At 42.8% G+C, this 60,948-nt stretch overlaps 1 protein-coding gene across 1 annotated transcript; it reads left to right on the plus strand.

Annotated features, from left to right (window-relative positions):
* The first annotated feature begins 27,476 nt into the window (after nt 1-27,476).
* Nucleotides 27,477-59,763, plus strand: LOC120993645 (eosinophil peroxidase-like). The gene is made up of 12 exons (XM_040422124.1): nt 27,477-28,107; nt 39,714-39,810; nt 44,636-44,811; nt 47,177-47,297; nt 50,405-50,534; nt 54,384-54,590; nt 55,144-55,459; nt 57,697-57,857; nt 57,953-58,205; nt 58,369-58,539; nt 58,725-58,962; nt 59,565-59,763. Exons 1-12 carry the CDS (start codon nt 27,477-27,479, stop codon nt 59,761-59,763), a joined length of 2,700 nt encoding a protein of 899 aa, XP_040278058.1.
* The last annotated feature ends 1,185 nt before the right edge of the window (nt 59,764-60,948 follow it).

The raw sequence follows: 60,948 nt of genomic DNA on the forward strand, positions 1-60,948 counted from the left end.
CGCAAGCTCCTCTAAAAAATTTTTTTTCCGGGTAGTCTTTTGTATTGCCGCAGCGCGTATCTCGGCCATTAGTAAAGACCATTGCGCAGAAGGCTTTGCAAATCCCTGCCGTGAGCCAGGGTACGGCTCAGGCTGCAACTGAGATGGGAAGTAGGTTGGCCTCTCCGGTCCCGGAGTATAGGCAGGCGGCAGGGGCGTAACTAGAAGTGACTGGGCCCCACAGCAAATATTTGTAAGGGCCCCTCCAGAGGTATACTGTATATTGTGTGGCACAGTGTAGAGGTATACTGTATATTGTGTGGCACAGTGTAGGCTATATGTGTATAACAAACATATTTCATATGAAAACTTACAGTTACTTGACCCTTGGGGATCTCTGACGCCACTTCAACACTTGGCCGGGGGCTCGGCGGAGCTGATGTTGTGCTTTATCCTAATGAGAAAGATTTCATAATAAGGATTTGGAGAAGGGGCAGAGGGATAGCAGAGCAGGGTGAGGCTGGTGCTGCTACTAGGGGGTCATACCATGGGGGAGTAATAAAGCCCACTATAATGCCCCCCCCAGTAGTAATAATTCTCCTTATAATGTGACAGTGCAAAAATACCCCCTTGTAATGCCCCCAGTTGAGCTAATGTCGCCATAGTGCCCCCATAATGTCCCAGTATAAAATACCCCTATATAGTGCTCCCAGTAAATTCCCCCATAGTGCTCCTCTCCCCCCTTCCTGCTAGTGCCCACCATAATGTACCAATATAAAATGCCCCATATATAGTGCCCCAGTAGATGCCCCTCAGTGTCCGGCCTCTGATAGGCTGCCGGCCTAGTGTCCCCCATGATGCCCCCCCAATAATGTGCCAGTAAGTGTCCCCATAGATGCCCCCCCATCATGTGCCAGTATCAAGTGCCTCTCTCCTCCTCCCCACATGTCCCAGTAACATAGTGCCATCTCCCCCCCAATGTGCCAGTATCAAGTGCCTCTCTCCTTCCCACCCCCCATGTGCCAGTATCATAGTGCCAAACCCCCCATGTGCCAGTATCAAGTGCCTCTCTCTTCCCCCCCATGTCCCAGTATCATAGTGCCATCTCCCCCCCAAAAAAAGTGGCAGTATCAAGTGCCTCTCCCCCCCATGTGCCAGTATCATAGTGCCAACCCCCCCACATGCCAGTATCAAGTGCCTCTCTCCTCCTCCCATGTTTCAGTATCATAGTGCCATCTCCTCCCCCCATGTGCCAGTATCAGGTGCCAACCCCCTCCCCCCCAGGTGCCAGTATCAGGTGCCTCTCTCCCCCCCATGTGCCAGTATCAGGTGCCAACCCCCCCTCCCCCCAGGTGTCAGTATCAAGTGCCTCCCCCCCCCCATGTGCCAGTATCAGGTGCCAACCCCCCTCCCCCCCAGGTGCCAGTATCAGGTGCCTCTCCCCCCCATGTGCCAGTATCAGGTGCCAACCCCCCTCCCCCAGATGTAAGTATCAAGTGCCTCTCTCCTCCCCCCCCATGTCCCAGTATCATAGTGCCATCTCCCTCCCCCCCCACAAAAAAAGTGCCAGTATCAAGTGCCTCTCTCCCTCCCCCCATGTGCCAGTATTAGGTGCCTCTCTCCCCCCCCCCATGTGCCAGTATGAGGTGCCAACCCCCCCTCCCCCCCAGGTGCCAGTATCAGGTGCCAACCCCTCTCCCCCCCCAGGTGCCAGTATCAGGTGCCTCCCCCCCCCCCATATGCCAGTATCAGGTGCCAACCCCCCCTCCCCCCCAGGTGCCAGTATCAGGTGCCAGTATCAGGTGCCAACCCCTCTCCCCCCCAGGTGCCAGTATCAGGTGCCTCTCTCCCCCCTCATGTGCCAGTATCAGGTGCCAACTCCCCCTCCCCCCAGGTGCCAGTATCAGGTGCCAACCCCCCTCCCCCATGTGCCAGTATCAAGTGCCTCCCGCTCCCCCCATGGCAGTAACAGTTGGGTATTAAAAAAAAAATTAACAACTTCTACTTACCTCCATGTCAGCGATGCAATGCAGCCTCTTCCTGTGTCCCGCCCTGTTTGTCCATATATGGAGTCAGTGCTTGTATTTCAGAAAAGTTTCTGCTGGGATTCGAACCCACTACCTTCTGTATCAGAGGCAAAGCACCTAACCACAAGAGCTGCCTTGCTGCTGACTGAAAAAATATGAGACTTCTACTGTTATAGCTGGCTAAGTGTACATCTATACACATGACAACTGCTCATATATAGAGATATAGCAGAGCTGAGTGTGCTGGGACAGCTGTCATATAGAGATATAGCAGTGCTAGGTGTGTTGGGGCAGCTGTCATGTGTATAGATGTACACTTAGTCAGCTATAACAGTAGAAGTCTCATATTTTTTCAGTCAGTTTCAATGCAGCCTTTATGGCTGTGAGGGTAAATGCTTTGCCTCTGATACAAAGATACATTGGAGGTTGTGGGTTTGAATCCCAGACACATTAGGAGACAGTAAGATTAGATCACATTAGCGAGGGGGCCTGGTCAGCCGCCGCTGCTGCTGTGAAGGGACCCAGAACATTAAGACAAGAATCGATATTTAACTAACTTGAAAATAAACTGTCACATACGCTGCCGGGGCGCCAGGTCCCCTTGGCAGCCCGGGCCCCAAAGCAGCTGCTTCCCCTGCTTCCCCGGTAGTTACGCCACTGGCAGGTGGTGCTTCTCTCTCCTCCATCATGGCAGGCTCTGGGGTCTGGCTTGCAGGTAAGGCCATTCCGGCTGGAGACTCTCCTCTCTGCAACATGCTCGACTGGGCGGCACGCAGTACTTCACACAAGACCTCCCACTGCTGCGGGAGGCCGCCCCCTAGGTACTCCAACATGGGGGAGGCGGAGTCCATTTTGGAAGACATGCAAATTAGTTGATAAGGCGGTGGCGCTAACATACAGTCCTTCCGCTCTTCTAGCAGAAGGCACCAATTTTTTCCGCCAACAAAATACAGCGATGGCGCAGCAATAATTCAGTCAGCTTAGGCGGCCATCTTTAAACACAGGGCTGTCAATTCACTGACAGAAAGCGGTGACTTAGGAAGCGGCAAACAGTCCATAAAAATACAGTTTTCACACAGCAACTTTTCACAGTTCTTTGGCCCAACTTTTTCAAATAAACGGATAGGCAATAATGGCACACAGTTTAAATTCCACTATGGCATAGGAAAATTCCGTATCCTGTTCGTGACGCCAAAATATGCAGTACGCAGCGCTGCAGGGTGAGCGAATGTGAGGTCACGGTTAATAGGCAAAACGAGGGTTGCTCTTGGTACTCACAGTTTTTATATACCCTGGGCAGGCGTACAGAGGTGATGGAGAGGCTGGCACATGGATCCTCTGGGGCACTCTCTGTATATAGGGACCAGGCCAGGTGGTAGATGAGGTGCCCTGGGTGTTGTAGGTTTGGTGTGCCTGTGGCAAGATCCCTTAAAGTTCGTGACGCCAGTGCCAGTAACGGTGGCACACCGATTTGTTGAAGTAATAATTGAGGAACACACGTTGCATTGAACCAAAACTTCCTTTTACTGAACAATTTAACTATTTACAGTCTTTAGACAGTTGCTCATGTAAAAAGGTTGTGACAGGCAGGCTTTATATCAAATGGCAGACAATGGTCTTGCAAGATACTCAGAGGGTTAAACACTTACAGATCAGTCTGCACTTTTCCTCTGTCTTTCTCCAAGGCCCGTATATCCTTGGGTAGGGAAAACTTCCTCTAGTATATGTCCCCTTGCTGTGAATATATCTTTCTGCCCTTCAGCTCTCTGTTTGGCTGGAATAAACTTGGCTCTACACTGTACTTTTATAGGAACTGGGTTTCTCAGGAGGCAGGCTCTTCTCCTGGTGGCAAACTAGAAGCCTGGGCTATCTAGCTGCATGTCAGAAGCTGCTTCTCAGCTCCTCTCTGGCTAAGGTGCAAACTAGGCTTCTGAACACTCTCCCCTCTCTCTGGTCTGGACCTGGCTATTTATACTAGGGGGTTCCCTAGCTCTCTCTACTGTCTAGGAGGAGGAACTACACCCCTAACAGGCCTGGTACACAGGAGATAACATAAATAACATGACAATATACATTAAAATGCAATATAAAATACAATGACCATGTTCCACAGGAGGTGGAGAACAACGTGACCCAATTGACCCTTGAGTAGTGCCCACATTTACATAGTGGGACACTACACACCTATCAAAGCATTGACCGGTCGAGTGAGAAATTTGATGCCGTAGGTATTTTGCAGAAATGAATAAAGAATAAAGTGGACTGTGCAAAGTAAAAATTGTAAATTTTTCACAGATATAGCATTTGAGTGCCCAATTTGTTGTGCCCAGCGTGTGCCATCTGAGACACATAAAGCCCTTTAAAATTGTTAGGTGGGTTCTGCTGGCTACTGAAATGCCATAAATGTTGATGTAAACTGCTGTTTGGGTACACCCCAGGGTTCAGAAGGGAAAGACCGCCACTTGGTTTTTGCAGTGCAGATTTTGATGGATTGGATAACGGGCACCTTGCTGCTATTGAACAGCCTCTGGGGACCAGTACAGCTACTTTTATACAAACATACTTTTATTTTTCTCTCAATGGAGCTGTATGAAGGCTTTTTTTTTGCAGGAAAAAAGCCTACTATTTTGGGGTACGTACGACTTTTTGATAACTTTTTATTTTGCTTTTTTGGGAAACAGGATAAAGGAAAGGCGGTAACTCTGCAATTGCAGCATCCACTGTGTGGGAAAAATGACGCCTTATCTTTATTCTGCTGGTCAGCGCAATGACAGTGATACCAGTTATACACTCACCTAAAGAATTATTAGGAACACCATACTAATACGGTGTTGGACCCCCTTTTGCCTTCAGAACTGCCCTAATTCTACGTGGCATTGATTGGTGCTGATAGCATTCTTTAGAAATGTTGGCCCATATTGATAGGATAGCATCTTGTAGTTGATGGAGATTTGAGGGATGCACATCCAGGGCACGAAGCTCCCATTCCACCACATCCCAAAGATGCTCTATTGGGTTGAGATCTGGTGACTGTGGGGGCCATTTTAGTACAGTGAACTCATTGTCATGTTCAAGAAACCAATTTGAAATGATTCGAGCTTTGTGACATGGTGCATTATCCTGCTGGAAGTAGCCAGAGGATGGATACATGTTCTCATTCTGTTTACGCCAAATTCAGACTCTACCATTTGAATGTCTCAACAGAAATCGAGACTCATCAGACCAGGCAACATTTTTCCAGTCTTCAACAGTCCAATTTTGGTGAGCTCGTGCAAATTGTAGCCTCTTTTTCCTATTTGTAGTGGAGATGAGTGGTACCCGGTGGGGTCTTCTGCTGTTGTAGCCCAACCGCCTGTAGATGGAAAACAGGCCACATTTAGGTGCACCTGTGAGGCCTGGGCCATATCAGCCAGTCTTGAGTGGGACTCGCAGACTCCTCCCTCCTCCTATTGCAAGCATGGAAACATGCTGGAGGTAACTGGTGAGTTGTTTGTGAGTCGGCCTCATGCTCCTGTAATCTGCCCACTGGCTCCTGGTATTGCCCATACGGCCCAGTTAGGAGAGTGTTAGGTCCCGGGCTACTTGAGAAACCTTGGCGTGGTGCCCGGGCTTAGACATGTTCTACACCGTAGGACATGTTGACTAATCTCTCAATTTTAAAACCAGTTTGAGGGTTTAGTAAGACCGCAGCGTGCACCTGTCTTTGCTATTTTGTTATATTGTTATATTGATTATGACATCCACACAATTGCTACCTTGTGTGGGATGTCTATTGTGGTACTTGTGGTTCGCTGCGGGCATCCTCCACCGTATGCATTTTTGCTGGGGATCGCCACAAGTGCAGGATTTGCTCCCCTATATATATGCACGACTGCATGTGGGTTTGAGCACCTCCTGCTAATACCACGCTAGTCTTTTCAGTTTGTATACATATGAACATGGGACTAACACAGATGCCTTCAGATACCAAGTGCACATGCGAATGGTCAGCCAGTTTAAGGGCTCAGGTACACGACTGTTGGATGTTTTGCGGTCCGCAAAACACGGATACTAGCCGTGTGCATTACGTATTTTGCGGAATAGAACAGCTGGCCCCTAATAGAACAGTCCTATCCTTGTCCGGAATGTGGAAAATAATAGGACATGTTCTATTTTTTTTTTTGCAGAAGGGACATACGGAAACGGAAGTCACTTCCATTTTTTTTCGATGTTCGATTAAAGTGAATGGTTCTGCACACAGGCCTCAAAACGGATGTGGAAAGAAAATACGTTTTTGTGCTTGAGCCCTAATTGGTACAAATCTGCTGACAGATGCTCTTTAACCACTACAGGACTGTCGTACGCAGGATTGCGTCTTTGCGGCGGCCCTGTTATTCCGAGTGGACGCGCCGGCGCGTCATCTCGCGAGACGCGAGATTTCGGGCAAAGCCGGCCCGCGCATGCGCATCGCGGGCCGGCAAAAGTTAAAGGAGTATTTCGTCATCAGCCTGCCAGCCAATGATCGTCGCTGGCAGGCTGATGATTTTCAAAAAAACAAATTAGAAGCCAGTTAACACATTATATTTATAAATATAATGTGTTAAATGGCTTCTGTGCTCCTCTGCTGGTCCTTTTTGTCGGTTGGTCCCAGCAGAGGAACACACATCACAGTGAGTACACACAAACAGTACACTTAGCCCCAGATCACCCTCCATCACCCCAATTAACCCCTTGATTACCCCTTGATCGCCCCTGTCAATCACCTAGTGAAAGGGAAAAAAGTGATCAGTGATAGTTTAGGCCCCTTGGTTAGGTAGTTAGCGATCGTTTAGCACCGCACCGCATCACTGATTCGCTGATTAGCGTATCGCTAATCAGCATTTGTACTTTTATAGTATCTGTAAGTGATCAGAACTGATCACAGTCAGATCTATAATAGTATTAGTGTCACCTTGGTGAACTGGAATTAGTGATGTGTGAGGAGGACTATGACATAGTGGGAATAACTGAGACATGGCTGGATGATAGCTATGACTGGGCGGTTAATGTACAAGGTTACAGTCTGTTTAGAAAGGATCGTCAAAAACGGAGAGGGGGAGGGGTCTGCCTTTATGTAAAGTCCTGTCTAAAGTCCACACTCCGTGAAGATATAAGTGAGGGACATGAACATGTGGAGTCACTGTGGGTAGAGATACATGGAGCTAAAAAGAACAATAAATTACTAATAGGAGTTTACTATAAACCACCTAATATACCAGATTCCACAGAAAATCTACTACTAAAAGAGATAGACAAGGCGGCAAATCATAATGAGGTGGTTATTATGGGGGACTTCAACTACCCAGATATAGACTGGGAAACTGAAACTTGTATATCTCATAAAGGAAACAGGTTCTTGGCAATAACCAAAGACAATTACCTCTCACAACTGGTTCAGGACCCGACTAGAGGGACGGCCATACTGGACTTAGTATTAACCAATAGACCTGACAGAACAACAGACGTGCAGGTTGGGGGACACCTGGGAAATAGTGACCATAAAGTAATAACCTTCCAATCATCATTCAAAAGGGCGTTTCTACAGGGAGGAACAAAAATACCGAACTTCAAAAAAGCTAAATTTAGCCAACTAAGAGAGGCCTTAGGCATAACTAACTGGGACAAAGTCCTCAAAAATAAAAATACAGCCACAAAATGGGATACCTTTAAAAGCATCCTAAAAGCTCATTGTGAGAGGTACATACCGTATGGGAATAAAAGGTTAAGGAACAAAAAGAAACCAATGTGGATAAACAGAACTTTAAAGAAAGCAATAAATGACAAAAAGAAAGCATATAAAACACTAAAACAGGAGGGGAGCGAGGAAGCACTGAAAAACTATAAGGAAAAAAATAATGTAAAAAACAAATAAAAGCGGCCAAACTAGAGACCGAGAGATTAATTGCCAAAAAGAGTAAAACTAACCCTAAAATGTTCTTCAATTATATAAATGTTAAAAAGTATAAATCTGAAGGTGTCGGCCCTTTAAAGAGTAATGAGGGGGGAGTCGCAGAGAGCAACGAGGAGAAAGCAAAGCTGTTAAATATTTTTTTTCTCCAATGTATTCACTGAGGAAAATAAACTGTCAGATGAAATGCAGAATGTAAAAATAAATTCGCCATTAAAAGTGTCCTGTCTGACCCAGGAAGAAGTACATCAGTGACTTAAAAAGATTAAAATAGACAAATCGCCAGGACCGGATGGCATACACCCCCGTATCCTAAGGGAATTAAGTAATGTCATAGCCAGACCCTTATTTCTGATATTTGCGGACTCTATACTGACAGGGAATGTCCCACAGGATTGGCGCATGGCAAATGTGGTGCCAATATTCAAAAAGGGTCCAAAAACAGAGCCTGGAAACTATAGGCCGGTAAGTTTAACATCTGTTGTGGGTAAACTGTTTGAAGGTTTTCTGAGAGATGCTATGTTAGAGCATCTTAACGGAAATAAGCAAATAACGCCATATCAGCATGGCTTCGTGAGGGATCGGTCATGTCAAAATAATTTAATCAGTTTCTATGAGGAGGTAAGTTCTAGACTTGACAGCGGCGAATCAATGGATGTTGTGTATCTGGACTTCTCCAAAGCATTTGACACTGTACCACATAAAAGGTTAGTATATAAAAGGAGAATGCTCGGACTGGGAGAAAACGTCTGTAAGTGGGTAAGTAACTGGCTCAATGATAGAAAACAGAGGGTGGTTATTAACGGTACATACTCAGATTGGGTCACTGTCACTAGTGGAGTACCTCAGGGGTCAGTATTGGGCCCTATTCTCTTCAATATATTTATTAATGATCTTGTATAGTAAAATATCAATTTTGGCAGATGACACTAAACTGTGTAAAGTAATTAACACTGAAGAGGACAGTATACTACTACAGAGGATCTGGATAGATTGCAGGCTTGGGCAGATAAGTGGCAGATGAGGTTTAACACTGACAAATGTAAAGTTATGCACATGGGAAGGAATAATGCAAGTCACCCGTACATACTAAATGGTAAAACACTCGGTAACACTGACATGGAAAAGGATCTAGGAATTTTAATAAACAGCAAACTAAGCTGAAAAAAACTGTGTCAGGCAGCTGCTGCCAAGGCCAATAAGATAATGGGTTGCATCAAAAGGGGCATAGATGCCCGTGATGAGAACATATTCCTACTACTTTACAAATCATTAGTCAGACCACACATGGAGTACTGTGTACAGTTCTGGGCCCCAGTGAACAAGGCAGACATAGCAGAGCTGGAGAGGGTCCAGAGGAGGGCAACTAAAGTAATAACTGGAATGGGGCAACTACAGTACCCTGAAAGATTATCAAAATTAGGGTTATTCACGTTAGAAAGAAGACGACTGAGGGGAGATCTAATTACTATGTATAAATATATCAGGGGTCAGTACAGAGATCTATCCCATCATCTATTTATCCCCAGGACTGTGACTGTGACGAGAGGACATCCTCTGTGTTTGGAGGAAAGAAGGTTTTTACACAAACATAGAAAAGGATTCTTTACAGTAAGAGCAGTGAGACTATGGAACTCTCTGCCTGAGGAGGTGGTGATGGTGAGTACAATAAAGGAATTCAAGAGGGGCCTGGATGTATTTCTGGAGTATAATAATATTACAGGCTATAGCTACTAGAGAGGGGTCGTTGATGCAGGGAGATATTCTGATTGTCTGATTGGAGTCGGGAAGGAATTTTTTATTCCCCTAAAGTGAGGAAAATTGGCTTCTACCTCACAGTTTTTTTTTTGCCTTCCTCTGGATCAACTTGCAGGATGACAGGCCGAACTGGATGGACAAATGTCTTTTTTCGACCTTATGTACTATGTTACTATGTTACTTAGTTCGCCCTCCACCCAAAACGCAGTGCTTGCCAGATCAGGCCTAATCAATCGCCCATACGTGCGTTCACCCACCCCCGCCCCGCCGCAGTGACAAAAAAATATATATTTTTTGATCACTGCACAATCACTTTACAAGCGCTGCGGCGATAAAAAAAAAATCAGTTCTGATATTTTTTATCAATCGCAGCGGCCGCCGGTACTTTGCTAGCCTCCCATTTGTAAGACAGGCTTGCTTTTTTTCTTGGGTAGTCTCAGGGAATACCCCCTAAATTTAGTTGACCAAATGGCAAACAAGGGGTATTCTTCTAAAGAGGCCTACAGGCTTCTGACCCAGTCGGATGAGGAATGGGAACCCTCATCTGACGAATCCAGCGGGTCAGAATATGAACCTGTAGAAAGCAGTGGCAGTCTGACCCAAAGTTCGGACAAGGAGGTTGAGGTCCCTGATACCACCAGGCGTACCCGGCCCCGTGTTGCTACACCACAGGTTGCGCAGGATCCGCTTCAAGGGCAGCAGAGTGGGGCTGGCGCTGTCTGATTACGTGGTGAGGCATACACCAGCAGCGCAGCCCATCCTGGACCTAGTACCAGCACTGCCGTACTACATGGTGAAGTGGCGAGCACCAGAAGGGCAGTTGAAGCTGGTACGGTGACACGTGCATTAGTTCTCCCGTCGCAGCCACCACACAGACAGGCCCGTAGAGCCCCTAGAGTCCCTGATGTGCTGGCAAACCCTGATTGGCAGCCCCCAACTTCAGCCGCACCAGTAGTTCCCCCTTTCACCGCCCAGTCGGGAGTTCGGGTTGAGAAAGCTTAGATCGGTTCGGCACTGGGGTTTTTTGAGCTGTTCTTGACTGCGGAGCTCTTGGACTTAGTTGTGGCAGAAACAAACCGATATGCCACTCAATTTATAGCCGCCAACCTGGGAAGCTATTATGCCCAGTCTTTCCGGTGGAAACCCGTCCAAGTTTCAGAATTTAAAATTTTTCTGGGCCTTCTCCTCAACATGGGCTTAACCAAAAAGCATGAATTGCGGTCATATTGGTCCACGAACCCAATTCATCATATGCCCATGTTCTCTGCTGCCATGTCCAGGACACGATTGGAGACCATCCTGCGTTTCCTGCACTTTAGCGACAACAGAACCTCTCGTCCCAGAGGCCACCCAGCTTTTGACCGGCTCCACAAAATTCTGCCCCTCATAGACCACTTCAACACCAAATTTGCAGATTTGTATACCCCTGAGCAAAACATCTGCGTAGACGAGTTCCTTATACATTTTACCGGGCGCCTTGGTTTCAAACAATACATCCCAAGCAAGCGCGCCCGGTATGGGGTCAAATTGTATATGCTCTGTGAAAGGGCCACAAGCTATTCCCACAAATTTCGGATCTATGAGGGTAAAGATCAGACCCTGGAGCCGGTCGGTTGCCCTGACTACCTGGGGAGCAGTGGGAAGACAGTCTGGGACTTGGTGTCACCCTTATTTGGCAAGAGGTACCATCTTTATGTGGACAATTTCTACACAAGTGTGCACCTCTTCAGGCATTTGTTCCTAGAACAGATTGGCTGCTGTGGCACCGCGCGACCTAGTCGCCGGGGCTTCCCCCAATGACTCGTTACCACCCGTCTTGCAAGGGGGGAGGGGGGTGCCTTGTGTAACCAAGAACTGCTCGCGGTGAAATGGAGAGACAAGCGTGACGTTTACATGCTCTCCTCCATTCACGCAGACACGACAATCCAAATTGAACGAGCAACCAGTGTCATTGAAAAGCCCCTCTGTGTCCACGACTATAATTCGCTCATGGGAGGGGTGGACTTCAATGACCAGATGTTGGCTCCTTATCTACTTTCCCGCCGGACCAGACGCTGGTATAAGAAGGTGTCTGTATATTTAATTCAATTGGCTCTGTATAATAGTTTTGTTCTCTACAGTAAGGCTGGGAGAACACGATCCTTCCTCAAATTTCAGGAAGAGATCATCGAGAACCTCCTGTATCCAGGAGGTTCCGTGGCCCCATCCACCAGTGTAGTGAGCCGTCTACACGAGCGACATTTCCCCAGTGTCGTTGCTGGTACTTCAAACCGACCACCACCCCGAAAAAAATGTTGTGTCTGTAGCAGGAGTGGAATAAGGCGTGACACCCTCTATTTATGTTCTGACTGCCCTGACCACCCTGCCCTATGCTTAGGGGAGTGTTTCCGGAAGTACCACACACAGGTACACTTAGCATAGGGATTGCGTTTCACAGGACAGGCACACAGGGCTATTAGGGCCCTTTCACTCACAGCTGCTGCAAACCTCTCCTTTCACCTGGGACAAAGTGCATAATGTACTTCGCCACATCTTTGGGCGATTTGCGCTTTGCACATTGTCCCATGGGGAAGGAGAGGTTTGTCCTATAAAGGTAAAAAAAAAAAGAAAGAAAAATCACCGGTAAGCAAAAAAGTTATCGTTCTGTTCAAAAGGTTTTTTTACCTTCTAGGTGGACCAACCGATGAACCAGCTGCAGCACTGATGTGCATTCTGAGATTACACAAAAGTCGGTCTATGCTTCCCTGCAAGACGAGATTTCTCCTCTGCAGTAAACGATACGTTTGCCGAGGAATATGAGCTGAGGGGCGGTGTTCATATGCTTTGGCAAACACTTTGTATATAAAAAAATAATAATAATAAAATCCCGGCAATGATTTATTCATCCACATCGATTGATGTGAATGGAGAAATCGGGTTTGCCAGGGCATACGAGCTAAGTGGGTTTGGATGTTGGGCGGAGCTCCTATGTCCTGGCAGACGCCTTTCCCCTCCTTTTTTTTTTTGGGCAGAGATTTTTTCATCCACATTGATCGATGCGAATGAAGAAATCTGTGCCGTTCATTTTTTCTTTCAGCCCAGAGGCTGAACGGAAAAAAAAAATCTCATTACCCGTATGCTCAATATAAGGAGAATAGCAGAAACTCCTAATGCTGGCCATACATGTAATGATTGCGGAGACCCTCAAATGCCAGGGCAGTACAAACACCCCACAAATGACCCCATTTTGGAAAGAAGACACCCCAAGGTATTCGCTGAGGGGCATATTGAGTCCATGAAAGATTTAAATTTTTGTCCCAAGTTAGCGGAAAGGGAGACTTTGTGAGAAAAAAAATTAAATAAATCAATTTCCGCTAACTTGTGCAAAAAATAAAAAATCTTCTATGAACTCGCCATGCCCCTCATTGAATACCTTGGGGTGTCTTCTTTCCAAAATGGGGTTACATATGGGGTATTTATACTGCCCTGGCATTTTAGGGGCCCTAAAGCGTGAGAAGAAGTCTGGGATCCAAATGTCTAAAAATGCCCTCCTAAAAGGAATTTGGGACCCTTTGCCCACCTAGGCTGCAAAAAAGTGTCACACATGTGGTATCGCCGTACTCAGGAGAAATTGGGCAATGTGTTTTGGGGTGTCATTTTACATATACCCATGCTGGGTGAGATAAATATCTCGGTCAAATGCCAACTTTGTATAAAAAAATGGGAAAAGTTGTCTTTTGCCGAGATATTTCTTTCACCCAGCATGGGTATATGTAAAAAGACACCCCAAAACACATTGCCCAACTTCTCCTGAGTACGGCGATACCACATGTGTGACACTTTTTTGCAGCCTAGGTGGGCAAAGGGGCCCACATTCCAAAGAGCACCTTTAGGATTTCACAGGGCATTTTTTACACATTTTGATTTCAAACTACTTCTCACGCATTAGGGCCCCTAAAATGCCAGGGCAGTATAACTACCCCAAAAGTGACCCCATTTTGGAAAGAAGACACTCCAAGGTATTTTGTGATGGGCATAGTGAGTTCGTGGAAGTTTTTATTTTTTGGCACAAGTTAGTGGAATATGAGACTTTGTAATGGAAAAAAAAAAACATCATTTTCCGCTAGCTTGTTACAAAAAATAAAAAGTTCTATGAACTTACTATGCCCATCAGCGAATAACTTAGGGTGTCTACTTTCCGAAATGGGGTCATTTGTGGGGGTTTTTCTACTGTCTGGGCATTGTAGAAACTCAGGAAACATGACAGGTGCTCAGAAAGTCAGAGCTGCTTCAAAAAGCGGAAATTCACATTTTTGTACCATAGTTTGTAAACGCTATAACTTTTACCCAAACCATCTTTTTTTTTACCCAAACATTTTTTCTTTTAAAGACATGTAGAACAATAAATTTTGAGAAAAATTTAAATAGAAATGTAGTTTTATTTGAAAAATTTTACAACTGAAAGTTAAAAATGTCATTTTTTTGCAAAACAATCGTTAAATTTTGATTAATAACAAAAAAAGTAAAAATGTCAGCAGCAAGGAAATACCACAAAATGAAAGCTCTATTAGTGAGAAGAAAAGAAGGTAAAATTCATTTGGGTGGTAAGTTGCATGACCGAGCAATAAACCGTGAAAGTAGTGTAGTGCAGAATTGTAAAAAGTGGTCTGGTCATTAAGGGTGTTTAAGCTAGGGGAGCTGAGGTGGTTAAAAGGTGTCAGCTCTAAGGTCTTAAAATAAATATTGACATCATAAGGAAGTAGGAAGCAAAAACTTAAATAAAAGTTGGTCAAAAGTCAACCTTTGCAAAACAGGTTTTATTACTGCAATGCATCTAAAATTAAAGTGTCAAGAACTTCCATTCTATTTTTAGATATAATAAAAATATATATTTTTTCTGTTTTCTTCATCTAGTATGTGGACATGGCAACTTGGCATTTTTTATGTCAGGAATAGGAATTGTATTTACTATTGGGCTGGAGAACTGGGCCGACTTCCTGGAGAGTTGGGGCAACTTCTTTGTCAGCTACAGGCTCTATCATAGGGATGGGCTGTACCTCAATGGGGAAAGTGCGGCTGTTTTGTTGGAGAAGATGGCTAGAAGGTTGGAGGAGAGTTTAAACTAGGGACTGGGGGGAGGGTAAATACGTTATAAGAGGCGAACCTCTCAATACTAAAGCCAGAAGTCTGACTAATAAAACTGGGGAACTGGAATCATTGATGTATGAGGAGGACCATGACATACCGTGGGAATAACTGAGACTTGGCTGGATGATAGTTATGACTGGGCGGCTAATGTACAGGGTTAGGCCTTTTGCACACAACCGTATGCCCTCTGAGACATACGGTCCGTGAGCGGGCCATATGTCCTGGAGTGGCATTGATCGTGCGCACTGGAGTACACAGCATCATAGATTACAATGATACTGTGCACGTCAGGCCGCTTGCGGGGCTATTGTCCCGCACTCATATGATCTTATGAGTGCGGGCACAATAGCCCCGCGGGCGGCCCGACGTGCAGAGTATCATTTCAAATCTATGATGCTGTGTACTCCCATGCGCATGATCAATACCGCTCCGGGACATATGGCCCGCTCACGGACCATATGTCTCGGAGGGCGTACGGTCGTGTGCAAGAGGCCTTACAGTCTTTTTAGAAAGGATCATCAAAACCGGAGAGGGGGAGGGGATTGCCTTTATGGAAAGTCCTGTCTAAAGCCCACAGTCCGGGAAGATTTAAGTGAGGGGACATGAACATGTGGAGTCACTGTGGGTAGAAATACATGGAGCCCAAAAAATAATAAAATACTAATAGGAGTTTATTATAAGCCATCGAATATACCAGAGTCCACAAAAAATCTACTACTAAACTAGATAGATGAGGCGACAAATCATGAGGTCATTATTATGGGGGACTTCAACTACCCAGATATATACTAGGAAACTGAAACTGAAATCAACTTTCCCAACTGGTTCAGGACCCGACTAGAGGGACTGCCACATTGGACTTAGTATTAACCAATAGACCTGACAGAACAACAGATGTGCAGGTTGGGGGACACCTGGGAAATAGTGACCATAAAGTAATAACCTTCCAATTGTCATTCAAAAGAGTGTTTCTTCAGGTAGGAACAAAAATACCAAACTTTAAAAAAGCAAAGTTTAGCCAACTAAGAGAGGCCTAACTAACTGGGACAAAGTCCTCAAAAATAAAAATACCGCCACAAAATGCGATATTTTTAAAAGCATCCTAAAATCTAATTGTGAGAGGTACATACCTTATGGGAATATAAGGTTAAGGAACAAGAAAAAAACTATGTAGTAATAGGAAAATGAGCGAGCACTCATACACTTGGCAACCAAATTGACATGTGCAGAAAATATTTATTAATAAATATAAAATTTATAAGAACAATGTAGCAATAATATACAACATTACAGTCACATATATTGTGGTAGATATGATCGATACTATATTCAATAAAAATATATTCGATAGAAATATTCGATAAATTGAATGGTAGAAAATTCAATGTTGAAATATTCGATAGAATATTCGATACCACTCAATAGTGTCGATAAATTCAATAATATATATCACACCAAAAAACTTCAAGTATATGCTGTTATTTGGGAAAGAGGGGTTATTATCTTCTAGCGCTCTATCCCAATTTGGGAAACTGAATGTCACTGAAAATGTTGTAGGTGTATTCACTGGGAGCGCAATATGTTCATAAAGTGTCCACAGGAATCTTGATAATGTGAAAAGTCTCTTATAGCATATCCTTTTAAGGTCGATATGAGCTTTGAATCGAAGAAAACTTTAAATCGATATTTGGCTTACCGTCTAGCGTCTGCTGTCTCCCTATTGCTTCAATGGAGCTATAAATATTTGCCGGCTTATTCAGTCGCTCCATACAGCAAGCTGGTTTAAATTTCGCGGGAGTTCCAAAGATCGCGGGAGTTGCCACTCTGTTCCGCAATTTCCTTCGGTGCAGCTTTCGACGAAAAGAATAGTTAATCCTTTACTGTAGAAATTTTCTTCTATATGGCCATACAGTATTATCGGAGGCTTTTCAATGCAGGTACATCACTTGTTTCACCATACGCGTTACGGGTAGATTCACTCTCCCTTCCTCAGTGGTCAAGTGTCTGCCTGCTCTGCCTCCATTTTTATCCATTCCTTTAATTGCTTCCCAAATCTCGGACACCTGTTATTCATACTACTCCCAGTTGGCCAGGTAATCCTCCCACATAATCAGGGGATAATTCTATACAGCCTTAAATTTTTTATTTTCTTTTCTTCTTGCAGTTTCCATGCGTTTTTTTGGGGACACATGCGTTTTTTGGCCCAGATGTCCCAATTGGTGTGATATATCATTGTGTGAAATATAAACTTGATATCTGATTGCTAACACTTATAAAATGACTTTTTATAATAAAATATTATTAAACAAATTTTCAAGATTAAAATATCAATATAAGAATGTAAAACAATAAATAATAAATGTGAGGAATCTTGGAAGTTTCATAGGAGTCCTAGAGTTTGATACAATTATTCGGATTTGAATATGTGAAAAACAATGTGAATAAAAAAATAAATATAAATAAATGACAAAAAGAAAGCATTTAAATCAGTAAAACAGGAGGGTAGCGAGGAAGCATTGAAAAACTATAAGGAACAAAATAGAATATGTAAAAGACAACTAAAAGCAGCCAAACTAGAGACAGAGACATTCATTGCCAAAGAGTAAAACTAACCCTAAAATATTCTTCAACTATATAAATGGTAAAAAGTATAAATCTGAAGGTGTTGGCCCTTTACAGAGTGATGAGGGGGGAGTTGCTGACAGCAACGAGGCGATAGCAAAACTACTAAATATTTTTCTGTCCACTGTATTTACTGAGGAAAATAAACTGTCAGATGAAATGCCCCATTAACCGCCTCCGGACCGCAGGATCGCGTTCCAGAGGCGGCAGCTCAGCGCAGAGTCACGCATATATGCGTCATTTCGCGAGACGCGAGATTTCCTGTGAACGCGCGCACACAGGTGCGCGCGTTCACAGGATTGGAAGGTAAGCGAGTGGATCTCCAGCCTGCCAGTGGCGATCGTTCGCTGGGAGGCTGGAGATGCGATTTTTTTAACCCCTAACAGGTATATTAGACGCTGTTTTGATAACAGCGTCTAATATACCTGCTACCTGGTCCTCTGGTGGTCCCTTTTGTTTGGATCGACCACCAGAGGACACAGGCAGCTCAGTAATAAGTAGCACCAAACACCACTACACTACACCCCCCCGTCACTTATTAACCCCTTATTACCCCATATAGACTCCCTGATCACCCCCCTGTCATTGATCACCCCCCTGTCATTGATCACCCCCTTGTAAGGCTCCATTCAGACGTCTGTATGTTTTTTACGGATCCACGGATACATGGATCGGATCCGCAAAACACATACGGACGTCTGAATGGAGCCTTACAGGGGGTGATCAATGACAGGGGGGTGATCACCCCATATAGACTCCCTGATCACCCCCCTGTCATTGATCACGCCCCCTGTAAGGCTCCATTCAGACATCCGTATGTTTTTTACGGATCCACGGATACATGTATCGGATCCGCAAAACACATACGGACATCTGAATGGAGCCTTATAGGGGGTGATCAATGACAGGAGGGTGATCACCCCATATAGACTCCCTGATCACCCCCTGTCATTGATCACCCCCCTGTCATTGATCACCCCTCTGTAAGGCTCCATTCAGATGTCCGTATGTTTTTTACGGATCCACCGATACATGGATCAGATCCGCAATACACATACAGACGTCTGAATGGAGCCTTACAGGGGGGTGATCACCCCATATAGACTCCCTGATCACCCCCCTGTAAGGCTCCATTCAGACGTCCGTATGTTTTTTACGGATCCACGGATACATGGATCGGATCCGCAAAACACATACGGACATCTGAATGGTGCCTTATAGGGGGGTGATCAATGGCAGGGGGGTGATCACCCCATATAGACTCCCTGATCACCCCACTGTCATTGATCACCCCCCTGTCATTGATCACCCCCCTGTAAGGCTCCATTCAGACGTCCGTATGTGTTTTACGGATCCACGGATCCATGGATCGGATGCGCAAAACACGTACGGACGTCTGAATGGAGCCTTACAGGGGGGTGATCAATGACAGGGGGGTGATCACCCAATATAGACTCCCTGATCACCCCCCTGTCATTGATCACCCCCCTGTAAGGCTCCATTCAGACATTTTTTTGGCCCAAGTTAGCGGAATTTTTTTAAATTTTTTTTTCTTACAAAGTCTCATATTCCACTAACTTGTGTCAAAAATAAAATCTCACATGAACTCACCATACCCCTCACGGAATCCAAATGCGTAAAATTTTTTAGACATTTATATTCCAGACTTCTTCTCACGCTTTAGGGCCCCTAGAATGCCAGGGCAGTATAAATACCCCACATGTGACCCCATTTCGGAAAGAAGACACCTCAAGGTATTCCGTGAGGGGCATATTGAGTCCATGAAAGATTGAAATTTTTGTCCCAAGTTAGCGGAAAGGGAGACTTTGTGAGAAAAAAAAAAATTTAAAAAAAATTTCCGCTAACTTGTGCCAAAAAAAAAAAAAATTAGATGAACTCACCATGCCCCTCATTGAATACCTTGGGGTGTCTTTCCAAAATGGGGTCACATGTGGGGTATTTATACTGCCCTGGCATTTTAGGGGCCCTAAAGCGTGAGAAGAAGTCTGGGATCCAAATGTCTAAAAATGCCCTCATAAAAGGAATGTGGGCACCTTTGCGCATCTAGGCTGCAAAAAAGTGTCACACATCTGGTATCGCCGTACTCAGGAGAAGTTGGGCAATGTGTTTTGGGGTGTAATTTTACATATACCCATGCTGGGTGAGATAAATATCTTGGTCAAATGCCAACTTTGTATAAAAAATGGGAAAAGTTGTCTTTTGCCGAGATATTTCTCTCACCCAGCATGAGTATATGTAAAAAGACACGCCAAAATACATTGCCCAACTTCTCCTGAGTACGGCGATACCACATGTGTGACACTTTTTTGCAGCCTAGGTGGGCAAAGGGGCCCACATTCCAAAGAGCACCTTTAGGATTTCACAGGTCATTTTTTTATACATTTTGATTTCAAACTACTTACCACACATTAGGGCCCCTAAATTGCCAGGGCAGTATAACTACCCCACAAGTGACCCCATTTTGGAAAGAAGACACCCCAAGGTATTCCGTTAGGGGCATGGCGAGTTCCTAGAATTTTTTATTTTTTGTCACAAGTTAGTGGAAAATGATGATTTTTTATTTTATTTTTTTTCTTACAAAGTCTCATATTCCACTAACTTGTGACAAAAAATAAAAACTTCCATGAACTCACTATGCCCATCACGAAATACCTTGGGGTGTCTTATTTCCTAAACAGGGTCACTTGTGGGGTAGTTATACTGCCATGGCATTCTAGGGGCCCTAATGTGTGGTAAGTAGTTTGAAATCAAAATGTGTAAAAAATGACCTGTGAAATCCTAAAGGTGCTCTTTGGAATGTAGGCCCCTTTGCCCACCTAGGCTGCAAAAAAGTGTCACACATCTGGTATCGCCGTACTCAGGAGAAGTTGGGCAATGTGTTTTGGGGTGTCTTTTTACATATACCCATGCTGGGGGAGAGAAATATCTTGGCAAAAGACAACTTTTCCCATTTTTTTATACAAAGTTGGCATTTGACCGAGATATTTATCTCACCCAGCATGGTTATATGTAAAATGACACCCCAAAACACATTGCCCAACTTCTCCTGAGTACGGCAATGCCAGATGTGTGACACTTTTTTGCAGCCTAGGATTTCGCCGGCCATTTTTTACAGATTTTGATTTCAAACTACTTCTCACGCATTCGGGCCCCTTAAATGCCAGGGCAGTATAACTACCCCACAAGTGACCCCATTTTTAAAAGAAGACACCCCCAGGTATTTCGTGATGGGCATAGTGAGTTCATGGAACTTTTTATTTTTTGTCACAAGTTAGTGGAATATGAGACTTTGTAAGGAAAAAAAATAAAAATCATCATTTTCCGCTAACTTGTGACAAAAAATAAAAAGATCTATGAACTCACTATGCCCATCACCGAATACCTTAGGGTGTCTACTTTCCGAAATGGGGTCATTTGTGGGTTTTTTCTACTGTCTGGGAATTGTAGAACCTCAGGAAACATGACAGGTGCTCAGAAAGTCAGAGCTGCTTTAAAAAGCGGAAATTCACATTTTTGTACAATAGTTTGTAAATGCTATAACTTTTACCCAAACCATTTTTTTTTTACCCAAACTTTTTTTTTATCAAACACATGTAGAACAATAAATTTAGAGAAAAATTTATATATGGATGTCGTTTTTTAAAAAAAAATTTACAACTGAAAGTTAAAAATGTCAGTTTTTTGCAAAAAAATCGTTAAATTTCGATTAATAACCAAAAAAGTAAAAATGTCAGCAGCAATGAAATACCACCAAATTAAAGCTCTATTAGTGAGAAGAAAAGGAGGTAAAATTCATTTGGGTGGTAAGTTGCATGACCGAGCAATAAACTGTGAAAGTAGTGTAGTGCAGAAGTGTAAAAAGTGGCTTGGTCATTAAGGGTGTTTAAGCTATGGGGGCTGAGGTGGTTAAAAGTGCCCTGTCTCTTTAGGGCAAGCTTTATTTCCCTGGGCTCCAGACTGGGAAACTACTTTGCAAAAAGGCCACAGTCACTGCTCAGCTGAAAGATTTAGAATCTTGGCTAGAAACATGTCGATCATGCCATCTGCTACGCCGTACAGTACTTTTGCACGCTAGACTGCAGGAACTGGCCATTGCGAAAACAGAAAAGTTGCTACTGTATTCGAGGCAATGTATCTATGCATGGGGGAATAAGCCCCACACTATGTTAGCACGTCAATTGCCTGAATCCAATGTAACAGGAACCCCAACAGCACTACGATATAACCCTAATGCTATTTCCACCCTATTTCAAGAGTACTACACGTCTCTATACTCCCTCCCGCAACAACTCCCATCCAACCAGACAGACCGCCAAAACCTTTTCTCTGCTTTTCTGAATAAATGTAATCTGCCAAAGATGTCGAACACAGCATTAGCATCGCTTAATACCCAGATTATAGTGGAAGAGCTTGAGGGGGTAATCAAAAAGCTCCCTAACAGCAAATCCCCTGGATCCAATGGCCTACCCTACCTCTATTACAAATCCTTTTTTCCTCTCCTCCTGGTGCATATGTTAACCTTATTTAACTCCTTCTTACAGGGAGCCCCGCTACCGGAGTCGACTCTTCACTCTTATATAACCCTCATTCCAAAATCAGACAAGGACCCATTAGATTGTTCAAATTATCGACCCATAGCTCTCCTTTATTCTGACTTTAAAATATTTACTACAATCCTTGCTAATTGCTTCTCACATTGGCTCCCCCAATTGATACATAAGGACCAAGTAGGCTTTGTTCCCTGCCGGCAGGGTGGAGACAACATGTGGAGAACTATAAGCTTGATTGATGTTGTTAATAAATGTAATGCTCTATTATTAAGCTTGGATGCAGAAAAAGCATTAGACCATCTAAGTTGGCCTTTCATGTTCTCCACCCTGCAGACTTTTTGTATCACTGTTCCTTTTCTAACCACATTACACGCGCTTTACGCTCGACCCACAGCCACTATCAAAATAGTACATTCCCCATAAGTAATGGTACACGCCAGGGATGCCCGCTTTTCCCTCTCCTTTTTAGGCTCTGCATTGAGCCACTTGCAGCGGCTATTAGGTCCCAACCTGACATTCATGGAATTTTAGTCAACAATGTAGAATTTAAAGTCTCTTTATTTGCAGATAAAATTCTTTTCACCTTGTCTGACTTACATATCACTTTTCCATATCTTTTCCGTTTATTGGCAGACTATGGTAGAATATCAGGGTACAAAGTAAATAAAACTGAAACTGAAGCCCTCCCACTCAACCTCCCCCCTGATGGGTTAGCCTACTACAAACCAACTTTCATTTTAAGTGGAGTACCCGGTCCTTGCGCTACCTAGGGATACAATTAAGGCCTCATGCACACGACCGTTGTTGTGTTCCGTGTCCGTTGTTCCATTTTCCGTGATTTTCTGCGGACCCATTGACTTTCAATAGGTCCGTTGAAAACTCGGATAATGCACCGTTTGTCATCCGCGTTCGTGATCCGTGTTTTCAGTCCGTCAAAAAAATATGACCTGTCCTATTTTTTTCACGGACAACGGTTCGCGGACCCATTCAAGTCACGGAGGCACACAAGATTGTCATCCGCGTCTGTTTTTTTCTTATCATTTGCAAGGCAAACTTGATTTAGATTTTTTTTTCGCTTTTCATTTCAGGTGATCCTCCAAAAATCAAGGGAGACACACGGAAACAAAAACGGAAACGGATCACGGAACAACGGAACAGCTTTTTGCGGACCGCAAAAAAATACTGTCGTGTGCATGAGGCCTAACTCCCACATACTCCTCCCTGTATGCCCAGCATTTCCCAACTCTCCTCCATGATCTTAAAACCCTAATGGCTAATGGATGACCTTACCGATATCCTTCTTTGGCCATATAGCAATAGAGATGTCCCGAACTATTTGCCGGCGAACAGTTCCCGGCGAACATAGCTTGTTCGCGTTCGCCGCGGCGGGCGAACATATGCGATGTTCGGTCCGCCCCCTATACATCATCATTGAGAAAACTTTGACCCTGTACCTCACAGTCAGCAGACACATTCCAGCCAATCAGCAGCAGACCCTCCCTCCCAGACCCTCCCACCTCCTAGACAGCATCCATCTTAGATTCATTCTGAAGCTGCAGTGTCACAAATTTGACTAAGTTGTAATCGCAATGCGATTAATACAGGTTATATTAATCGCATTGCGAATTCAACTTAGAGCTGGGTTCCTAATGGTTGTATTGCTAGAATATAATGAAGATTGAGAGTATTACGTGAAGTGAACGCATTGCCACCACACTGAATCCGGACCCATTCATTTCTATGGGGCTGTGCACACGAGCGGTGATTTTCACGCATCACTCATGCGTTGTGTGAAAATCGCAGCATGCTCTATATTGTGCGTTTATCACGCAACGCAGGCCCCATAGATTTTCACGCACGGTTGCTAGATGACAGTCTATTCACTGTATTATTTTCCCTTATAACATGATTATAAGGGAAAATAATAGCATTCTTTAATACAGAATGCTTAGTAGGTGGTCAATTGAGGGTTAAAAAATTAAAAATAATTAACTCACCTTCTCCTCTTGATCGCGTAGCTGCCGGTCTCTTCTTATTTCTTTAGTAATGATAGATAAAGTCGGAGTGGAACTGCATGCGACAAAAAACAACCCCTATCCTTTGGTAGGAAGCGGACAACATGTATGAGTGCTCCAGCTGAATAGGCATGTCAGCACTAGTCACCTGGGAGCTTGGCGGTGTGCGCTGTAGGCGGTGCTCTGTCCCACGTGTAACCAGGCGGTTACAGCTACGAAAATTGTATACAAATGAGAGGTAAAAGGACGGCACTCACTGCGATGCGTAGTAAAACTTTCTTTATTCTTGGTAGGAAGCGGACAACATGTATGAGTGCTCCAGCTGAATAGGCGACGGCTGTTTCGCACCTCAGTGCTTCATCTGGCCCGTAATCAGATGAGGCACTTCACCTGCTCTTAAGAGATTTCAGACTGTGATGCAACTCACTCCGCGCCTCCATCAGGTCAAAGCACCATCTGGCGCTTGCCTGGGTGCGTCAGAGAGGATTGCGTCACCACGAAAAATACACATTAAAACAAAACATTTAAAATGGTACCATAACTGATCAGTCATCAGTGCAACATATCCATATGAGTGTTAGTATGCTTATAGGAAAATGCCCATATCAATCCTATCGTTTAGGCCTAGGGGTCCCATTGTATCTGAACATAGGATTCATTTACTTTCTCTCCTCAGGAGCTCTTTATGTCTGTCGCCCCCTTGTGGAAGGCTGTGTACCAGCTCTATGCCTGCAAAACTAAGGGAGAAATGGTTGCCTGCATGTTCCTCTCTCACGTGATCTATCAGCCGCCGCCGCGAACAGCCTTTCCCTGTGGTAAGTGAGTTTACATGTTCCCTAATCCTTTCATGGAGACTCCTGATCGTTTTACCTATATAAAACCTGCCGCAAATACATTTGATAAGGTAAACCACGTATTTACTTTTGCATGTAATGAGGGTGCTGACTTTATGTTGTATCCCTCCAAAAACTCAAGGTGTTCCACTGGGGATTCAACCTACAGCATGAACAATGCCCGCATCTACGGTTTCCTTTTGGTCCCCAATTCTCCAGCCAGGTCATAGGTTTTTTCTCTTGAAATCTGCTACGGACCAACTTATCCTTCAGAGTATGACATCTCCTGAAGGCTATGATGGGCGCCACATTTTTTATATCCTTTAGGGACTCGTCTCTTTCAAGGATGGACCAGTTATCCTTAATGACCTTCCTGATTTGGGAGGCCATGGGTCCATACTTGAAAGAGAAGACAAAGGGATGAGAGCCTTCAACAGCCACTCCCCCTTCTGTTTGGGCATTTTCACTATCAGTGGAAGAAATACGGGGTTTTGAATATGCAGCCTTTTTCATGGCCTGGTTTAATAGTTTCAGAGGGTTCCCCCTGGCCAGTAACCTGTTTTTTAATTCCAGGGCTTGTTGATTATAATCGACCTCGAGCCTATTAATCTGTTTAAGTAGGACAAACTGGCCATAGGGCACCACCTTCTTAATGCTAGGGGCGTGATAACTAGAATAGTGTAAAAGCAAGTTGGTGGCCGTTGGTTTGCGATAACCCTCCGTCACCAGCTCACCCTCCCTCACGGAAATCTCAACGTCCAGAAATTCCAGACGGTCACCGCCAAATTTGTGTGTGAACTGCATGTTCATATCATTGACCATATTGAGATACTGTACAAAATCAGTAAAGTCAGCTGAGGGTTAGAGAGTGCGTACACATACCTGTCCTCGAATCTTGCTAGATATAGATTCGCGAACGTACACGAGACTGGCGTCCCCATGGCGGTGCCGAACCACGCATCCCCGAACCTAAAAGGCATTGTGGCGAAGGATGAGCCCCAGCGCATCAAAGATGAAACTGGAGAATTTCTCACTCTTGCCAGTGCCGGACAAGATGTCCAGGACCACTTCAATGCCTTTATCTTGGGTGATGCGCGTGTACAGGCTTTCGACGTCTAAAGATACAAGCTGGAAACCTTCCTGCCACTGTATGGACCTGAGCACCTGAAGGAGGTTTGACGTATCCTTGATATAGGAGGGCACCTTGTTTACCATGGGTCTAAGTAGCCAGTCTATGTACTTAGACAGGGGTTCAGTCACTGACCCAACCCTGGACACAATGGGCAATCTGACCCAACCCTGGACACAATGCTTCCACCAGACTGTGAGCGGGTCCTCAATCGGGGGCTCAACTACAGCCTGGTGGAGCAGTTTGATCCGGTCGGATTTGAGATAGACCTGTACAAGGCAGTCAGAAAGCTAACATTGAATAAGCTGTTTAATAGGGTTCCATTCATAAAGAAAGAAGCAAGAGAGGGGCAGTTGCCAGCAGTCATAGGCCCTTTGGGGTTCAGTACCACGGCTAATTTTGACCCTACAGAAGTGGAGTGTTTAGAGTGGATGACTTGTGCGTCTTTTGACACCCCCACCCCTCAACAGGAGGGGGAGGTGGGTGATTTCCGGGGGGGCGTCAGGTCCACATTTAATCCCCCCTTGGCTGCTGGCAGTTCTATCGACGTGTTCTAACAAAAAGTCCTAGAAGGGGTGAAGGCTTTAGTTTACCCTAGGTCAGCCAAAAATGTGGGTGTTGGAGAGGAAAAGGCCCTCAAATGGCTCCAAGCACGTGACGATATTGTTATAAAACCAGCAGACAAGGGGGGTAATGTGGTCCTGATGACCAAAGATTACTATGTGACAGAGGCGCTTCGCCAGCTCCATAATAATGAAGTGTATGAAAAATTACAGGCAGACCCCACATATCGAGTGCAGGGACTGTTAAGGAGATTACTCCATAAACACTGTGAATGTAATACACTGTCACAAAAAACGTCAGAGAAGCTACTGCCAGCTTCCCCTCAAAACCATCATGGTATTTTGTACCCAAGATCCACAAATAACTGACCCACCCCCCAGGGAGACCCATTGTGTCCGGGGTTGGGTCAGTGACTGAACCCCTGTCTAAGTACATAGACTGGCTACTTTGACCCATGGTAAACAAGGTGCCCTCCTATATCAAGGATACGTCAGACCTCCTTCAGGTGCTCAGGTCCATACAGTGGCAGGAAGGTTTCCAGCTTGTATCTTTAGACGTCGAAAGCCTGTACACGCGCATCCCCCAAGATAAAGGTATTGAAGTGGTCCTGGACATCTTGTCCGGCACTGGCAAGAGTGAGAAATTCTCCAGTTTCATCTTTGATGCGCTGGGGCTCATCCTCCGCCACAATGCCTTTAGGTTCGGGGATGCGTGGTACAGGCAAAAGTTCGGCACCGCCATGGGGACGCCAGTCTCGTGTACGTTCGCGAATCTATATCTAGCAAGATTCAAGGACAGGTATGTGTACGCACTCTCTAACCCTTTCCTTTCCCGTATACATACATACTTAAGATACATCGATGATGTGATCATAGTATGGACAGGGACAGAAGCTGACTTTACTGATTTTGTACAGTATCTCAATATGGTCAATTATATGAACATGCAGTTCACACACAAATTTGGCGGTGACCGTCTGGAATTTCTGGACGTTGAGATTTCCGTGAGGGAGGGTGAGCTGGTGACGGAGGGTTATCGCAAACCAACGGCCACCAACTTGCTTTTACACTATTCTAGTTATCACGCCCCTAGCGTTAAGAAGGCGGTGCCCTATGGCCAGTTTGTCCGACTTAAACAGATTAATAGGCTCGAGGTCGATTATAATCAACAAGCCCTGGAATTAAAAAACAGGTTACTGGCCAGGGGGTACCCTCTGAAACTATTAAACCAGGCCATGAAAAAGGCTGCATATTCAAAACCCCGTATTTCTTCCACTGATAGTGAAAATGCCCAAACAGAAGGGGGAGTGGCTGTTGAAGGCTCTCATCCCTTTGTCTTCTCTTTCAAGTATGGACCCATGGCCTCCCAAATCAGGAAGGTCATTAAGGATAACTGGTCCATCCTTGAAAGAGACGAGTCCCTAAAGGATATAAAAAATGTGGCACCCATCATAGCCTTCAGGAGATGTCATACTCTGAAGGATAAGTTGGTCCGTAGCAGATTTCAAGAGAAAAAACCTATGACCTGGCTGGAGAATTGGGGACCAAAAGGAAACCGTAGATGCGGGCATTGTTCATGCTGTAGGTTGAATCCCCAGTGGAACACCTTGAGTTTTTGGAGGGATACAACATAAAGTCAGCACCCTCATTACATGCAAAAGTAAATACGTGGTTTACCTTATCAAATGTATTTGCGGCAGGTTTTATATAGGTAAAACGATCAGGAGTCTCCATGAAAGGATTAGGGAACATGTAAACTCACTTACCACAGGGAAAGGCTGTTCGCGGCGGCGGCTGATAGATCACGTGAGAGAGGAACATGCAGGCAACCATTTCTCCCTTAGTTTTGCAGGCATAGAGCTGGTACACAGCCTTCCACAAGGGGGCGACAGACATAAAGAGCTCCTGAGGAGAGAAAGTAAATGAATCCTATGTTCAGATACAATGGGACCCCTAGGCCTAAACGATAGGATTGATATGGGCATTTTCCTATAAGCATACTAACACTCATATGGATATGTTGCACTGATGACTGATCAGTTATGGTACCATTTTAAATGTTTTGTTTTAATGTGTATTTTTCGTGGTGACGCAATCCTCTCTGACGCACCCAGGCAAGCGCCAGATGGTGCCTTGACCTGATGGAGGCGCGGAGTGAGTTGCATCACAGTCTGAAATCTCTTAAGAGCAGGTGAAGTGCCTCATCTGATTACGGGCCAGATGAAGCACTGAGGTGCGAAACAGCCGTCGCCTATTCAGCTGGAGCACTCATACATGTTGTCCGCTTCCTACCAAGAATAAAGAAAGTTTTACTACGCATCGTGGTGAGTGCCGTCCTTTTACCTCTCATTTGTATGCAATCTTCTTATTTCTTTAATCATGAACTGCCGGCTAAAGGACCTGTGGTGACATCAGATCACATGGTCCAATCACATAGTCCATCACCACAGTAATGGACCATGTGATCTGACGTCACCACAGGTCCTTTAGCTGGCAGCTCATGATTAAAGTAGTAAGAAGAGACAGGAAGCTACGCGATCAAGAGGAGAAGGTGAGTTAATTTTTTTTTATTTTTTAACCCTCAATTGACCACCTACTAAGCATTCTGTATTAAAGAATGCTATTATTTTCCCTTATAACCATGTTATAAGGGAAAATAATAACATCTACACAACACCGAACCCAAACCTGAACTTCTGTGAAGAAGTTCGGGTCTGGGTACCACAGTCAGTTTTTTATCACGTGCGTGCAAAACGTATTGCTCCCGCGTGATAAAAACTGAACAACGGAACGCAATCGCAGTCAAAACTGACTGCAATTGGGTACCTACTCACGCGGGTTTGCCGCAACGCATCCGGACCTTATCCGGACACGCTCGTGTGAACTCAGCCTAATACAGGTTATATGAATTGCATTGCGAATTCAACTTAGAGCTGGGTTCCTAATGGTTGTATTGCTAGAATATAACGAAGATAGAGAATATAGTGCTATATTCGTTATATTCGTCAATTCTAGCAATACAACCATTAGGAACTTAGCTCTAAGTTGAATTCGCAATGTGATTAATGCAGGTTATATTAATCGCATTGCGAATTCAATTTATCACAGTCTGCGTCAACTACGTAATTTTCCATGGGAGTTTTGCCATGGATCCCCCTCCGGCATGCCACAGTCCAGGTGTTAGTCCCGTTGAAACAACTTCTCCATCACTATTGTGGCCAGAAAGAGTCCCTGTGGGTTTTAAAATTCACCTGCCTATTGAAGTCTATGGCGGTTCGCCCGGTTTGCGAACATTTACGGAAATTCGCGTTCGCCGTTCGCGAACGGAAAATTTTATGTTCGCGACATCTCTATATAGCAACAGTTATAATGTCCATTCTTCCCAAACTGCTATACTTGTTTGCAATTCTTCCTGTTCCTGTATGTGTTAACGAATTACGAGCTATCAAATCCGCTATCCTACGGTTCCTATGAAACGGAAAAAGACATAGAATAGCCTGCGGGGTCCTTACGGCTCTTAAAATGCAGGAAGGACTGTCAGTTCCAGATATTACTAGGTACTATTGAGCCACACATCTAAGACGACTCCCAACCTGGTCCTCCCTTTATGCCTACTCTAGATGGAAGGAAATAGAAAAACGATGGTTAGCACCCATACATCCGAATTCCCTTGTATGGTCACCCACACTGCCCGCAAAACAGTTCCATTTACTGGGCCCGATGTCCTTTACATATAACATCTGGTGGACATGCAGATAACGATTCGCTTTAGTCTCCAATAAGTCCCCTATGACTCCTTTTCTATTCAGTTCTATATTCCTGAGGGTAAAGCTCCCTTCCTTTTTAAGACCATGATTATCTAATAAGTTAGACTACAAAACCCTCTGGCTCTTTCCGCTTGATACTCTTAGATCTTCCTTCCAGCTCCCAGACTCCTCTAGATACCAGTATCTACAAATACAACACATCCTCAACAGTCTATTTAAATCACCATAGGTATCTATTCCAACCTCGTTCGAGAAATTATGCAAACTTTCGGATTCGACCAAGGGACTCATTTTCGAGATCTACGTTATTCTCTCCTCCTTCCTCCGCCCCTGTCCGACACTCGTATATGACTAAATGGGAAACAATCTTGGACAGTGCAATCTCCCCAAAGGAGATCTGCCTTGACTTCTACTTGTGTCTCCCACAGGGAGAACTCGTATAAGATTTTGATGTTTTGGTACCACACCCTACAACTGTTGAGGCAGCTCAACCCCAATGTCTCGAATAGGTGCTGGAGGTGCGGAACAAGAGTAGGATCCCTTATACATATTTTTGGGGAATGCCCATTGATATGTCCGTTTTGGAGAATGGTTCAGGGTATCCTCTTCCAACTCCTGGACACTAGGTTTCCTTTAGATCCTTTCGTTTACCTAGTGAACATGCCTCCCACACCTCATAGAAAACGCTCTTTGGCATTGATATTACATACTGTATTTTGACGGCCGCTAGATGTCTTATTGCCAGTTTTTGGAAGAGGACTAAAGCACCCACACAACTTGACCTTATCACTAAGGTTATGGACATTAGGAGACTTGAACATCTCATGGCCATTATGAATAATCAGGTTGACCGGTTTGATCGCGTTTGGCAATTATGGGATCATTATTATTGTACACACCTTTAGAGGTTATAGTACCCCCATCCCTGTTTGTCATCCCTCTCAGGTCATGTCCTGTTGTAGTCCACCTTCTTTTCATTTGCTTGCCTAATCTTCACTCTCTTTTCTTCTCACATGTCCTACAATGAATATTTATTAGCGTTCTATTTGCAGAATGGTGATTTCAAATGGTTTATCTACCTCTGTAAACTAGGAAAAACCTTCAAATAGGCTACTGATTTATTGTTCTTTTTGGTGAACAAACCTGATTCTCATTTCATTATATCTTTATCCTTTTATATGACTTTGCAGATCTCTGCATAACCTTGAATGCATGCTTTGTGGGCATTTTCATCTCTAATAGTATGTCCCATGTTTCTCATCTAACAATGTCATTGATTGCCTTGCTGTTTTTTTTTTACAAATCAGAATACACTTTTGTATTGTATTTGGCATCTTAAAAAGATTAAAATAGACAAAATCGCCAAAACCAGATGGCATACACACCAGTATCCTAAGATAATTAAGTAATACCATAGCCAGACCCTTATTTCTAATATTTAAGGACTCTATACTGACAGGGAGTGTTCCACAGGATTGGCGCATAGCAAATGTGGTGGCAATATTCAAAAAGGGTCCAAAAACAGAGCCCAGAAACTGGTAAGTTTAACATCTGTTGTGGGTAAACTGTTTGAAGGTTTTCTAAGAGATGAATGAAAATAAGCAAATAACGCCATATCAGCATGGCTTCATGAGGGATCGGTCATGTCAAACTAATTTAATCATTTCTATGAGGAAAGTTCTAGACTTGACAGCGGCGAATCAATGGATGTTGTATATATCTTGACTTCTCCAAACCATTTGATACTGTACCACATAAAAGGTTAGTATATAAAAGGAGAATGCATGGACTAGGGGAAAATGTCTCTATGTGGGTAAGTAACTGGCTCAGTGATAAAACAGAGGGTGGTTATTAATGGTACACACTCAGATTGGGTCACTGTCACTAGTGGGGTACCACAGGGATCAGTATTGGGCCATATTCTCTTCAATATATTTATTAATGATGTTGTAGAAGGCTTGAACAGTAAAATATCAATTTGGAGGCTTGGGCAGAGAAGTGGCAGATGAGGTTTAACACTGACAAATGTAAGGTTATGCACATGGGAAGGGAAAATACAAGTCACCAGTACATACTAAATGGTAAAACACTGACATGGAAAAGGACCAAGGAATTTTTGTGAACAGCAAACTAAGCTGTAGAAACTAGTGTCAGGCAGCTGCTGGCAAGGCCAATAAGATAATGGGTTGCATCAAAAGAGGCATAGATGCCCGTGATGAGAACATAGTCCTGCCACTTTACAAATCACTAGTCAGACCACACATGGAGTACTGTGTACAGTTCTGGGCTCCTGTGAACAAGGCAGACATAGCAGAGCTGGAGAGGGTTCAGCGAGGGGCAACTAAAGTAATAACTGGAATGGGTGGACTACAGTACCCAGAAAGATTATTCAAATTAGGGTTATTTCACTTTAGAAAAAAGATGACTAAGGGGAGATCTAATAACTATGTATAAATATATCAGGGGTCAGGCCAGGACTGTGACGAGGGGACATCCCCTGCGTCTGGAGGAAAGAAGGTTTTTTTACACAAACATAGGCCTCGAGCACACGGCCGTTGTTTTGGTCCGCATCCGAGCCGCAGTTTTGGCGACTCGGATGCGGACCCATTCATTTCAATGGGGCCGCAAAAGATGTGGACAGCACTCTGTGTGCTATCCGCATCCGTTGCTCCGTTCCGTGGTCCGCAAAAAAACTATAACATGTCCTATTCTTGTCCACGCTTTGTGGACAAGAATAGGCAGTTATATTAAAGGCTGTCCGTGCCGTTCCTCAAAATTGCGGAACGCATACGGACGCCATCCGTGTTTTGCGGATCCGCGGTTTGTGGACCGCAAAACACACAACGGTTGTGTGCATTAGGCCATAGAAGAGGATTCTTTACGGTAAGAGCAATGAGACTATGGAACTCTCTTCCTGAGGAGGTGGTGTTGGTGGTGGTGAATTCACTAAAAGAGTTCAAGAGGGGCCTGGATGTATTTCTGGAGTGTATTGTGATTTCCTGATTGGAGTCGGGAAGAATTTTTTTTCCCCTAAAGTGAGGAAAATTGGCTACCTCAGTTTTTTTTTTGTCTTCCTCTGGATCATCTTGTAGGATAACAGGCATAACTGGATGGACATATATATTTTTTCAACCCTATAAACTATGTTACTACTTTTTTCTTTCAAATATCTTTTTCCTATTGTATGTGTATGTTTTTATAAAAAATCTATCCATGGACATCCGCATACTTTTCACATTGTGCAGGATGTTTTTATCTTTGCGTTTTTTTTTCAGTGATTTTTGTTTAGTTTGTAGTATACACTTGAATGTGCTTCTATTTTATCCTGGGAACAGCATTTTTGTGCACTTTCTAACTAACAGGCGACCTTGATTAGGTAGTACATATAGGTGTACGTGCTCCTCCTCTCATTGGTTTCTGGATGCACACAGAGGTAACTAGGAGCAGCACACTATACCGCTCTCCTGAACATAAATGCCATAGGTAAGTTTAGGCCCCTTTCAGACGAGCAAGTGTCACGCTGCGGACTCGCAACACTGCACCCTTCCAGAACTTCTAGCACTGCCGGGGTCGCATAGCATAATATTGATTTATGATGCTATGTAACCCTTATAGGTCTGGAATGTACTGGATAATGTCAGTGTTATCCAATACATTCCAGAACTGTAAGGGTTACATAGCATCAAAAACCAATATAATGCTATCCGACCGCAGCAGTGCTGGAAGTTCAGGACGGGTGCAGCGCTACGAGTCTGCAGCATGACCCTTGCTTTTCTAAAACCAGCCTAAGAGTAGGACCTGCCTGACTGAGACCACCTTGGCGCGGGTAGGCAGGCACAGATGTGTTTTGATCAAAATATATTTGCTGAGAGTCTCAGATTTTATCATATCAGAGTGAGGGCTTAGTCCATAAGTCTATAATGCTTGTGTCTATTAGGTTAGTGCATTATTATCTTTTTTTCTGTGATTTTTGTTTAGTTTGTAGTATACACTCTGAGGAGTGGCCCCTTTAAATGTGAATGTGCTTCTATTTTATCCTGGAAGTAGCATTCTTGTGCACTTTCACCCCACCTAGCCCACAGGTGACCTTGATTAGGTGGTACATATAACTGTGTGGGGGGCTCCTCTGATTGGTTGCTTGGTGCACATAGAGGTGACTAGGAGCAGCACTGATCAAAAATGCCTGCCTGTACTGAGACCACTTTGGCGCGGGTCGGTGGGCACAGATTTGTTTTGATCAAAGTATATTGGTTGAGAGTCTCGGATTTTATCATATCAGACTGAGGGCTAAGTCCATATATAATGCTTGCATTTATTTTGTTAGTGCATTATTATATGTTTCTATGATATTTTTCAAAATCACAAAAAGTTGCTCAGTTTTGGGCACAAACAACGTGCACCAGAATTTCTTACTTTTTCATGGCAGAAAACCAGTGCATGTCTTTATGTTCTGTCATCAAATAGACGAGCTTATTCGAGCCCCTCACAACCTTTTTTCCTTTTACGCCCTTATGTAAATGTTCTGCTGTAGGTGAAGTAGACGCTAGTTAAACATCTCATAAAACTAAGGACTATTGTGGATTTTAACTTTACTGGAATGACAATGACAATTGCGTTATTCCTTCCAGGGACAGTCAAATTTTCTAATGACAGGACTTTTAGAAGTCCTAGGGACATTATCTACTTCTCCATCAATGTCTTGGAAAGCATGGCACAAATTTTCCCAGGGTTCATTAAAGGTTTAAAGGGGTTCTGCAGTTTTGCAGTTCCTCTGGATAGATCATTAGCATCTGATCCGACACCCGGACCCCTGCCGATCAGCTGTTTGAGAAGGCAGCGGTGCTGGCAGTTGTGCCGCGGCCTTCACGCTCTTTACCGCAGGCCCAGTGACGTCACAACTAGTATCAATGGCTTGGGCGGGGCTAAGCTCCATTCAAGTGAACAGAGCTTAGCCCCGCCCAGCCCAAGCCATTGATACTAGTCGTGACGTCACTGGGCCTGCGGTAAAAAGCGAGAAGGCCGCGGCACTACTGCCAGTGCCGCTGCCTTCTTAAACAGCTGATCGGCAGGGGTCCCGGGTGTCGGATCAGATGCTAATGATCTATCCAGAGGATAGATCATCGGTTTAAAAAAACTGCAGAACCCCTTTAACAACTATTTCAGCCCTAGTGTGTGTGTGTCTGGGCTGAGATGTATATTTTTCTATTTATACAAATACTTCCTTCTGTAAATCAAATATTGCAACAAAAAAACATTCTATTTTTTATTAGATACAGTACAGGGAACAGATTACAAAAAGCATTGTAAGGTCTCTTAGGTATTTCCTCCTCTTGCTGCAACATTACTAGGCCTGCCCATGGGGTGTATCTGTGTCCAGGGACAGTACTCAGCCATTACTATAAATTGTGGCTGTCCTGTAACAGCTTTTACCTTTTAAGAGGGAGGTAAGAGATGCTCAGAATCTTCTACATACTTACAAATTATATATATACACACACACACACACACACACACACTGTGTATATATATATATATATATATATATTTTTTTTTTTATTTTTTTTTTTATTTTTTTTTTATACACCATCTTCTACATATATCACTGAATGAATTGAATGACTGTTTTAATTTAAAGTATTTTTTCCAGGAGTCTTAAAATGAATCATCGACATTTTTGTGCTGTATTTCTGCTAGCATGTTTCCTGGCACAGTCAAATCCAGCTTCCATTCAAGGTAATATTTCATGTCATTGTGTTACATTATAATGCAATCTAATTGAACAATAAGATTTTTTATTTTTTTTGTAATAAATTTTATAACTTTTCTGTACAATGTAATTTTTACAAGCATTCGTATTGCTCCGTGACTTATTTGTATTCTATCTAAATAATGCTAATAAATTGTGCGCCGAGGGGAAAATTTATCAAATGAGTTTTAAAAAAGTTTAAAATTTTGATGCGTAATTTTTGCTCAGTTATTTGTGATTATATATATATATATATATATATATATAATATATTTTGCTCTATTTTGAAAAGTGAATGGGAAATGGACATGAGTAGCTATGCTAATTAGGGGCACGCAAGATTTTTAACTGCGACTTTTTAAAGAGTTACAAAAAATGTTGCAATTTCACACTGGAGTATAAACACTGGAGTAATCTGTACACACTTTAGAATGCACCAAATTTATCAAAGTGCAATACTGGAATGAAAGGCTGAAGCAAAAGTGACTTCAAAATTACCCCTAATGATAACTCTGGTCCATAGTGCTCTTATCTTATAATACGGTCTCAATTACAGTTATCTACTGATCTTAGTGACCATGACTGCAATAAAGAGAGGGAGCACTATTTATGGGGATAGACTTGGATCATAACAACAGGGATGTCTGAACTTTTGGTGGAAATTTAGCAAAATTTGTGCATAGAAAATGTGGAGCAGATTTCCATAGCAACCTATCATATCTAAAGGGGTTGTGCCATCTCATATTTGGAGGCAAATTGATAGGATATGCCCCCAATTTCTGATATCTTCAGAACTGAGCCTGCAAAGTGAAGGAGGAAGCACCACGCGTGCGCAGCCACCCTCCATTCGTTTCTATGGGAGCGCCGAAAATAGCCGAGCTTCACTTAGCCCTCCTTGCAGGAGACTCAGAATCACATTATACACTGCTCATAGTCAGGACCACTGCTGCAGCGCAGATACAATGTGGCCAGCATGAGAGCTTCTGCTCATGTGTGCCTATGCCCTCTCCCATAGAGAGGCCGTAGCTTTTTCCTATAGATAATGCTTATAGGATGATACAATCAATGTCAATCCTGAGTCCCACACATTCTGAAAAACGAATCAAATTAAACATAGACCCTTTAAAACGCTTAATCTTTATTCGATTCAATTAAAAGACCTATAGACACAGGTCAGGATGCATAAATATGTAAATCATGGTCAGTAAGTCAATTCACAGGTTACCAAATATACAAAAAATAAATAAATAAACAGTGGGGATGGCGAGGTTGGGGAGGGGAAAAAAAATATATCGAGAGGGATGTCTTTCCCTATAGAGACCCTATATACCCCTCAGCCCGAAGATGTCTCCTAAAGGTCGAGACTCTCCGTCCTCGTACCTACCCTAAAACACCCTAGTGAACCCTAATGAGTTCCGAATTCCCTTATACCCCAAAGGGGTTTATTTCTTTTATATTTGGTAACCTGTGAATTGACTTACTGACCATGATTTACATATTTATACATCCTGACCTGTGTCTATAGGTCTTTTAATTGAATCGAATAAAGTTTGAAAGTTTTTAAGGGTCTATGTTTAGTTTGATTTGCTTTTTCCTATAGTAAGCAAGCACAGCCACTGCTGCTGGATTTCAGGGTGGTTATAACTCCTGGATATGCGCGGGGCTTAATGTGATGGGAAAATTAATCCAGCCAGCAAAGGAGGCAAGATGGACAATCACAATACATTAGTAAGTGCCTTGTATTAACTTTCGCTACATGATACATTTGCTGAAGAAAGACAACCCCCTTAATAAATGTATAATTTTCCAGCAACTTCTTTTTCCAATACTACCATGCGTGTATAAACACCGCCAGGCATTTGCCCCCAATAAGGGATGGTTTTTTAACCAATTTTTTATTTTTAAAAGCATAACAAATCTGACGGTGTAGTGTTATTAGACAGGCTTTTTGCTACCACCGGCAACCATGCATTTACTTACAGCCAGATACTGTTGCCGTCACTTTAAGGTTACCAATTGTGTCTAGGTATTAAAGAGCTGGAAAGTAGTTGCATACAGTCCTACAAGACCAAAGAATGACATACACAACTTTTCAGGGCAATATGAGTACTTTCAAACTGATTTGATTTGGCTATGAATAAATTCAATCTTCTTACAAATTCATTAGAAAGGGACCTGAAATAAAATTTCAAGAAATGTATACATTTCTATTGATGAGCTATATATCAATAGTACATAGAATAAACCAGATATAATGGTAGATGTTAGTTTATGGTGCCAGTCAACCTCTCAATCAGGGGCGTAGCTATAGGGGGTGCAGAGGTAGCAGGGGCTCCAGAGGATGGGAATGGTGGTGGTAACAATGAGGATGGTTGTAGTCCTCAATGTGGTTAACCCTGCTTTAGCACTCCCCCAGGCTGTGAATGCAGTGTTAAGAAAACACACACTTTCTTCCCTGCGGGGTACACCCTGAATTTGGGAGCTCCTGTCTGGTGGTGGCTGGGGTTCCCTTTGTGTTAGATTGCAGGGTGAAAGGCAGGAGAACAGGGGAAGACAAATGACCAGGCTGGCCTGGTTAAAGCAAGAGTGGATGATGGGTGGCACAGTATAAGTAATGGGCACTGTCCTCAGATATATCACACAGTGTTCCCCAAAGGCTGAGTATAGGGGGTGGAAATGAGACAGTCCCCTCTGAATCTCTTTCTCCTGCAAACAATCTTCCCAAATGACCAAAGACGTGCAATTTTCTCTCAGTCACATGTACTACAAGGCCCAATTGTGGGATGTAGTCCTATAACGAATGGCCAATCTGTCTCAGTAAAGTGGCGGGCTCCTGAAGCAAAATAAGCCAAACCACATGGAGTGAAGTCTATATCCATAAATGTGCGTTACCTTTACTGGCTTCCTTGTCCATGCACTGCCCCATTTAATGGTGCTCAACCTTCTATAGAGGTTCATTGCTTCTCTCCCTCAGAGGTGAGTGCGGACACAGTGGCTTTTCAGGTAGCTTTTTTCTCACAGGGATGGTGTTTCCCTGGATATAGATTCAACCTTGACTTCTATTAAAGTTACACATACCTAGGATGTGGGCTTAAAACACCAGCAAGAACCATACACATCTTCTCTCTGGCTTACTTGGCAGCAACTCACTAACCAGACAGTTGGGGCCAGCCAACCACCTGGAAACGGTCTCTAATGTCTGCCAGTTAACTATTCCCTACCCATGTGTAGCCTTTCAATATGTAAGTGCATAATAAGCCACATTAACAATGTCTACTATTGAAAGTGCATAGCTAGCATACATAAGCAATCTCAGTAGTTTTGGACATTTTAGCCATGAACCACTGGGTCACTGCGCATTTTACAGGACGGTAAAAAAATCCAGTGTTAATCCATTCTTATGGCAGATTGATGCTTAATAGATTTCCAATAGCTGATCAGTCGTTGCACGTGGCAATAGAAATATGCTGTATATTGCCAAGGACTTGTCATGCCAACTTGCCAGACAAAAGTAATAGTTGGATATGTACATTGTGTACATTGTACTTATTTGTTCAAATTATATTAATGCATTTCCAAGTATTAGAAGGCATAAATATATGGTTTTTTCATTGTGTATAGTATTAATAAATTGATCTTTGTTTTCTAAGATGGGGAAAAGATCCAACTCGATGACAGTGTTATTCGAGAATCTGTTGAAGAAGCGAAGAAGAGGGTGGATTCGGCATATGTCCAGACTAGGAAAGAGTAAGATAACTGCAGACTGGGTTGAGAAATGTACCACAAGAAGACAACTATTGATGTATGAGCGCTTAACCCGATCCCGACATATGGCGTAATAGTACATCATGGCGGCAAGTGACTTGCCGCATTTTGACGTACTATTACATCATGGTGATCGGGCGGGCACTGGAGCGGTGCGCGTCCGATCACTGCAGGGGCCCAGCAGTCCCTGATATCTGGGCCCCTGCTGTATCCACCTGCATCGCTGTAAAAGCCGGCGGATTAACCCCTTCTATGCCACGGTCAGCGCTGGCAGCGGCATAGAAGGTGCACGCGGTGGGTCATGGAGCCCATCAGATCCCCGCGTTGCTGTGGCAGGGACTCGATGGGTGACAAGGCAGCCCGATGCCATGCACAAGATGCCCAATGCCTTGCATGGCATCGGGACCTGCCTTCTACGGGGGCCAAGGAGATCCATCCCCAGGCTGGGTCTCCTAGGCAACCTGTTAGTGTAATACACTAACAGGCAATGTATTACAATACAGATGCATTGTAATGCATTTCAGAGGGGATCAGATCCTCAAAAGTTGAAGTCTCAGAGTGGGATAGAAATAAAAGTAAAAAAAAAAAAAAAAGCAAAAAAAAAAGTGTTTTTAATAAAAAAAGAAAAAGAAAAAAAAAGCCCCTTTTCCCTGATTTTATAATAAAAAATATTTTTAAAAAATGAAAAAAACCCACACATATTAGGTATCACTGCATCCGTAACAACCGACTCTATAAATATTTCACATGAGCCACCCCTCCCGATAAACACCATAAAAAAATAAAAACTGTAAAAAAATGCAATTTTTGATACCTGTAGGTATTTGCTCTGGTAGGCAGGGTAAGCGGACGCAATACAGAGGCAAGACCACGGTTGAAAAACAAAAGTCCAGTGTTTATTCACACAGAAAAGGCAGAAAATTAAAAACAATGCTTTACAGGGTCCTGGTGTTAATTCACACTGCAAGAGTCCCCAGAACAACATAAATCACCTTGCAGAACACAGCAGGCTTTAGGGCACCTGACTCCCAGCAGGCGGCTCTCATGCATCTCTCAGCCTTGCAGCATGGCGGATCTCTTCAGCTCCCAGAAACACAGAGCTTCCACAGCTCCACTATCACTTGGAGGATCATACCACACCCAGCTGAGCTGCTGGCTGGGTTTTTAAACCCAGCCCAAAACCTGGCCTGGATGTGGGGGAACAGCCACCCACCCTGCTCTTTGGCTGCTCCTAATAAGAACCGGCCCGGATTGGCTTTACAGCCACACTAAGTAAAACAGTGTCAGCGAGCACTAGCTGCCGCTGACACACAAAATTACCGTTTCCTATCTAACCAAGGCCAGGAACCTCGGTGACACGTACCTTCCGTCAATGACGGACCCTTGCGCCTTCCTACACACCTTACATCACAAAAAGTGCAACACAAAGTGATCAAAAAGGTGTATGTCCCACAAAATGGTACTAATAAAACCGTCACCTCATTCCGCAAAAAATGAGCACCTACGTAAGAAAATCGCTCAAAAAATAAAAAAAAACTATAGAACATGGAGACATTAAAACTTTTTTTTGTTTCAAAAATGCTATTATTGTGTTAAAGTGAAATAAATAAAAAATGTATACATATTAGGTATCGCCGCATCTGTAAAACAAGCAGCTCTATAAAAATATCACATGACTTAACCCCTCAACTGAACACCATGAAAAAAAATAAAAACAATGCCAAAAAAGCAATTTTTTCTCATCTTACATTACTAAAATTCCAACACCAAGCATTCAAAATGGCGTATTCCCCCCAAAATAGAACCAATCAAACCGTCACTTCATCCCTCAAAAAATGAAACTATACCTAAGACAATCGGTCAAAAAAAAATAATATATGACTCTCAGACAATGGAGACAGTAAAATATGATTTTTTTGCGTCAAAACTGCTATTATTTTGTTAAAGTGAAATAAATAAAAAAAGTTGACTTATTAAGGTATTGCCGCATCCATAACAACCTACTCTATAATAATATCACATGACCCCTCAATAAAAAATAAAAACAGTGCTAAAAAGCCATTTTTTTGTCCCCTAACATCACATAAAGTGCAACACCAAGCGATCATAAAGGTGTATGCCCCCCAAAATAGTACCAATGAAACAGTCACCTAATCCCGCAAGAATGAGACCCTACCTAAGACAATCAGTCAAAAAATAAAAAAGCTATGGCTCTCAGACTATGGAGATACTAAAACATCATTTTTCTGGTTTCAAAAATGCTATTATTGTGTAAAACTTAAATAAGTAAGAAAAAGTATACATATTCAGTATTGCCACGTCCGTAACGATCTGCTCTATAAAACTTTCACATGACCTAACCCCTCAGGTGAACTCTGTAAAAATAAATAAATAAAAACTGCCAAAACAACCAATTTTTTGGTCACCTTGCCACATAAAGTGTAATAATGAATGATCAAAAAATCATATGTACCCAAAAATGATACCAATAAAAACGTCAACTCTTCCTGCAAAAGAGAATCCCCTGCAAAAGACGATCGGCAGAATAATAAAAAAAATATGGACCTGCTCTATAAAATTAGCACATGATCTACCCTGTCAGATGAATGTTGTAAAAAATTAAAACGGTGCCATTTTTTTGTTACCTTGCCTCACAAAAAACTTAATATAGAGCAATTAAAAATCATATGTACCCCAAAATAGTACCAATAAAACTGACACCTTATCCCCTAGTTTCCAAAATAGGGTCACTTATTGGGAGTTTCTACTGTAAGGGTGCATCAGGGGGACTTCAAATGGGACATGGCATCTAAAAACCAATCCAGCAAAATCTGCCTTCCAAAAACCATATGGCGCTCCTTTTCTTATGTGCCCTTACATCAGTTTCCGACCACATGTGGGGTGTTTTTGTAAACCACACAATCAGGGTCATAAATATTGAGTTTTGTTTAACGGTTAACCCTCGATGTGTTAAAGAAAAAAATGGATTAAAATGGAAAATCTGCCAAAAAAGTAAAATTTAGAAATTTCATCTCCATTTTTGTGGAACACCTAAGGTTAACAAAGTGTGTAAAATGGGTTTTGAGTAACTTGAGGGGTGTAGTTTCTACAATGGGGTCATTTATGGGGGTTTCCACTATGTAAGCCCCACAAAGTGACTTCAGACCTGAAATGGTCCTTAAAAAGTGGGTTTTGGAAATTTGTAAAAACATTTTAAGAATTGCTTCTAAAATTCTAAGCCTTCTAACGTCCTAAAAAAATAAAATGACATTTACAAAAATGAGGCCAACATAAAGTAGGCATATGGGGAATATTAAGTAATAAATATTTTATGGGGTATCACTTTCTGTTTTAAAAAAAGAGAAATTGAAATTTAGAAAATTGCTAATTTTTCTACATTTTTGATAAATTTGGGATTTATTCATAAATAAAGGTGATTGTATTGACTCAAATTTATGACTATCATGAAGTACAATGTATCATGAGAAAAAATAAATAAATCGCAGAATGGCTTGGATAAATAACAGTATTCCAAAGTTATTACCACATAAAGTGACACATGTCAGATTTGCAAGAAATGGCCTGGGCAGGAGGGTGAAAACTGGCCCGGGGTAGAGGGGGTTAAAGAGCACCCGTATGTGGTACTATGTTATTACCCTAGTGTAATGTAATCTAGGCCAAGATATATAGGTCCTTAGGTAGCAAGGATACTCAACTAGTTTTAGCAAAGGGCCATTTGCGATCAGGTGAAGGTCCGAGCTGCAAACTAATTGTAAAGATGTAGAACTATTTTCTTCCCAATTATTATTTGTTAATGGGAAACACCAAAATGTAATTTAATAACAATATGCGCTCACTTTTCTCCCTTTATTCTAGAGATTGTTGAGGGTCTCAGTACTCAAACCTCCACTGATTAAAACTTTTGATATTTCTGATTTTCATTCTATGACATATCAAAGGTTTTTTGAAAAGGTAGTGATGCTTTAACATCAATTAGAACCCAGGCCAGATTCCTTAAATTAATGAAACCCATGACCACATCCATAAAATTAATTTAGACCCTTATACCACACTGAAAAAAAATAAATAAATACCACTCCGAGGGGTTCCTCACTTTTAGGTGTCACTGCACAGGTCATCGTAGAACAGCCAGAGTCAAGACCTTGTGTGTTGGATGCTGGTGATTGCTCCACTAATTATGGCATATTTCCATCATTAATGCATTGGAGAAGACATTGCCTTCCTCCACTGCATTTATGATGGCAGGTCTGTAGGGTTCAGACAGGTGGCATCACCAGTCAGATTCAGACAGTCGTTGAGGACCACAGTTTAGTAGGGTGATTTTTTTCACACAACTTTCTCAGGTTAGAATTGGCCCACCAGATGACCTGAGATTGCAAAAAGGAATTTTATGCTGGATTTTCAAATTTTTGGGTTATTTCATATTAATAATCCTATTGATGGTCTGGACATTATGTGAAATCATAAAAACATCATGACAAGGTGGGGGGTGGGGTTGAGTCTTCAATGAAATTTCTACAGTAGGCCTAAAACATTAAAGCCCAATCCATCCATCCAACTCCTGGACTCGCTAATCACTAATGTCATATCCCCACAGAGATCACAATGTTGATCAGTAGATCATCCTTGACAGGTTTATTCAGTCCAGAGTATAGGCAAGTATTTGTGATGCCCCCATGTAAAGGTCCAGGAATATTAATTTGTCCTTTCATCCCTCTTTTCAAAGTTGCCTTAGATAATTAGAATATTTTTGTTCAATATTGTTTTGATTTCGATATGTTTTCAGTTTAAAGGAACGATCCAAAAGGGAAGCTCCAAGACTTTCAGATATTATGGCATTCTTCAAACAAGCAGTAGGAGCAGCTAGAAATATCATCAGATCAGCAGATTACTTGGAAGTCACTCGTGGGCTCATAAATGAAAAGCTGAAAATCATCTACCCCAATTCTTTAAATGTTTCAGGTATTAAAAATGAACAGCGCTCTTATGTGCATTAGAATATCATTAACCGTATTGCTGTGATGAAGTGCTGTTTAGAAGGCAATAAAGGGATGTTTTTGAAAATATTGCCAAAAATTTGTGTTGTCTCAGTAACCATTCAGATCACTCTGCTCCCCGCACCACCGCTGCTGCTTCTCTCCGTGCGCAGATGAAAACATCTGTTGTCGTCGGGGAGCAGCCAATGGTAGTCGGTGACGGGGACGAACCTCCCTAGCGTCACCCACATTGCTAGGGCGGCTCGTTCCTGTCACCGTCTAATATTGGCTGTCCCCCTCCCCCCGACACCGGATGTTTTCATTCACGCACGGGGAGAAGCAGCAGCGGCGGTGCGGGGACCAGGAGCGGCGTGGGGAGCCAGGTAAGTAAATTCGGTGTGAGGGGCCAGGGCATATGGGGGCCATTCTTTCGTCTCGGATAACACCTTTAACTATATAAGACAGGCAGCATATAAACTTTTATCTATATATTAATTTATACAGGTGAAAATGTTTGTAATACAGCAAAGTGATGGAACACGCTATGATTGCTTCTTCTGATAGAATCTGTATGAATGTGTGAGGCTTGGTACGACCACAAACTCAGGTTTGCTGATGCAGTTTTGGAAGCCAAAATCAGGAGTGAATTAAATAAAGAGAGTTTGTGTCTGTTCTTTACACTTTCTCTGCTTTTATGATCAACTCCTGATTTTGGGTTCCACAAAGGCATCAGGAAACCTGCGTATGTGCCCATACCAGATGCTACTAGCGATTGTCTGGAGATAAGCATTCCCTCCTGGCAATCAGCAGATAGCTGGCAGAGGAGACCGCTGCTATTGCATGCAGCAATGTCTTCCACAACATGGGGGGGAGGGATCGCTATGCTATCGCTCATCCCCATGCAGGACAGCGGAGTGCCGGCGGCAGATTGCTATTAGACAGTGCGATCTGCTGCCGGCAAATCCAGATCTTTCAGCATGCTGAAAGATCTGGACTGCACAACGAACGTTTGCTAGTTCATCGGGCAGTATTAAGCCTCATTCACACGTCAGTGTTTCACGGACGTGTGCTGTACGTGTTCTCCACAGACAGCACACGTCTCTATTCATTTTAATGTGTGTATTCAGACATCAGTATTTTAGCACGGTCCGTGGGTCAGTGTTTTTAGCACGGATGCATGCTCTATTTTGGCCGTGTTCACGGATCCATCATGTCCATTATAGTCTATGGGTCCGTTAAAACCACGGATGCAACACGGATGCCATCCATGTTGCATCCGTGTTTCATGGATCCTTAGGAAGAGATGCTTTGAAAATTATTTTTCAACTGTTCAATGTCAGTGAAACACGGATGCAACACGGACAGCAAAAAACGGACACACGGACCCAACACGGATCCTTCATGGACAGCTTCATGGATGCATCACTGACCACGTGCTTACGGATTTGCGCCCGGACTTGAGCTTTAGGCCTTTTTCACACTACAGTATGTCAATTTCAGTGTTTTGCGGTCAGTTTTTCACGGATCCGTTGTTCCGTTTTTTTTGCTTCCGTTGTGTTTCCGTTTACGTTCCGTTGTGCCGTTCCGTTTTTCCGTATGGCATATACAGTATACAGTAATTACATAGAAAAAATTGGGCTGGGCATAACATTTTCAATAGATGGTTCAGAAAAAACGGAACGGAAACGGAAGACATACGGATGCATTTCCGTATGTGTTCCGTTTTTTTTGCAGACCCATTGACTTGAATGGAGCCACGGACCGTGATTTGCGGGCAGTAATAGGACATGTTCTATCTTTCAACGGAATGGAAAAACGGAAATACGGAAACGGAATGCATACGGAACACATTCCGTTCTTTTTGCAGAACCATTGAAATGAATGGTTCCGTATACGGACCGTATACGGAACGCAAAAAACGGACCGCAAAACGGAAAAAAAAAAACGGTAGTGTGAAAGAGGCCTCAGACTGCTAGATGATCAGTAAACAAGTGTTCATAGGAACACTCATTACCAATCATCGGGCATAAAATCGGGCAGTCTAATATACCCTTAAATCTCTGTATACCCCCCTTAGGAAATCAGAGGTGCACAGAGGTGTAGTACAGGCCCCTACCCCAAATCCATACAACATAGATCTGAAAAAGACAATTGTATGAGCCGTTACACGTGTGCAGCATTCTTCATTCACCTCCTCTGTATAGGTGACCCTTACTGGAAAGCACAGAAAATACTATGTTTCCGCACTGTTTTTGTTTTTACACATCTACAAAGTACATTTGAATGCTATACTAGTAATACAATACAATACAATATCATGCTGTTATTAATGTGCACATGTTTCTTGGTAGCTGCTCTAACAGAGGAACAAAATCAAATTATTTCTCAACTAACTGGATGCGCCTATCAGTTCTTACCAAAAGTGTGTGACCCTTCACCGTACCGCAGCATCACTGGAGAGTGTAATAATAGGTAAGGAAAATCTCAGCAGACAGAGGAGTAATGACCTGCCTTATATCAATATCAGTCAAAGTATTAAATAATTATACTATCTGAGATAAAGCTAAGAATCGAGTTTATGCAATACTCCAACCTGTAAAATAATGATTTGTGTGTGTGTATGTATATACAAGTTGCAAGAAAAAGTATGCGAACCCTTTGGAATGATATGGATTTCTGCACAAATTGGTCATAAAATATGATCTGATCTTCATCTAAGTCACAACAATAGACAATCACAGTCTGCTTAAACTAATAACACACAAAGAATTAAATGTTACCATGTTTTTATTGAACACACCATGTAAACATTCACAGTGCAGGTGGAAAAAGTATGTGAACCCTTGGTTTTAATAACTGGTTGAACCTCCTTTGGCAGTAATAACTTCAACCAAACGTTTCCTGTAGTTGCAGATCAGACGTGCACAACGGTCAGGAGTAATTCTTGACCATTCTTCTTTACAGAACTGCTTCAGTTCAGCAATATTCTTGGAATGTCTGGTGTGAATCACTTTCTTGAGGTCATGCCACAGCATCTCAGTCGGGTTGAGGTCAGGACTCTGACTGGGCCACTCCAGAAGGCGTATTTTCTTCTGTTTAAGCAATTCTGTTGTTGATTTACTTCTATGCTTTGGGTCGTTGTCCTGTTGCAACACCCATCTTCTGTTGAGCTTCAGCTGGTGGACAGATGGCCTTAAGTTCTCCTGCAAAATGTCTTGATAAACTTGGGAATTAATTTTTCCTTCGATGATAGCAATCGGTCTAGGCCCTGACGCAACAAAGCAGCCCCAAACCATGATGCCCCCACCACCATACTTCACAGTTGGGATGAGGTTTTGATGTTGGTGTGCTGTGTCTCTTTTTCTCCACACATAGTGTTGTGTGTTTCTTCCAAACTACTCAACTTTGGTTTCATCTGTCCACAGAATATTACTAGTAATAGTACTGCTGTGGAACATCCAGGTGCTCTTGTGCAAACTGTAAAAGTGCAGCAATTTTTTTTGGACAGTAGTGGCTTCTTCTGTGGTATCCTCCCATGAAATCCATTCTTGTTAAGTGTTTTTCGTATCTTAGATTCGCTAACAGGGATGTTAGCATATGCCAGAGACTTTTTTAAGTCTTTAGCTGACACACTGATTCTTCTTCACCTCATTGAGCAGTCTGCGCTGTGCTGTGCTCTTGCAGTCATCTTTACAGGACAGCCACTCCTAGGGAGAGTAGCAGCAGTGCTGAACTTTCTCCATTTATAGACAATTTGTCTTACCCTGGACTGATGAACAGCAAGGCTTTTGGAGATACTTTTATAACCTTTTCCAGCTTTATACAAGTCAATAATTCTTAATCGTAGGTCTTCTGAGAGCTCTTTTGTGTGAGGCATCATTCAAATCAGGTGATGCTTCTTGTGAAAAGCAAACCCAGAACTGATGTGTGTTTTTTATAGGGCAGGGAAGCTGTAACCAACATCTCCAATCTCATCTCATTGATTGGACTCCAGTTGGCTGACACCTCACTCCAATTAGCTCTTGGAGATGTCATTAGTCTAGGGGTTCACATACTTTTTCCACCTGCACTGTGAATGTTTACATGGTGTGTTCAATAAAAACATGGTAACATTTAATTCTTTGTGTGTTATTAGTTTAAGCAGACTGTGATTGTCTATTGTTGTGACTTAGATGAAGATCAGATCACATTTTATGACCAATTTGTGCAGAAATCCATATCATTCTAAAGGGTTCACATACTTTTTCTTGCAACTGTATATGGATATATACACATTTAAGTGTTAAGTGAAGTATTCAAAGCGGAATTTGGTCTGAAGTTTAGGAAAACGTTGATTTGAAACTAATCTGAATTTCCTTGTGCCTTGTGGTAACAAATCCGTTTTTTCCTAAAATGGCAGCTGCACGTGTTACAAAGTGAAACTAAAAAGCCTGAGAGTGCAAGATCACCCATAAGGCCATGCAGTTAGCCAATCTGCAGATAGCCATCCCCTGTGATGTCAGAGCCCTATAAAGCCCTTTACCGCACAGTCGCCGCCATTGAAATCGCTAATGCGCTAGGGACAGTGTTACTGAAAATGATTAATGGAATAATATTAATCATTTTCTGTCTAGCCATTTTATAAACAGTTTGAGAGGCCCATTATTTCTATTGAACCCATTATATACCTTTAAAGCTTATGTAGTTTGCTAGAAGCAGCAGACTTGTCACAGTGAAGTGAATGTAATGGCATTATGTAGGAGGACGTACAGTGCCCCGCCCCCTCCGCTCGCCAGCTGCAGCCCATGATTTGCAGAAACATCAGATTTGTCTATTAGAGGGGCTGTCTAGCATTTTATATCCATGGCCTATCCCTGAAATATTAGCTGTTCTGTAGTGGCTCCAGCGCTGGAACTAGTAGATATTGCTGGTTACTGCAGCGCTGCTCCAAGTCACTTCAATGGCAGTAACCAGCTCCATACACTATACAACGGATGGTGCTATATAGCCATCATTAAACACTTAAACACTTAATTTTCAATATAACAATACAGTGCTGCACCTACTGGCCTGTTTTAGTATATTTCTAGTGTTTTAGTGTTTTAGTATATTCCTCTAATAGACTTCGAAGCCTTCTTGAGGCGCGTGGCTTCCACTTCCAGACTGCTCTGATGCCGTGAACACATTTGACCACAGCATCTGAAAGGGAAAATGTATGTGATCAGCCTTATGTCTGATCGCTTACATGTAGCACAAGTCTCTGCTATTTAAAATAGCAGAAACCCGGCGGCTATGGCGCCCGCTGCACGTGCGGACGGGCGCCATGGTTAAAGACCGGTCCTGAAGGTGTTAAAAATTAGCTGCCTAGGATTAGAAAAAAAAAAACTGCTTTTAAGCAAAAACAGCACCTATCCACAGGTAGTGTATTGCACCATAGCCCTATTGACACCTATGCTGTAATCCCAGATACAATCAATGAACAGGTGTTTCTAGAGAAAAAATAGCCATGTTTTTTCTAATTGTGAACAACCTTTTTAAGAATGTATTTCTTTCTGTTCACTAATATGTAGAAATATATGTATATATTTGTTTTTTTACAGAAAACATGCTATTCTCGGTGCATCCAGCACTGCGTACAAACGCCTTCTCAAGCCAGAATACGAGGATGGTATATCACTGCCACTAGGCTGGACTCAAAGCCGTCCCATCAATGGGTTTACTCTACCATTGGTAAGAATATCTTATATACTGTATGTTCTGTGTTCATAAACTTCAGTGTCCAGTCTAACATTCAGCATAAACCCTTCCTGTCTTCCAAATAAGAGGACTGTTTTCTGTTGTCTAACTTGTTTATTGGTCAACAGGATTGTGAATTGGTAAAACTACAAGAAGGCAAATGGCTTGTATAAGTATAACATATATCAGCAGAAAGCATAGACCAGCATGCATTATAACAGTTGCATAACACTGAGTACATATCTAAAATGACTGCCTATACATAGATTTCATGGCTAGCTAACAGAAATAACTCCCTGAGTAACACTACAATTACTTGAACAGCTCTGCATAACATACTGTCCCTGAAACAAAGGTAGATGTCACTAACCAGATATACTTGCACAAAGATGGTGGAGTTTAAGAAGGAGAACTGCATGGAACAGCTCTGCTGATGTCCTGTAGTCTGTATGTAGAGTGGAGAATGGCTTCTCCTTCCCAGAATGCCTTGCAGTACCCACAATGCCTAGCACCTCCCACAAAGCAGTAATCTTTATTAACAAGAAAACAAGATGCAATACATTTTTACCACCACTAGATGATGCTGTTGCCTAACGAATAACTACAGGAATACAGAAATTGCAGCAAAATGAATTAGAAATGAAATAGACGTGAACTGAAATGAATCTCCCTCTGCTGGAGGCAGAACACTAATTGCATAGTTCATAAGGTTAAAAACAAACATCCATCTAGTGCAACCTATAATCTAACTTGTTGATCCAGTGAATGGCAAAACCCCTATGAGATGGTTTCCAGTAGCCCAGTATTGGAGGAACATTTCATTCCTGACTCCAAATATAGCAATCAGAATAAGGGCTCTTTCACACGACCGTTGATGTCCTGTTCCCGTATTGCGGACCGCAATACACAGGCACCGTTCCGTTGTTATTCCGCATCACGGATGCGGACCCATTCATTTTAACCGGTCCGCAAATCTGATCTGATAATGCTACATTATCATGCTCTTTGTGGATCACTTTGCAGGAACTTTGTATCATCTGCAAATACTGAAAATTTGCTGCAAAAACCCTCAGCAAGGACATTAATAAACATATTAAAAAGAACAGGGTTCAATATTGACCCCTGTGGCACCCCACTGGTGACTGTGACCCAGTCTGAAGTTGTTAACCCATGTACACATAGTCTCACCTACTCCCAGCATTCTTATTTTATGTACCAACCTTCCACAGCATTACCCTGGTACAGTCCAGAACGTATCTCCTCATGGAGATAAGATTACCTTGACAGAACCAATCCCTTATGAATCTGTGCTTTTCTAACAATCTTCCATGCAGGGGTAAAAGAATAGAATTAGGGCTTGGGGTATTTTCAGTAACTTGCATGGTAATTTGGGGGTTACTACTTCTACAACTACATTGTTTCTGGCTAGCCATTATACAGTTACACAGTTTGAGAGGCCCATCATTTCTATTTGAACCCATAAAATGTCTTAATATAATAATACATAATAAGGCCGAATGCACACGACCGTGGAACACGGACGTGAGCGGTCTGTGGTATCCCGGCCTGGCATCCTGCTCCCTTGTATAGATCATACGAGTGTATTACTGTACTGCTGCGGCGGCACGAAGTGCACAGCGTCATAGCAACCAGTGACACTGTGCGCTCCTGCTCTCAGTCGGATGCCAAGCCGGGATACCACGTACCGCTCATGTCCGTGTTCCACGGTCGTGTGCATTCAGCCTAAAGCTTATGTAGTTTGCTGGAAACAGCTGATTTTTCACAGTGAAGTGAATGTAATGGCATTATGTAGGAGGGCGTGCTGTGCCCCCCCCCCCCCCCCCTCCGCTCGCCAGCTGCAGCCCATTATTTGCAGGAACATCAGATTTGTCTATTAAAGAGGCTGTCTAGCATTTTTACATTCATGGACTATCCCTGAGATATCAGCTGTTCTGTAGTGGCTACAGCATTATAACTAGTAGATGTTGCTGGTTACTGCAGCGCTGCTCCAAGTCACTTCAATGGCAGTAACCAGCTCCATACACTATACAGCGGATGGAGCTGTGTAGTTCTCATGCCAATTTCCAGTGATGGAGCTACTCCTGAACAGCTGTTGGTCCCCCACATATCTGATAATGATGACCTATCCTGATGACACTGGGCAACATATGGGTTGATGTTATTGAGGTAAGAATTCTTCCATGACATTAGAGATGAGCGAAGTTTAGAAAACTTAATTTCACAAAGAAATTCGCTTCATGATTACCGTATTTTTTGCTTTATAAGACGCACTCCCCCCCCCCAAAAGTAGGGGGAAAATGGCCATGCGTCTTATAAAGTGGATACTTCGCTGGCCGCTATGCTGCACAGCGTGGCCAGCGAAGTATCAGTGTGGAGTGAGGAGGCGGGGACACTCATGGCGGGGCCGGTGCAGTGACTCTACTCTAATACACCGGGCCCCGCAACTGTTAAATACATTCAATCCGATCTATATCTAAATGTATACCGCACTGTTCGGTACTTACTGTAGTACCGTAAGTATAGCATTAAGACGGAGCAGACCGGCAGCTCCCTCGGTCATGCGCCGCCTGCCCCGCCTGTCGCAGCTCCCTCGGTCATGCACCGGCTGAGTGTCTCCGCCTCCTCCCTCCACACTGATGCATCTGATGGGGGATTTGTAGATGACACTTATGGGGATCTGTGGATGACATAAGTGTCATCCACAGAGCCTTATAAGTGTCATCCACAGATCCCCCATCAGTGTAATCCACAGATCCCCCATCAGTGTCATCCAAAGATCCCCCCATAACAGTGCATCATCCACCGATCCCCCATAACAGTGCGTCATCCACCGATCCCCCATAACAGTGCGTCATCCACCGATCCCCCATAACAGTGCGTCATCCACAGATTCCCCATAACAGTGCATCATCCACAGATCCCCCTATAACAGTGCATCATCCACAGATCCCCCCATAACAGTGCGTCATCCACTGATCCCCCATAACAGTGCGTCATCCACAGATCCCCCTATAACAGTGCGTCATCTACAGATCCCCCATAACAGTGCATCATCCACAGATCCCCCATAACAGTGCGTCATCCACAGATCCCCCATAACAGTGCGTCATCCACAGATCCCCCATAACAGTGCGTCATCCACAGATCCCTCATAACAGTGCGGCATCCACAGACCACCATTAGTTCAAAACCTACCAAAAGCACACCTTTGGGTTCAAAATATTTTTTTCTTATTTTCCTCCTCAAAAACCTAGGTGTGTCTTATCATCAGGTGCGTCTTATAAAGCGAAAAATACGGTAAATGCTTTGTCACTAAGCTCGTTTCCTTGTGAGTAGCAGGAGCAATGACGGGGAACGACAATTATGACGCCCCAATCATTGAATACCGCAGATGCCGGGTTCATCACTGATCGCGGCATCTGAGATCAAAAATTAGGGCTTTCAGGGCTTAATCAGTGAAAAAAAAAATCATACTAGCCTTATCCATTTAAATGTGAAGAGGCCGCCGTGGCCATCTTGATTGAAGATCTTGCACGAAATCTCACTTGGCATATGATTACATTATAATGCTAGCCTGCATGGTGACGTCATACGTCATCGCGCACGAGATTTCGAGCGGGATCTTCAATCAAATGGATGAGATGAGCATGATTTATTTTTATTTTTTTACCACCATTTCAGGGAAAATTGATTCGATACCATGAAGCACAAGGAAATTCGGCTTCGCAGCAAATTGAATTTTCCCTGAAATTCCTATCAAAGTTCACTTCACTTCATCACTATTTGGCATGCTTATAACATAATGCCTTTTTTTTGCAACAGGCACGTGAAGTATCAAATGAAATTGTTAAATTATCTACGGAATCATTGAAACTGGATGACGGCCGATCTCTTATGTTCATGCAATGGGGTCAGTGGTTGGATCATGACCTTGACCTCTCTGTTGCTACACCAACAACTTCATCGTTTTTGCAAAATGTGAATTGTGCTAAGAGCTGCGTCAACACATACCCTTGTTTCCCTTTAATGGTAAGACTGTTTTTTCATTGACATATTCACATATGAATGCTCTGGTTATTTTACTGAGGAAATTGTAAGATTAAAATATAAGCATATTTCAGAATTTGACATGTATCTGTCTTTTTGTGCTGGACATTTTTCAAAAAGTGACAAGTTTTTGATGTTTGACACGGACCCCATACACTCTCATCAGAGCCATGTGCACGGAGCCGGTACAGATGTGCATGGAGGCCATACTGCTCCTAGTACGGAGCCACATGGAGTCTGTGTACTGCCATATAGACAGCAATGCATCTACAGGTAATAGCTCCATAATGTGTCATCAGATTTGTATGGAATCTGACAGAATGAATCCTCTGTTAGCCTCCATACGTTTCAGCGGGTATAGTAAAGGCAACATGCAGTTTGAATAGGAATCCTATACATGAAGCCTTAGCTTCTAAGATGTAATTTGTCAGCATGTTTATTCAATATAATAAAATCAATAATCCAAAAAATCCATCAATTTATTATAAAAGTATTTCTACATTGACTATTTTTCATCTGTTTCTTATATTTCCAGATTCCACCAACCGACCCTCGATATGTCAATGGCAGTGAATGTATATCTATGATTCGTACTGCATCAGTGTGCAGTCTGACAAGTCCCGTGCGTGAGCAGATCAATGGCCTGACTTCATTCATTGATGGAAGCCAGGTGTATGGAAGTGACCAGAATATCGCCACCTTGCTTCGAAACAAGACAAACCAACTGGGTCTTTTGGCTGTTAATCAGAACTTCACCGACAATGGATTTCCTTACCTGCCTTTTAGTGGGAATGGACCTGACCTATGTTCTAGGACCAACCCAACATTGGGAGTACCGTGTTTTGTGGCAGGTGAGTTTCTAAAAGGTTTTTTTGTAGTGCTTGTGGCATTTCTAAGTGTACCCAGGCTCGGACTGGCCCACAGGGCTACAGGTAAATCCCCGGTGGGCCACTGAGCAAGGCGGGCCCCTAGTCTCCCATCCCCTGCACAAGTGGCACATAACACAGTAGACTTACTGCACTACATTCATATTTTTAATGTACAGCACCTCAACCAGCCTAAGTTCATATAAAAAACTTGATAGATTATTAAAGAAACTCCCCAGTTTATTATTATAGACATGATCAGAGCTGAGATTCCTTCTAGGTACAGAGGAAAGTTGCCAGTGTCTATTTCTCCCCAGGACCTACCTTATCAAAGTTGCTGCAGGGACCCCATATTCAATCATCTGGTGGCATCTTGCTGCTGTGTGAGCAGGTAATATTTAAATGTATCCGTACGGAGGGCCCCAAAATAATTATACTAGTAGGCCCTAGGCACCCCAGTCCGACACTGAGTGTACCTATATAAAAAATGGAAGTCGTTGCTTAGGCAGGTGTAGATGTTGTAGGAAGGCGCAAGGGGCCGTCATTGACGGAAGAAATGTGTCATCGAGGTTCCTGGCCTTGGTGAGGTAAGAGCCGGTAATTTCAAGGGTCAGCCGTAGCTAGTGATGATTGACACTGTTTGCTGTTAGTATGGCTGTAAAGCCGATCCGAGCCGGCTCTTACTGGGAGTAGCCAAAGTGCTGGGTGGGTGGCTTCTCCCCACGTTCCAGGCCGGGTCTTTACTGGCCTATATCAAACCCGGCCAGCAGTCTCAGCTGGGTGTGGATTACTCCTCTCTGACAGTGGAGCGCTGTCAGTCTCTGTGTGTTTGGGAACTGAGAACGTGTGCAGTGCTAAAGGGCTGAGAGACGCCTGCTGGGAAACAGGCCCTAAAGCCTGCTGTGGACTGCGGGTGGAAAAACTGCTGACCAGGTAAAGGCTTTTATTCTGTGAACTTTCTACGGTGTGAACAAACACCAAGACTGCAAACCGTTACTTTTTGTTTTTCCTTATGTGTGAATAATACACTGAACTGTTTAAGTTAAAGACTTTGTGGTTGCCTCTGTACTGCGTCTGCTAGCCTGTCTACCAGAGCAAATCCCCACAATGTATATTTTATGTAGTGCAGGCCGAACTGTAATGTGTTTAACAAGAGTTTTTGGGTTGTGTAAAAATACCCTTTATGCCTTTTAAATATGCACACTATAAGCCACTCAGAGGCCCCCTCTTCAGTGCCCCCTCTCCTCTCACAGTATGCAGTCTCACATCACAAAGAGAGAGAGATGCTGCAGCACCTTTCTCCTCTCCATTCCTCCCTGTCTCCATGTTATTCTGTTTATGGGTGTTAGATTGTTGTTTTGAGGGTTTGCCCCTGTTGGAACATTGTGGTCCCATCGCTGCAGTTCTAGAACTAGTGACTGTAAGTGATGAGCGGCAGGGGCAATATTCGAATTCGCAATATTTCACAAATATTTTGTAGAATATTCGTCATATATTCGTGAATTCGCGATTATATTCTTGATTGTGAAAGTCAGCAATGTAATATTCGCGTAATGCGCGTGAAATACAGGTGTGGGTGACTTATGCTACATTTTTTAAGCTGGTATAAGTTTCCTGAGACTGGAGATAATGGTTGACACGGCAGAACATTAGAATAGCATTATATGCAGATAGAGTGCTCCAATATATTTGCGCTTGCGAATTTTCGACAATTAATGATGCGCATATTTTTTCGCAATACGTGCAACTTGTATAGTAAGAGGCAGGCAACTTTTCTATTGGTTGCTAGGGATGTTGCTAAGCTGTGACAAAGTCTTCTCATTGGCCCACAAGCCAGAAGAAGGGAGGGATGATCACCTGATGTGTACTGTGTAAAAAACAAAACAAAAAACCCCCGAATATTCGTCATTACGAATATATAGCACTATATTCTAAATATTTGCGAATTCTCGAAGTGCCGATATTCGCAATAAAAATTAGCTTTTCGAATATTCGCGCTCAACACTAGTGACTGTGCTCGGCTCTGTCCTTGAACATTAAAGTGAATAGAGATGAGCTCAGGATAAGCTGCAGTACCACAGCCACACCATGTGTACAGATGTGCCTCTGTGTCTGAAGCAATAGTCCTAAGAGTCAGACTCCCACTATCCTGAGAACAGGTCATAAATGTCCTCCCCATATATCTTCTTCATCTTTGCGATGGTTTCGATTATTATTTTCAGGGGATAGCCGTTCTAACGAGCAACCCATGCTGACGACATTCCACACACTTTTCTTGAGAGAGCACAACCGCATTGCTACACAGTTGCGTAAGTTAAACCCACGCTGGTCAGGAGAGACGCTATACCAAGAAACCCGCAAGATAATAGGAGCAATGCTGCAGGTGCAGTATCATTTTTGAGTATTATACCATCAAATACAGTAGATTATGTTGCCAGAGAATTTTCCTTTTACTAAAGCATTTTTTTTTTTCAACAGAAAATAACATACAAAGATTGGCTGCCTCTACTATTGGGCAATGAGATGTCAAAAGTTCTACCTCCTTATACATCCTATGACGAGGATGAGGACCCAAGAGTATCAAATGTCTTCACTATTGCCTTCAGAATGGGTCACACGATGGTACAGCCATTCATTTACAGATTGGCAAATAATTTCTCTCCATACAGCCCCGAGCCAGTTGTCCCACTTCATGAAACATTTTTCGCTTCGTGGATAATAGTGAGAAATGGTAACTTCTACTTCTCTATCAATTATTTTTCTACCATAACCTATTTCTGTCATTTTGCATACTATGTAGAATTTATAGTATTAGTATAGTGCAGCATAGTACAGTATATGTAATCCTTTTAGTCTTACTCTACTTTTCTGACAACCCTATATTACGCCCGCAGGTGGAATTGATCCTTTACTCAGGGGTACGATGGTCAATAAAGCGAAACTGAACCGCCAGGATCAGATAATGGTTGATGAATTGAGGGAACGTCTTTTTCCAGTGGTTAATCGCATTGGCCGTGATCTAGCATCTTTTAACATACAACGGGGTAGAGACCATGGCTTACCAGGTAGGTGGGAACACATTAGCCCCTCACCCCATATGTCCACACATAGAGAAAAAAATGCAGTCTTTTTGATTAAATTGATATTTTTTAATTACTATTTAAAAACGGTCAATAAATAAACTGGACACACAATCCCATAATATTTCTCTGATGGTAGTGAAGTAAGTCCACATTTCTTTACCTCCTAGGATACAATGCTTGGAGAAGATACTGTGGTCTTTCTGCACCACGCAATGTCGATGAATTAGCCGCTGTGCTGAATAATCAGGAAGTTGCCGAAAAGCTCATTGATTTGTATGGAACTCCGGAAAATATTGACATCTGGGTTGGTGGAGTCTCTGAGCCCTTAGTTCCCAATGGAAGAACTGGGCAGTTGCTATCTTGTTTGATTGGAAACCAGTTTCGTAGGGCTAGAAATGGAGATAGGTATGTGCCAATTATCAATGCAACATTAAAATATATATTATGTTTCAGTTTTTTTTTTTTTAAAACACAAGAATAAATGATCAGGTTCCAAAATAAATATTCATATAGTAAATGTTGTGCATATAGCAGGCAAGTGTCGAACTGTGAAGCAGTTAGGGTACATTCACAAGCAGCAGATTTGTTGCAGTCTTCCCCATTCATCTGAATCGCAGAACGTCATGTGCTTGACACACAAATAACTCCATTCAGATGAATGGAACTGATTTTCATTGGCAGAAATCTCTGCAACAAATCTGCCATGTATAAATCTACTCAATATTTTTCTTTTACTTAGTAGTTAAGATCAGATAGGTTTATGTGGGTCTGACTCTCTGCACCCCCACTGGTCAGCTGTATAAAGTGTCTGCAGTGATTGTGTCGCAACCTTTTAATTGTTTACATGGGTCTGCCACCCTTCCTGTGGTAGGATAATGCGACTTCTTCCCCTTGACATGAATGACTGTATCCACCGTGTGCCTGTAAACTAAGCCATGCAAACAATAATGGAGACTTCAGCTCTTGGTCAAATATCTCAGCCACTGAATCTTTCTATACCTTTCTAGTTTTTTTTATGAAAATCTTTCGGTATTCAGCCTGAAACAAAGAAAATCAATAGAAGAAGTGACACTGGCACATATCATATGTGCTAATACCAAAATTAAACAAGTTCCTAGAAATGTCTTTTTGGCCAATGAGTTCCCAGCAGATTTCATTGACTGTTCCAAATTCGCAGCAATGGACCTGAGTCCTTGGAAAGCTTAGATCACTGATGGTAAGTACAGGCTAATACAACAATAAAACTAAAAAAATAATAATAAAATTTATTATATGAGCAGGAGACGGCCATTTATTTAGGATGACTCTTAATTGATTCTATTAATGATCCAACGTATAGATTATAGATACAGATACTGTGCTGATTCAATAGGTGTGGGTCCAAATCATGTCAGAATAGTACATAGTACATGTTAAGAATGATATAATGTTATAGATCATACCTCATGGCATGCTTAAAACTGTGAATATCTGGGTGTCCAGGGTAGTGCATTCAAGAGAATAGGGGCAGCACAATATTAGAAACTGGATTCAATGGTTTTCATGATGTCTTATGTCATTGGAAAGAACATATAGCATGGTTATGGAGAGGAGGGAAGAGATGTTTGAAGGTGCAGCATTGTGGAGAACATTAAGGTTGTGAGTTAGAACTTTGCATTCAATTCTAAAGAAAGTGATCAACCAATGTAGTAGTTGGCACAGGGTTGGATGTTCTCTTATAGTGTTTGGCCAGAAAGATAAACTCGGTTGCTCCATTCAGGATAGATTACAGAGGGGGAAGTTTGGTGAGGGGAAAACCTATCAGCAATGATTTGCAGTTCTTGGAGAGCTGGTATATTTCACTGTATATGTATCCTAATTAGTGATGAGCAAACTTACGGCAATTTGTGTCCAATTTGGACCCGAATCGATTCAACCAGAATTGAAAGTGCTTCAGTTGTGATGAAAAGCTATGTCTTTTCAAAGTTAGATTGAAATTTGATTCTACAGAATTGATTTACTCATCTTTAATCACAATCAGTTTCTATAACTGTATTTTATATTTATCTGTATTTGTCTTCATTACAGATACAATAATCCCATGGAAACCTCCAAGATGCAAAAATGAAGTCCTTTGAATTCCTGCGCTGATCTTCTGTACAAATCTAGATTATTTTACTGTTGTTGATTCTGCAGCTGTAATGATGTCCCCTCTACAACATTTCACTTTGATTTTTACATTTTCATTCTTAAAATTTAAGATTAAATGTCCATCAGGGCTGGTATACTTACTTATTAAAACACAAAGCTTGTTACACCTTTGATAAATGCTACCAGTGTTAGCGCTCATTCCCACGACCAAGGGATGTTTTGCGGTCCACAAATTGCGGATCCGCAAAACACCGATAACAG

The sequence above is a fragment of the Bufo bufo genome, chromosome 3 (assembly GCF_905171765.1).
Source record: "Bufo bufo chromosome 3, aBufBuf1.1, whole genome shotgun sequence".
Taxonomy (NCBI): domain Eukaryota; kingdom Metazoa; phylum Chordata; class Amphibia; order Anura; family Bufonidae; genus Bufo; species Bufo bufo.

Excerpts from the sequence above, each read along its gene's own strand:
- LOC120993645 (XM_040422124.1), top strand. The coding sequence starts at position 27,477 with ATGGTCAATTATATGAACATGCAGTTCACACACAAATTTGGCGGTGAC. Across the intron at positions 28,108-39,713 it reads TTGGGGACCAAAAGGAAACC|ATGGGGAAAAGATCCAACTC; the intron begins GTAGATGCGGGC and ends TTGTTTTCTAAG. Across the intron at positions 54,591-55,143 it reads ACCCTTGTTTCCCTTTAATG|ATTCCACCAACCGACCCTCG; the intron begins GTAAGACTGTTT and ends TTATATTTCCAG.